At 43.5% G+C, this 68683-nt stretch overlaps 4 protein-coding genes across 4 annotated transcripts; 1 reads left to right on the plus strand and 3 right to left on the minus strand.

The window, feature by feature from the left end:
- Positions 1-8998: 8998 nt before the first annotated feature.
- LOC124289021 lies at positions 8999-13971 on the plus strand. Its single transcript, XM_046725620.1, has 4 exons — positions 8999-9306; positions 11992-12377; positions 12620-12727; positions 13317-13971. The coding sequence occupies exons 1-4, from the start codon at positions 9304-9306 to the stop codon at positions 13477-13479; spliced, it is 660 nt and encodes a 219-aa protein (XP_046581576.1). The 5' UTR covers positions 8999-9303; the 3' UTR covers positions 13480-13971.
- A 1342-nt stretch (positions 13972-15313) lies between these two features.
- On the minus strand, positions 15314-18511 carry LOC124288929 (uncharacterized protein PB18E9.04c-like). The gene is made up of 2 exons (XM_046725521.1): positions 18503-18511; positions 15314-18319 (listed from the first exon to the last, which is right to left on the minus strand). Exons 1-2 carry the CDS (start codon positions 18509-18511, stop codon positions 15314-15316), a joined length of 3015 nt encoding a protein of 1004 aa, XP_046581477.1.
- LOC124289026 (calcium-activated chloride channel regulator 1-like) lies at positions 18463-37195 on the minus strand. Its single transcript, XM_046725623.1, has 15 exons — positions 37145-37195; positions 33647-33929; positions 33172-33333; positions 32067-32364; positions 31589-31857; positions 31158-31442; positions 30756-30986; positions 30355-30535; positions 29414-29523; positions 27923-28042; positions 25155-25259; positions 22546-22822; positions 21719-21880; positions 19589-19798; positions 18463-19398 (listed from the first exon to the last, which is right to left on the minus strand). Exons 2-15 carry the CDS (start codon positions 33677-33679, stop codon positions 18542-18544), a joined length of 3300 nt encoding a protein of 1099 aa, XP_046581579.1. The 5' UTR covers positions 33680-33929; positions 37145-37195; the 3' UTR covers positions 18463-18541.
- Positions 37196-49538: 12343 nt separating this feature from the next.
- Positions 49539-59098, minus strand: LOC124288930 (calcium-activated chloride channel regulator 1-like). The gene is given in 14 exon segments (XM_046725522.1): positions 49539-49673; positions 51649-51815; positions 52942-53026; positions 53028-53216; positions 53302-53406; positions 53519-53641; positions 54293-54402; positions 54537-54638; positions 54710-54725; positions 54860-55090; positions 55256-55540; positions 56164-56429; positions 57865-58159; positions 58888-59098. Coding segments are annotated over 13 exon segments (2103 nt in total). The 5' UTR covers positions 59092-59098; the 3' UTR covers positions 49539-49673; positions 51649-51723.
- Between the last annotated feature and the right edge of the window lie 9585 nt (positions 59099-68683).

Below are 68683 nucleotides of genomic sequence, written 5' to 3' on the forward strand. Positions count from 1 at the left end.
TACCAGTAATACCACATATAAAGATTCCTGCTTGGTTCCACTTCTTACCAGTAATACCACATATAAAGATTCCTGCTTGGTTCCACTCCTTACCAGTAATACCACATATAAAGATTCCTGCTTGGTTCCACTTCTTACCAGTAATACCACATATAAAGATTCCTGCTTGGTTCCACTCCCTACCAGTAATACCCCATATAAAGATTCCTCGCTTGGTTCCACTCCTTACCAGTAATACCACATATAAAGATTCCTGCTTGGTTCCACTCCTTACCAGTAATACCCCATATAAAGATTCCTCGCTTGGTTCCACTTCTTACCAGTAATACCCCATATAAAGATTCCTCGCTTGGTTCCACTTCTTACCAGTAATACCCCATATAAAGATTCCTCGCTTGGTTCCACTCCTTACCAGTAATACCCCATATAAAGATTCCTGCTTGGTTCCACTCCTTACCAGATTCCTGCTTGGTTCCACTCCTTACCAGTAATACCCCATATAAAGATTCCTCGCTTGGTTCCACTCCTTACCAGTAATACCCCATATAAAGATTCCTCGCTTGGTTCCACTCCTTACCAGTAATACCCCATATAAAGATTCCTGCTTGGTTCCACTTCTTACCAGTAATACCCCATATAAAGATTCCTGCTTGGTTCCACTTCTTACCAGTAATACCACATATAAAGATTCCTGCTTGGTTCCACTTCTTACCAGTAATACCCCATATAAAGATTCCTGCTTGGTTCCACTCCTTACCAGTAATACCCCATATAAAGATTCCTCGCTTGGTTCCACTTCTTACCAGTAATACCACATATAAAGATTCCTGCTTGGTTCCACTTCTTACCAGTAATACCCCATATAAAGATTCCTCGCTTGGTTCCACTCCTTACCAGTAATACCACATATAAAGATTCCTCGCTTGGTTCCACTTCTTACCAGTAATACCACATATAAAGATTCCTGCTTGGTTCCACTCCTTACCAGTAATACCACATATAAAGATTCCTGCTTGGTTCCACTCCTTACCAGTAATACCACATATAAAGATTCCTGCTTGGTTCCACTCCTTACCAGTAATACCCCATATAAAGATTCCTGCTTGGTTCCACTCCTTACCAGTAATACCACATATAAAGATTCCTGCTTGGTTCCACTTCTTACCAGTAATACCACATATAAAGATTCCTGCTTGGTTCCACTCCCTACCAGTAATACCCCATATAAAGATTCCTGCTTGGTTCCACTCCCTACCAGTAATACCACATATAAAGATTCCTGCTTGGTTCCACTCCTTACCAGTAATACCACATATAAAGATTCCTGCTTGGTTCCACTTCTTACCAGTAATACCACATATAAAGATTCCTGCTTGGTTCCACTCCTTACCAGTAATACCACATATAAAGATTCCTGCTTGGTTCCACTCCTTACCAGTAATACCACATATAAAGATTCCTGCTTGGTTCCACTCCCTACCAGTAATACCCCATATAAAGATTCCTGCTTGGTTCCACTTCTTACCAGTAATACCACATATAAAGATTCCTGCTTGGTTCCACTCCTTACCAGTAATACCACATATAAAGATTCCTGCTTGGTTCCACTCCCTACCAGTAATACCACATATAAAGATTCCTGCTTGGTTCCACTCCTTACCAGTAATACCACATATAAAGATTCCTGCTTGGTTCCACTCCCTACCAGTAATACCACATATAAAGATTCCTGCTTGGTTCCACTCCCTACCAGTAATACCACATATAAAGATTCCTGCTTGGTTCCACTCCTTACCAGTAATACCACATATAAAGATTCCTGCTTGGTTCCACTCCTTACCAGTAATACCACATATAAAGATTCCTGCTTGGTTCCACTCCTTACCAGTAATACCACATATAAAGATTCCTCGCTTGGAGCCAGTATGATGGCGAAGGACCTAGTGTCGTAAGCCACGGATGTTTCCTGATGCAACTATGAAAATGAATGTTTAATTAATATGCAGTGCGTTACGATGTTTGGTTTGTCACAAGAAGAACGTGAAATCATCACAAGGAAAACATATCCAAAATCACTAAATAAACGTATACACCTTTCTTTGCTAAAGCGACACTTAGATGAAAAAACCCAATCAAAACAAAGTGTCAATAACAATATTTGACAAGCCCAAACTTTCCCCCCGTCATTCATACATGGCAATTTTAAGATATATTTAGACCCTCTTCCATCGATCAAATCAAATCTCAACAGCTTTATTGGTCCCCCAGGGCCCCCTGAAGCCACGTGTCGGGGGGAGGATCTGTTCATTCATGATAGTGTTAAGAATAACACCGCTATAAACACCCAGTGTTTCCTGGTATATTGAGAAATGGGGATGGTCAAATCTCCTACCCCATAGTTTGTCACCAGAAAGAGCAATAACTTAATTATAAAATGTTCTATTTCAGTCGAGTCGTTTGGTGTATTGCATTTACGTAAGCTGCTTGTGGCGGTGTGACACAAGTGATAGATCAAGTGCAAACACTGGAGTGTGCAGTTCTTCAAGAGATTGATCAGTGTCATGTAATCTGAGACTTTGTAAACTGTTCTTTTGATAGTTAACCCGACTTTTGTCCACAAACTGAAACACTGTCCGTATTGAACCCACTACTGGTGGAGACAGGTAGCATTTCCTCTACAGTCGATACGCCGAACAATCATAGTGAACGCTCCATCAGTTAAAAGTGAACATGTCTAACATTGGAAGTGAACACGGCTGGCATTTACAGTCAATACGAATACCAGGTGTGAAGCATAGCCATGCACATCCATCGATGTATCTAAGGTGTGAGGTATAGCCATGCACATCCATCGATGTATCTAAGGTGTGAGGTATAGCCATGTACATCCTCCGATGTATCTAAGGTGTGAGGTATAGCCATGTACATCCTCCGATGTATCTAAGGTGTGAGGCCATGCATCCGATGTATCATGTGAGGTATAGCCTCATCCTCCAAAGATCTAAGGTGTGAGGGTACTGTACATCCTTCGGTGTGAACGTGTAGGTTTAGCCATGTACATCCTCCGATGTATCTAAGGTGTGAGATATAGCCATGTACATCCTCCGATGTATCTAAGGTGTGAGATATAGCCATGTACATCATCCGATGTATCTTAGGTGTGAGGTATAGCCATGTACATCCTCCAAAGTATCTAAGGTGTGAGGTACAGCCATGTACATCCTTCGGTGTCTTTAACGTGTGAGGTATAGCCATGTACATCCTCCGATGTCTCTAAGGTGTGAGGTATAGCCATGTACATCCTCCGATGTATCTTAGGTGTGAGGTATAGCCATGTACATCCTCCGATGTATCTAAGGTGTGAGATATAGCCATGTACATCCTCCGATGTCTCTAAGGTGTGAGGTATAGCCATGTACATCCTCCGATGTATCTAAGGTGTGAGGTATAGCCATGTACATCCTCCGATGTATCTAAGGTGTGAGGTACAGCCATGTACATCCTTCGGTGTCTCTAACGTGTGAGGTATAGCCATGTACATCCTCCGATGTCTCTAAGGTGTGAGGTATAGCCATGTACATCCTCCGATGTATCTTAGGTGTGAGGTATAGCCATGTACATCATCCGATGTCTCTAAGGTGTGAGGTATAGCCATGTACATCCTCCGATGTCTCTAAGGTATAGCCATGTACATCCTCCGATGTCTCTAAGGTATAGCAATGTACATCCTCCGATGTATGTAAGGTATAGTAATGTACATTTTCCGATGTATCTAAGGTATAGCAATGTACACAAACTGATGTCTCCAAGGTATAGCAATGTACACAAACTGATGTCTCCAAGGTGTGAGGTTTAGCAATGTACATAAACTTTAAATTGACTACATCTGTATTTCTATGGTTGACATACAAATTGTCCTAGCAGGGTTAGTTGTTGTGAACTGTTGGCGGATTCCTTGTACAAATATGGCAGAAAGTGGTGCACAATCAGTCGTCATACTCAAAAGCAGGAAGTTGGGATGAAACGGTAGGGAATAGACATTTCACCTCCATACTTAACAGATGATAAATCAGTTATTCCCTTCAGGTGCCAAACTTTGTTACACGCTAATCCTTCTGTCTTCTCATTTGTTAATGCAGTAGTCATGATTGCCACGTGATCAGCATATCCAGTAGTGAGTTAGTGAGTGCATGCTGACTTCATCATGCATCCATGAGACACAGGGTAAGGTCAATGTACCTTTCAGGTAAGGTGACGAATTCATGGTTTGTCACTTTTATGGTTCACATAAAACACATTTCGAAGAAATACGGTCACCAGTGTTGGACGACATGTTTCATAGTATGAGAAGTATAACGTAAGTGCATGTGAAATGTATGAATTGAATATGCTGACACTTCATTGTTCTTTGTATGAAAGAAACAGATACATAAACGAACATCCTGAGTCCAAAAGAACCTGCCACTGACACCCTATCAGCTCTGTTTCCTGATTCAAAACATCGTGTGAGGATTTTCTGGGTTAATTGTCGCTTTAAGAGCAGTTCAGTCTGGGCGTCACTTCACCAGTTCAGAAAACAAACACACGTGTCCCTCTGTGTTCACTGACCACTCTCCACCCACGTGTCCCTCTGTGTTCACTGACCACTCTCCACCCACGTGTCCCTCTGTGTTCACTGACCACTCTCCACCCACGTGTCCCTCTGTGTTCACTGACCACTCTCCATCCACGTGTCCCTCTGTGTTCACTGACCACTCTCCACCCACGTGTCCCTCTGTGTTCACTGACCACTCTCCATCCACGTGTCCCTCTGTGTTCACTGACCACTCTCCACCCACGTGTCCCTCTGTGTTCACTGACCACTCTCCACCCACGTGTCCCTCTGTGTTCACTGACCACTCTCCACCCACGTGTCCCTCTGTGTTCATTGACCACTCTCCACCCACGTGTCCCTTTGTGTTCACTGACCACTCTCCACCCACGTGTCCCTCTGTGTTCATTGACCACTCTGGACCCACATGTTCGCCAGCATCTTTGATGAAACATAGTAACCATCTTCTCCCTTTGGTGAAAGATTGATGTCTGCAGATGAACCATTATGAAGAAGCTTCTCCTATAAGTAAAACATTGTCTCTAGAATGAAACTTAAGATGAACGCCGAAAAGGTGACTCATTGTGAGCAAACCTGTGTCACAGAACATAGGTAAGAGCAATATCAACAAACCATGGCAAACCTGTGTCACAAAACATTTGTAGTAACAACAACTACAAACCATAGCAAACCTGTGTCACAAAACATGGGTAGGAGCAACAACTACAAACCATAGCAAACCTGTGTCACAAAACATGGGTTGGAGCAACAACTACAAACCATAGCAAACCTGTGTCACAAAACATAGGTAGTAGCAACAACTACAAACCATAGCAAACCTGTGTCACAAAACATGGGTAGGAGCAACAACTACAAACCATAGCAAACCTGTGTCACAAAACATGGGTAGGAGCAACAACTACAAACCATAGCAAACCTGTGTCACAAAACATGGGTAGTAGCAACAACTACAAACCATAGCAAACCTGTGTCACAAAACATGGGTAGTAGCAATAACTACAAACCATAGCAAACCTGTGTCACAAAACATGGGTAGTAGCAACAACTACAAACCATAGCAAACCTGTGTCACAAAACATGGGTAGGAGCAACAACTACAAACCATAGCAAACCTGTGTCACAAAACATGGGTAGGAGCAACAACTACAAACCATAGCAAACCTGTGTCACAGAACATGGGTAGGAGCAACAACTACAAACCATAGCAAACCTGTGTCACAAAACATGTGTAGGAGCAACAACTACAAACCATAGCAAACCTGTGTCACAAAACATAGGTAGAGCAACAACTACAAACCATAGCAAACCTGTGTCACAAAACATAGGTAGGAGCAACAACTACAAACCATAGCAAACCTGTGTCACAAAACATTGGTAGTAGCAACAACTACAAACCATAGCAGCCTGTGTCACAAAACATGGGTAGTAGCAACAACTACAAACCATAGCAAACCTGTGTCACAAAACATGGGTAGGAGCAACAACTACAAACCATAGCAAACCTGTGTCACAAAACATGGGTAGTAGCAACAACTACAAACCATAGCAAACCTGTGTCACAAAACATGGGTAGTAGCAACAACTACAAACCATAGCAAACCTGTGTCACAAAACATGGGTAGTAGCAACAACTACAAACCATAGCAAACCTAGTGTCCTGTGTCACAAAACATGGGTAGTAGCAACAACTACAAACCATATCAAAACTGTGTCACAAAACATGGGTAGGAGTAACAACTACAAACCATAGCAAACCTGTGTCACAGAACATGGGTAGGAGCAACAACTACAAACCATAGCAAACCTGTGTCACAAAACATGGGTAGGAGCAACAACTACAAACCATAGCAAACCTGTGTCACAAAACATGGGTAGTAGCAACAACTACAAACCATAGCAAACCTGTGTCACAAAACATGGGTAGGAGCAACAACTACAAACCATATCAAACCATGTCAAACCATGTGTCAACTACAAACCAAAACATGGGTAGGAGCAACAACTACAAACCATAGCAAACCTGTGTCACAAAACATGGGTAGGAGCAACAACTACAAACCATAGCAAACCTGTGTCACAAAACATGGGTAGGAGCAACAACTACAAACCATAGCAAACCTGTGTCACAAAACATAGGTAGAGCAACAACTACAAACCATAGCAAACCTGTGTCACAAAAGCATGGGTAGGAGCAACAACTACAAACCATAGCAAAACTGTGTCACAAAACATGGGTAGGTGCAACAACTACAAACCATAGCTAACCTGTGTCACAGAACATGGGTAGTAGCAACAACTACAAACCATAGCAAACAGCCATAGAGCGTTATTATGCAGAACGAATACGTATTTTGGACCAGATCATGTGAATGTATGTGTATCGTTTGTCCAATGCCTTATGCTATTTGGATGTACAGTACGATAACCATAATCAACACTAAACGTTACACCATGTCAGTCATTTGTTTGGTGTTATTAATCCCTCGCTTATCTATTACTCCCCCAGCTATGGCTATGTTCACACCGTTAGATGTTCACAACATCACTCTCATTCGGAAATAAATGGCGGGGAAACCATTTCCATAATCTCAAGTAATCTCTAGTAATAGAGGTAATTCAATGTGCATGCTCTACATTGTAGCTTGATAACCATGCACAATTACCGCCTTTCACTACACAGAGGGAAAATGCTGCCAGTTGATAACACTATGTATTTTTGAGTAAAGTGCTTCTGGCTGTTTTAGTACGACATTACAATAACCTTTAACACTGGATTTAACCACAAAATTATAACCGTCCTCAAAACGTTATTAGGCTGTCGTCTTAACATCGAAAGGTCCGGCATAAAACACAGCTACTATATTCACATCAGGTGGATAACAGTTTGTTGTTGGTTTCATTTTTAGGCATCATAAAACACAGGTGTATATTTCTTTAGGCATCATAAAACACAGGTGTATACCTCTTTAGGCATCATAAAACACAGGTGTATACCTCTGTACGCATCATAAAACACAGGTGTATACTTCTTTATGCATCATAAAACACAGGTGTATACCTCTTTAGGCATCATAAAACACAGGTGTATACTTCTTTAGGCATCATAAAACACAGGTGTATACCTCTTTAGGCATCATAAAACACAGGTGTATATTTCTTAAGGCATCATAAAACACAGGTGTATACCTCTTTATGCATCATAAAACACAGGTGTATACTTCTTTAGGCATCATAAAACACAGGTGTATACCTCTTTAGGCATCATAAAACACAGGTGTATACCTCTTTATGCATCATAAAACACAGGTGTATACCTCTTTAGGCATCATAAAACACAGGTGTATATTTCTTTAGGCATCATAAAACACAGGTGTATACTTCTTTAGGCATCATAAAACACAGGTGTATACTTCTTTAGGCATCATAAAACACAGGTGTATACTTCTTTAGGCATCATAAAACACAGGTGTATACTTCTTTAGGCATCATAAAACACAGGTGTATATTTCTTTAGGCATCATAAAACCAGGTGTATACTTCTTTAGGCATCATAAAACACAGGTGTATATTTCTTTAGGCATCATAAAACACAGGTGTGTACTTCTTTAGGCATCATAAAACACAGGTGTATACTTCTTTAGTCATCATAAAACACAGGTGTGTACTTCTTTAGGCATCATAAAACACAGGTGTGTACTTCTTTAGGCATCATAAAACACAGGTGTGTACTTCTTTAGGCATCATAAAAACACAGGTGTATACTTCTTTAGGCATCATAAAACACAGGTGTATATTTCTTTAGGCATCATAAAACACAGGTGTATACTTCTTTAGGCATCATAAAACACAGGTGTGTACTTCTTTAGGCATCATAAAACACAGGTGTATACTTCTTTTGCTTGTGAATATACCCATGTACCAGCTTCTCCCCATTTTCATTATGGTCTTTTTCGTATTGCCATCCTAAAAATAATATTTTCGTAAAAAAGTTCCTTTCTTCCAATACATCGTACAATGTGATGTACTGTTGAAGTGGCAAGTACCAAAATCTTGATTCTATATGTTAAAAACAGCCACTGGCTTAGGCAACATAACATGTTAAAATTATGATGTAGATGTATCTAAAAAAACCTTTAAACGTCATACGACCTGCCATAAAACAATATTATTGAATTTGAGGATGACGTCATCACCACAACAGATGGCTTCTGGGCGTATCAGCGAACAGAACGACGAGTTACCTCATGCCCCTCCGCGGTAGAAGGAGGCCCGGAATTGATGTATACTTGTCTCAGCTAATCACACCTGTGACAGGTAACACCGACAGCCGGCAACACAGAGTAGGCGGAACACAGTCTACATAAGAAGCAAGCCGAACCTGTGGAAATAGTGGCCGCCGCGTCCAGCTCACATACATCCGACTGCCGAACTATCGGGGCGATCTGAAATAGTTAACACTCACAATCTTAAGAAGGCTGCTACCTAAGTATGGCATTGTTTTGTTGACGGAAAAACTTGCGACTTGCGTCAGCTGGTGGTTAACATCACTTTGAGGTTATAAGGACGTTCGTATCTCACACACCGGAGTACACAATCAGGTTTACAATCGTACAGGCCTATAGAAGGTAGCTCCAGAAGAGAAGACACAAAGAGAGACGGAATCTCCCGGGACATACAAGACTGCTGGAACAATGGTATGTAGCTGGTGGTTGGTGGAGACATACAACTACAGATCTGATATTCTATATTCGCAGTACATGTACACCACATTTCACAAGCTTGAGTGTGAAGTTTGTAAGTAGTAACATGTGCCCCATATACACGGCCAGTCGTGATTAGTCCTGACTCAAATATAGAAGTTTTTATACTAGGGGTAGAGTTTTTTTAACCTCTTTAACGGAAATGTGTGAGCCACAAATCCTGTTATGTCCAATTCCCTTGAGGCTGGTTATCCCCGTCGAGAGAGAGAGAGACACACACACACACAGACACACACACGCACACACACAGAGACACACAAAGAGCACACACACACACACACACACACACACACACACACACACACACACACACACACACACACACACACAGATAACGCCGTATCGGAGAGAGTTATTTGTCTGGAATGACTGACATGTGTTTCTGGGTCGTATTTGGACATAAACTAACACTAACATCACGTGACACGTAACGCTCAGCTGTCGGTGAATGTACGTCACTTTTCTGATTTGGCAATTTTATCCTCGATAAGGGCCATGCTTATAACTCTCTGCCCCTGGAGTAGCGTTGTTATAACACTTCCGTCTCAGTATGATTAGATTAATGTGGTTGTTGTTGATACGGAGACAGGTGATTAGTATCCCTGGTCCACACTGCTGTAAAACTCATACATACGGGAACAGTGTCGAGGGTATCGCCTGCCATGTACCAACCTTTCTATGTCCCTGAAGAAGAGACGTGATAAAGTCTCTTGGCCATGTCACATTCCTACTAGTTAAAACATCCGCTCGTCACGCTGACGTCCCGGGTTCGATTCCCCATTTCCGGTGTCCCTCGCCGTGATATTGCTGGGATATTGCTAAAAGCGGTGTAAAAACCAAACTCACTCACTCACTCATATTGGTACTGCCAGATCACATATACATTAGATGCTAAACCTGTACACTAATTAAAGATAAAGTAACAGGAATATTCATCCTTTGCTTTGCCCAGGTTGCCTTAGTGACTGTTGCTAGGCTGACACGTGGCAGATTCTCACCATCTTACAGTTCGGTGCAAACTTTGTATAACTGTACTCTGACTTGTTCCTATTTAAGTGTGATAACCACACATACACCAAAGGTAACTTGTTCTTCCATCTTCCACCAGAGGCTGCGTGTTTCTGGACGACCGCCTGCTCCGCCGAACGTAACCTGAGCCTCCTCTGAAAGCGTGTAGAACAAAACGTCCGCCAGTCGACCCCGACAGTTGACAAACCTGTAGTTGACAAATACCTTTCTTCTTGAAACACGAGCAGCACAGTTTTCGAGGTTTATCAAACGTGTTTCTTAGAACGACATGAACACATGAAACAATCGTTAACGCTTGGTGATGTCAAGTGCACTTCCATCAATTACAGGAAGAAAAGCCGCCATTCCCGTATCTTAACTAAGCTTAGTTACACGGAACCACACCTCACCGTTGTCTTCCGATATGTGGGAATCGTGAATAGTCTGTAATGTAGTAGTAGTACAGACGCTAATACCCTGTAGTATATTACATACCCTGTAGTATAACATGCCCTGTAGTATAACATACCCTGTAGTATAACATAACTTGGAGTCGGATCAATATAACGCATTTTATACTTAAAATGATATTTACTTGAAATTACAACGGTCACATTCAGAGTGATATCCTCCTTTCAACCATGCAGTCTCATGTAATCAGCATCATTATTATGTATGTAGTATAGCTCAACCCTCGTAGTAGCTTCCTCAACATAGTGGCTTGTACACTGATAACACCAGGTGTTCATACGACACACACACACACGTACGCACGCATGCACACACACGTACGCAAACACACACACCTATAAACCTCACTCACGCACTCGTATCGTACGGATATAGCATTGCCTGAATAGCTTGACTAGCACATGCATCCGGATGTATAGTGGATTGCGAAGTGTCACATTTCATCATGTAGACCAGACATTCTTCCCTTTGTAAACAACCTGAAGACCACTCACACGGAAACCTACATCATGCTGACTGAGCATTTTCCTGCTAATTGTCAAGATGCTACACCTAGTGTTCTAATGGCCAGTTCCTGTAGCAGCTACTGATTGACAGATGGCTTCATACATGTACACAGGTAGGACCTACTGACCAGGTTATAACAAACATGGACTTACTGACCAGCATGACCCGCGTCAGATGGTCAAGTGTGTCAGTAGGGTCACCCCCGGGCTGTGAGACGCCAGGAACTACTCCCACATCAACTGTCACACTCTCAACATCGTCAACAATGCCTATTCTTGTAGGCAGCTGCCCCGGGCGAGACAGGCCATCTACGTCTATACATTAAATGTCCGAGCTTAGATTTATGCTGCCCACTGGAAGAAGCTTTGACAGTTTGGTTAATAAAGGATGACGTCAATCTTCAGCCCATAAATTCTCTCAGGTTGGAATGGTGGCTGCTTCCGCGTTAGGGGTTCTAGCATGTCGATACATTCTGGAACAAAATAATTCATATGGTTACTATATCAAACGTACTGTGACCAGGACGTCCTACAATAAGCATATTGGTGGAAACGTAGCGGTCAAGTTTGAGCTTTACTTAAAGCACCATTTTCAAGGACACTGTTAAATGTGTGTGTGTCTTTTCAACTGCAGGTGCCAACACACAGCACGTTCCTCGCTCTTCTCCTCTGCATCATCGCCCATCTCCGCACAACCTCCTCCATGTACTACAACTGGCGCCCTCTTCGACCACAGGTCATCAGGTCGCCATTTCAACCTTTCAGCCAATCAATGATGAACCTTAACAACATGTGCTCAATGCAGCGACCAAGTGATGTTTTGCGCATGCTCCCGGGTCGCTTCCTGTCTGACGATGACCTGCTGAGTATGGTTCCAGAACCGCACATCTTATCCCGGAGTCACAAGCCGACATTCACCGCTCAGAGACGGCTCATTGTGGGGTCATTCAGTTCCAGCTCCCCCTTCAAGACGGGCAACGTCAGCTACATCAACGACGGACTCTGTGGCTGTTGTCTGACGTAGGTACCCACTGACTGACTGAGTGAGTGAGTGAGTGAGTTTAACTTCACTTTAACAGTATTCCAGCCAAATAGCCTAAGGTATACCGGAAACAGGCTTCTTACATTTTATTGATATACATGTATATGACAAACTAGACCCTCACCCGTCGACGTTCTATTATAATATTATACTTACCATATCTATTCTGTAGATTCTAGATGTTGTGATATTGCTGAGATTGTATGTCCTACGTTGACAGTGAAATTGGTTACGAGGTGATAGAGACCGTGAACGACTTCCAGGGCAGGAACCACACCCTCATCAACTTCAACAACAACTTCCAGTTCATCCCAACAGGCAGATGCTCGTACGTATTGTAATGTAAAGGCTAGACACAATATCACATACAGGATTACCAGAATGGTATGTCCAGGCTGTTGTGGTATATACCCTGGGTTTAAACAAAGACATGTGTGGTAGACATGGGGAAGTTGCGGTAGTGGGGCTCCAAGTCATAATTATCATGATAGAATGTATAATTTAATGTATAATGTAATGTATAATTGTATAAGGAATTATAATTTTGTAATTTTTACTGCATCATCACTTATGTGGTACCTGACAGTGAATCTGATGGCAATTATGACATTGAAAATTATACTTTAGGACGATGTTTAACAACAATATACATCTTAGTTTAGATAGTAGTGTCTTGTTGATATCTACTGAAACGTTAACCCAACTGTCTGGTCTCGGGCGTCACTCTGGTGCCACAGGATCCGCTGATTTACCAGTGGAACAATTAGCAGATAGACCTGTTTTAAAGTGAAACATGGAACTAGATACCGGGTATTATTTTGACATATCACAATCCAACATTCCCCGCGTGATGATAGGCCGTATAACTGCTGGTGTAACTGGGTGTGATTGGCCATCGTGTTGTTTGCATCTTTCAGGAATGAGGACGCGCCATGTGGGGGAGGGGGACGGGCACGCTGTAAGCAGGTGACCCGGGCTCACTGGAGCCTGGTGTGGACTCCGGGGGGTCGGGGCTCAGCTGGTAGCACACGAAGTACCCTCCCACTGTCAGTGTCTCAACATTGGAACAACCGGAAGTAGTCCTCCCACCACTGGCTAGTGCATATCCACGTGGGTGCAGCATACCATACAAGGAAGACACACATCCCACAGCGTTCCCATATACAGGGACCTGGCAGTCACACACCAGTCGGGTATGATCAGCAGAAGACACCGACAACAACCTCCCGGTATCACCGGGTCTCATGGAAGTTTCACTGATCCAACTGAGGACATCTTTACAGGAACAAGGGGACGTAATCATGATTCATTAATTCTCAAACTTGTTGGTCCGGGCACGTATGCTGCAAACATAACCTTCCTGAGTAAAGGGATGCACTGTATATGCGTTACTTTGTGTGTTGTGTATAGACAAGGCTTTGGACAGTCCATCTTAAGTCCGATCACCATGTGTTGTAAATATAGTGTACATACTGACCGATAAATTGACCTATTTATGTACTGAACATAGTTGTAAATAAATCAGAGCGTGTGATGTCATATATGTTTGTAATAAACATGCCTTCTGTAACATGTAATCTATTGTGTTTACTGATGGACTACAGTTGAATGGAGGTAGATAGAAGGTGCTGTATTGTGTCATATCAACTTCGGTTTGGATATCTGATGGTAGATTTGGTTGTATATTGATGAACAACCTCCACAGACAAACTCGTAAAAGGCGACTAACGGGATCGGGTGTTCTGGCTCGCTGACTTGGCTAACACATTTCTTCATATCCAAATTGTGTAGGTCGATGATCATGCTGTTGATCACTGGATTGTCTGGTCCGGACTCAATTATTTACAGACCGCCGCCATATAACTGGAATATTGCTGAGTGCGGTATAAAACTAAACTTACTCGCTCGCTCACTCGCTCACTCACTTACTCACTCACACATGTACTGTAGCCACCCCACACCCTTGCCTCACCATCCCGCCCTCAGTTAGCCTGATGTTTCACTGCCTGTATGGGTGGCTATGCTACGGTTTACCGGCTTGTCTCGATGGGTTACACAGGGCGGGGCGCTGTTTGATTGCTGCCTGGGGCGGATGACAGGATTCACACGCTATTTATGTCCTATATATTCAGCGACCACACTCGACACAGATCAGTTAGCTGCTGCTGAAATACATCGACTTGAATAGGGTTCTTCCCAATCACCGCCTCCCATCAAAGAAGCCTCGCAGACTTGGTCTTTCTCAAAAACTCAACAGACCGGACTAATTTCACAACATCGCTTGTCTCGAAGTAATTCGCTTACTCAATAAATTGATGTGTTTTTCGCCTCAACGAGCTATGGGTATGCTGATAATCTACATGTGATTTCAAGGCGGCTCTTGCTGTCGTGAAACATTCAATAACAATGCAGCACAAAACATAACCTTCAGAATACGGGCAGGTTCGTGCAGCAACTGTCAAACAGTTGACAGAAGGTTGTTCTGGTGGTTTATGGGGTCTGCAGAGCGAGGCTATATCATCCGCTACTGTGCTGCATGGAAAATACCTGCCCCGATGGACCTGTTCATTGACGTGAGGTTGTATAGAATAGTGTCCGTAATCACGGGAAAGAAAGATATAAAAAGGCAACAATTAGAACTGTGTTGGTTGGTTGATTGTTTAACGTCGTACTCAGCAATATTCCAGCTATATGGCGGTGGTTTAGACCAGACAATCCAGTGATCAACAGTATGAACATCGTTCTATTGCCCAATTGGGATACCAGGCAATGTGTCAAACAAGTCAGCGAGCCTGACCACCCGATCCTGTTAGTCGCCTTTTACGACAAGCATGGGTTGCTGAAGACCAATTCTAACCCGGATCTTCACGGGTTTAGAACTTTGTACACTACCAGCTTCACTGTAGGCTTACACCTAGTCACGTGGAAAACATATGAAGTTCATTGAAACAAATAATCCCATTTCAATTGAAAAGAAGCACAAGTGGTAGATAGGACGGTGAAGGAGACTAGTGGTTGAAAGGACGGTCGAGGAGACTGGTGGTAGAGTGGACGATAGAGGAAACTGGTGGTAAGGAGGACGGTGGAGGAGAGGTCGATGGAGGAGACTGGAGGTAGAGTGGACGATGGAGGGGACTGGTGATAGAGTGGACGATGGAGAAACACTGGTGGTAGAGTGGACGATGGAGGGGACTGGTGATAGAGAGGACGATGGAGGAAACTGGTGGTTGAGAGGACGGTGGAGGAGACTTGTGGTAGAGTTGTCGGTGGGGAAGTCTGGTGGTAGAGTGGACGATGGAGGAAACTGGTGGTAGAGAGGACGATGGAGGAGTTTGGTGGTAGACAGGACGGTGAAGGAGACTGGTGGTAGAGTGGACGGTGGAGGAGATTGGTGGTAGAGTGGACGATGGAGGAGACTGGTGGTAGACAGGACGGTGAAGGAGACTGGTGGTAGAGTGGACGGTGGAGGAAACTGGTGGTAGAGAGGACGATGGAGGAGACTGGTGGTAGAGAGGACGAGGGATGAGACTGATGGTAGAGTTGACAGTGGGGAAGTCATGTAATAGAGTAGATGATGGGGGAGACTGGTGGTAGAGAGGACGATGGAGGAGACTGGTGGTAGAGAGGACGAGGAATGAGACTGGTGGTAGAGTGGATGATGGGGGAAACTGGTGGTAGAGAGGACGATGAAGGAGACTGGTGGTAGTGAGGACGGTGGAGGAGACTGGTGGTAGAGAGGTCGATGTAGGAAACTGGTGGTAGAGTGGACGGTGGAGGAGACTGGTGGTAGAGAGGACGATGGAGGAGACTGGTGGTAGAGAGGACGAGGAATGAGACTGATAGTAGAGTTGACAGTGGGGAAGTCATGTAATAGAGTAGACGATGGGGGAGACTGGTGGTAGAGAGGACGATGGAGGAGACTGGTGGTAGAGAGGACGAGGAATGAGACTGGTGGTAGAGTGGATGATGGGGGAAACTGGTGGTAGAGAGGACGATGAAGGAGACTGGTGGTAGTGAGGACGGTGGAGGAGACTGGTGGTAGAGAGGTCGATGTAGGAAACTGGTGGTAGAGTGGACGGTGGAGGAGACTGGTGGTAGAGAGGACGGTGGAGGAGACTGGTGGTAGAGAGGACGATGGAGGAGACTGGTGGTAGAGAGGACGGTGAAGGAGACTGGTGGTAGAGAGGACGGTGAAGGAGACTGGTGGTAGAGAGGACGGTGAAGGAGACTGGTGGTAGAGAGGACGGTGAAGGAGACTCGTGGTAGAGAGGACGGTGAAGGAGACTGGTGGTAGAGAGGACGGTGAAGGAGACTGGTGGTAGAGAGGACGGTGAAGGAGACTGGTGGTAGAGAGGACGGTAGAGGAAACTGGTAATAGTGAGGACTGTAGAGGAGACTGGTGGTAGAGAGAACGAAGAAGGAAAGTGGTGGTTGAGAGGTCGATGGAGGAAACTGGTGATAGAGAGGACGGTGCAGGAGACTGCTGGTTGAGAGGACGAGGAAGAAAACTGATGGTTGAGAGGACGAGGAAGGAAACTGGTTGTTGAGAGGTCGATGGAGGAGAATTCCAGTAATTATGGTAGAGAGGACGAAGAAGGAAACTGGTGGTAGAGAGGACGGTGGAGGAAAATGGTGATAGAGAGGTCGATGGAGGAGACTGGTGGTAGGGAGGACGAAGGAGGAGACTGGTGGTTGAGAGGACGAAGGAGGAGACTGGTGGTTGAGAGGACGATGAAGGAGACTGGTGGTTGAGAGGACGAAGGAGGAGAGTGGTGGTAGAGAGGACGGAGGAAGAGAGGACGGTGGAGGAGACTGGTGGTAGAGTGGACGTTTGAGGAAACTGGTGGTAGGGAGGACGGTGAAGGAGACTGGTGGTTGAGAGGACGTTGGAGGAAACTGGTGGTAGGGAGGACGGTGAAGGAGACTGGTGGTTGAGAGGACGAAGGAGGAGAGTGGTGGTAGAGAGGACGGAGGAAGAGAGGACGGTGGAGGAGACTGGTGGTAGAGTGGACGTTGGAGGAAACTGGTGGTAGGGAGGACGGTGAAGGAGACTGGTGGTTGAGAGGACGGTGGAGGAAACTGGTGGTAGAGGGACGTTGGAGGAGAGGTGGTGGTGGACGGTGGAGGACGGTGGTAGAGAGGACGGTGGAGGAGACTGGTGGTAGGGGAGGAGGTGGACGGTGGAGGAGACTGGTGGTAGAGAGGACGGTGGAGGAGACTGGTGGTAGGTGAGGACGTTGGAGGAAACTGGTGGTAGGGGACGGAGACGGGAGAAGGAGACTGGGACGGTAGAGAGGACGGTGGAGGAGAGGGATGGTGGTAGAGAGGACGGTGGAAGAGAGGTCGGTGGAGGAGACTGGTGGTAGGGGACGGACGGAGAAGGAGACTGGTGGTTGAGTGGACGAGTGGAGGAGAGTGGTGGTAGAGAGGACGGAGGACGGTGGAGAGAGGACGGTGGAGGAGACTGGTGGTAGAGTGGACGTTGGAGGAAACTGGTGGTAGGGAGGACGGTGAAGGAGACTGGTGGTTGAGAGGACGAAGGAGGAGAGTGGTGGTAGAGTGGACGTTTGAGGAAACTGGTAGTAGGGAGGACGGTGGAGGAGAGGTCGGTGGAGGAGAGGACGGTGGAAGAGAGGACGGTGGAGGAGACTGGTGGTAGAGAGGGCGTTGGAGGAAACTGGTGGTTGAGAGGACGAAGGAGGAGAGGTCGGTGGTGGAGAGGACGGTGAAAGAGAGGACGGTGGAGGAGACTGGTGGTAGAGTGGACGTTGGAGGAAAATGGTGGTAGAGAGGACGGTGGAGGAAACTCGTGGTAGAGAGGACGGTGGAGGAGACTGGTGGTAGAGAGGACGGTGGAGGAGAGGACGGTGGAGGAGACTCGTGGTAGAGTGGACGTTGGAGGAGAGGACGGTGGAGGAAACTGGTGGTAGAGAGGACGAAGGAGGGGACTGGTTGTAGAGAGGACGAAGGAGGGGACTGGTGGTAGAGTGGACGGTGGAGGAGAGGACGGTGGGAAATGTTGGTGGATTTACTATTATTTACCTGCGATAAAAAACAGAAATCTTTTAATGCTACTTTTTATACATTCTCATGAACAACATACGGGTATCATGACAGTGATTATAAATAAATACAGCGAAAGTCATGCCCTGAAGTGTATGTTTACAGTAGAAATCTCCGATTTGCTGACTGCGAAAGGATCTGTCAACGTACGAATCTTCCGACGTATCAAGAGTTTGTTTCCACAGAAGCCAACACTAACACCAATCGCAACAAGAACAAATACCCCAACAATACTAGCCGTTGAAACCATGGCAACAAACCTAGATTTCAGGCTTGAAGTAGGTGTTGCTGTAGTTGTCGGTGTTGGTGTAGTCGATGTTACAGTAGTAGTTGGTTTTACAGTAGTTGTCGGTGTTGGTGTAGTAGTGGGTTTTACAGTAGTAGTTAGTTTTACAGTAGTCGTCGGTGTTGCTGTAGTTGTTGGTGTTGGTGTAGTCGTGGGTTTTACAGTAGTAGTTGGTTTTACAGTAGTTGTCGGTTTTACAGTAGTTGTCGGTGTTGGTGTAGTCGATGTTACAGTAGTCGTCGGTGTTGCTGTAGTTGTCGGTGTTGGTGTAGTCGATGTTACAGTAGTAGTTGGTTTTACAGTAGTTGTCGGTGTTGGTGTAGTCGTGGGTGTTACAGTTGTTGTCGGTTTTACAGTAGTAGTTGTCGGTTTTACAGTTGTCGTCGTTTTGCCGTAGAATACAACTGGCTTAAAAGATGCCGCAGCGATCTTTGAGGTCCCCGATGAATGGGTCCCATCAGATGCCTGAAGGGCGAACACCACTGTTGTCCAGTTATTAGAAATGTGAACAACTATTGTCTCCTTTGATCCCGCAGGACTGGGTCTTAGAGACCCCGACATTAACATCCAGGGCTCAACCTTCGGGCAGGATTTGTACGAGGTTCTGATGAATTTAGATGAGTTGGACATCCTTATCTCATACCGAGTTGCTGAAATATATGAAATACTGTCACATCATCTTCATTACCATCTGCGATCAATGGAACATATATATTTGCATGTACATTAATAACTGCATACCACAATGACAACACTGTTTTAGTTTATTAATTAGAGGAGTGAAGATTTTACCAGGAAACCATTCAAACAGAGACCTGGTCAGGCTCGTCCCACACATACCTGTTCCGTTGTTCAGGTCATTTCCAGGGGCCGTCCAGGTCAAGGTCACAGTTCTATTATTGCTGTCAACAGCAATGACCTTGAAATCAGTCACTCTACTCGGGGGGTAGTTGTCAGTGCCGTTCCTGTTACCAGTGACGTCCATTGCACCCGGGGAACCTGTACGGGTGAAGTTCTCAGCTAGTTTCGAGACGACACTGGGTGTTGTGTCTGTGAAAACACATGTAACATACACGACATTGCCACGTCCACAGGGGATGTCAATGCAAAATATAGCTTTCATTTCAAAGATGTATATATTGTCACTATTTGAAAGGAAAGAGGTGTAACGAGATCAACACAACCGTGGCGACCTTGACCTACCCCTCACTGAAACGACTCACTGATCTGATAGGACGTATTATATTTAATGTTAAATGTGGGATTGCTCCACATTGAATAATTACATGAAAAAGTCCCATATCAAAGGTCATTATAACCATTGAAGGTACTAGAACCAATTAGAACCGTAATTATCAGTGAGTGAGTGGTGAGTGGCTTTTAGCAATATTCCAGCAATATCACGTCGGGGGACACCAGAAATGGGCTTCATAGTTCATAGTAACAATATGTTACCGTTAGTCACAGTGAAGAAGGTAGATAAATTGCTCCTAAAGGAATATTTAAATGACAAATCTAAACGCAAAGACAACTGAAGTTGACTGTATCAGAAGTATTACATTCCATGGAGGGTTTGTTCCAGAACACCAAGGTTGTGTACTGTAGGGTCTCTCTGGTGTATTCTGCCAAATGTACCAAACATCCTCTGTGGGATTGAGATCCGGACCAGGTACAGTTGCTACCGCCTCTTGACGAAGGAAATCACGAACTTCACGAGCACGATGTCGCCAGCATGGTCGTTCAATACGACTGGCCTTGTTAAGAGGATGATCATCCTAAAGTTGTACAACCCTGTCTAGGATGTCTCTGCGGAGCCAAAACACGAGCCCGGCCATCAGTCATGAACAAACGACATGGATGCCGAACGTGATACCAAGCTGCTTTATGCTCTGGGCAGAAGACATCTAAGAGATCGTTTGGCTCTATACCCCGCTGTATTTGGTGTTTTCGTACCGAATAGCTGGACAAACGACGATGTGGAAGCTCCTCTATTCTTAACACTCCACTTGAGATGAACGAGTGAAGTCGTGTGATTCTGAGAACTGTATATTCCCCAGGAGATGTCACTTCGTGGTCGACCTGAACGTTGACTGTGAGAAGGACTGTATATTCCCCAGGAGATGTCACTTCATGGTCGACCTGAACGTTGACTGTGAGAAGGACTGTATCTTCCCCAGGAGATGTCACTTCGTGGTCGACCTGAACGTTGACTGTGAGAAGGACTGTATATTCCCCAGGAGATGTCACTTCATGGTCGACCTGAACGTTGACTGTGAGAAGGACTGTATCTTCCCCAGGAGATGTCACTTCATGGTCGACCTGAACGTTGACTGTGAGAAGGACTGTATATTCCCCAGGAGATGTCACTGCGTGGTCGACCTGAACGTTGACTGTGAGGACTGTATCTTCCCCAGGAGATGTCACTGCGTGGTCGACCTGAACGTTGACTGTGAGGACTGTATCTTCCCCAGGAGATATCACTGCGTGGTCGACCTGAACGCTAACGGTCCTTCCTGTCATTAGTTTACTGATGTGTTCTGGCCAGTCCGCTGACAGGCGATGGCTGACAACCATCATCTCTTGTAATAGCCCTTAATGACGTGCCAGCATTCTACATGTCATTAACTTGCCATTTTGAGCAGTTGTCAGTTGAGGAAGACAAAATATGGTAAACAAAATGATATGGATGTAAATGGCTTATGGACGTAAAAACCAATAGGTGTTGCGATACTTTTTTCTATATGTAGACACGTAAGAGTAACAAAAGTAATAGCTAGGAGAGGGGAAACTTAACAAAGGAAGCCGTTAATGTTCATAAAAGCGCTGATTTCTGATACTATATCTATAGCTATTGCTCTGCTAGTATCAGAATATTATACATTGAGACGACATGGGAATAAATCATTACATTCTATCTTTCCATCAATCATCCAACCTACAGAACACCCCGTGCATACATAGAAGCCTCACTATGAAATCTGGATCTGGCTGCTCCATACATCACTGTGTGGACGTGGTACAGAGTCTTCCCTGGCACAGATCGGACAGCCACATCCAGGGCGTATCTTGAGTTGCCCTCAAACTGTGTGAAGAACGTTGAATACACACCGTCGTAGGCCATATTGTCCGGCACTGGAACACAAACACGTTTCAAGTACGCAGGTACCTCAGTATTGTACTTGTCAAAAACAGATCATAGTGGCCCAACACCATTTCCACCTCAGCATGATAGACTGTACCTAAACTGAAGCTTAGTCTGGTCACCTGTAGCTCAGTCTGGTCACCTGTAGCTTAGTCTGGTCACCTGTAGCTCAGTCTGGTCACCTGTAGCTTAGTCTGGTCACATGTAGCTCAGCCTGGTTACCTGTAGCTCAGTCTGGTCACCTGTAGCTTAGTCTGGTCAACTGTAGCTCAGTCTGGTCACCTGTAGCTTAGTCTGGTCACATGTAGCTCAGTCTGGTCACCTGTAGGTCAGTCTGGTCACCTGTAGCTATTGTGTCGCCCAGTCCGGTCACCTTCAGCTGCGGTTTCGGCCAGCCTTGTCACATATAGCTACAGTGTCGGGAGGTCTTACTCTTGTTCTTGGCTTTCAAAAACAGCACTGGAAATTGCAGGATTGGACCACCAATAAACAGTGAAGACACCAGGTGTTCGCCAAAAGGGTAAACATGTCCCGCAGCCGCCAACTACAAACAACAATTACACATCTGCATGTGCAAGGTAAGTTCTACTTGATAAGCTGCTTACATAGAAACGCGTTATGCAGGGAAAACAAGCTAATAATTATAAGTACTTACAAACTCCATCATCACGAGGTGTCAACGTGACCGACGATGCCGGTGCTGGTCTCTCCACCGTCACAGTAACATCGGCGTCAATGATGGGTGCATATCCTTTGTGGACATGGACATACACCGTACATTCCTCGCCCACACCTACAGACATGGAATTTAGCCAAGTGCTGACCTCGTAGGGGGCGCTGCTGTTGGCTGCCTCACCCTTGACCGTGATCACAACGGAGTCCGAAACTGACAGTGAGCTGTTCGTCGTGAGCCGGTATCTCCAAGTGCCGACCTGTAGTGATAGATACGTGCAAGGTGAATGGGATGGATAGTCTGCTCTGGAGGGGATTAGTGATAATGACGTTCTACCACATCAGGCACTCGGGGACAGGTTGTCTTTAAGCAGTGTCATGAGACTGTATCCTAGCAGTTTCACGAGACTGTGTTCTAGCAGATTCACGAGACAGTTCTAACTGTTTCACGAGACTGTGTTCTAGCAATTTCACGAGGCTGTGTTCTAGCAATTTCACGAGGTTGTGTTCTAGCGGTTTCACGAGGCTGTGTTCTAGCAGTTTCAAGAGGCCGTGTTCTAACAGTTTCATGAGGCTGTGTTCTAGCAATTTCACGAGGCTGTGTTCTAGCAGTTTCACGAGGCCGTGTTCTAACAGTTTCATGAGGCTGTGTTCTAGCAGTTTCACGAGGCTGTGTTCTAACACTTTCACGAGGCTGTGTTCTAACAGTTTTGGGGCGCTGGGGTAGCCTAGTGGTTAAAGCGTTGGCTCGTCACGCCGAAGACCCGGGTTCGAATCCCCACATGGGTACAATGTGTGAAGCCCATATCTGGTGTTCCCCAACCGTGATGTAGCTGGAATATTGCTAAAGCGGCGTAAATCAAAACTCAGTCAGTCAGTCTAACAGTTTTACGGGGCTGTGTTATAGCAGTGTGACCAACTAATGGCAACACATTCACTGGCAACTCGGTCCACTCGGCCTGTTCCTGTGTGTATGTGATACCTCGGGCATCTACGGAGGAGCGATGTCAGCGTGTAGTTCGAGCACCGCCATGTTATACTGGAAGTTTGTACTCTCAGATTGCAAGTCAATAACAAACAGAAACAATCGGAACTACATAAGCTTCACGAACGCCGCAAGCATGAATGATGTGATAGGCACGTGCACGGCCTTATGCATTGCATAGGAGTTTGGCGAGGTGGTATTGGGCTGTGTCGAGCCGAGTGGCGTCCGCCATTTTGACGTCCTTTTTATGTATTACAACATAGAGTCACTGAGACTTACTGAGGTTGTCCTTATCAAATTGTGAGCTTCTGGCGATAATCTATGTGTTGTAAAGATCTTCAAACGATGTCACTGTAGTTCATTTTCAGCAAGAACTGTTCCCATATCATTTTCTATTCGCCTAGTTGATGTGTGTAAGCTGTATGACGACTGGAATGTAAATAAATGGACCAAACAATCCAGTGATTAAATCTATGAACAACGGCATTGGTATCGGGATAGGTTTTGCAGTAACGTTATAGGTGTGGTTGTCGTTATCGTTGTCGTAGTTGGTGCTGGTGTTAATGACGATGTCGGTGCTGGTGTTGGTTGTGGTGTTGGTGTCGATGCCAGTGCTGATATTGGTTTCGGTGACGATATTGGTGCTTGTGTCGGTATCAGTGTAGTTGTCGGTGCGGGTGCGGGTTCGGGTTCGGTGCGGGTGCGGGTGCGGTGCGGGTGCGGGTGCAGGTGCAAGTCGGGTGCAGGTTTGGATGTGGGTGTGGGTGCGGATGTGAGTGCGGATGGTCGTGATGGTGTTTTTGTCGGTTCCAGTGTAGTTGTGGGTGCAGGTGCGGATGTGGGTGCGGATGTGGGTATGGATGGTCGTGATGGTGTTTGTGTCGGTTTCAGTGTAGTTGTGGGTGCGGGTGGTCGTGATGGTGTGTTTTGTCGGTTTCCAGTGTAGTTGTGGGTGCAGGTGCGGATGTGGGTGGGTGCAGATGTGGGTATGGATGGTCGTGATGGTGTTTGTGTCGGTTTGCGTGTAGTGTGGGTGCGGATGGTCGTGATGGTGTTTTGTCGGTTTCAGTGTAGCTGTGGGTGCAGGTGCGGATGTGGGTGCGGATGTGGGTATGGATGGTCGTGATGGTGTTTGTGTCGGTTTCAGGTGCGGATGTGTAGTTGTGGGTGCAGGTGCGGATGTGGGTGCGGATGTGGGTATGGATGGTCGTGATGGTGTTTGTGTCGGTTTCAGTGTAGTTGTGGGTGCGGATGGTCGTGATGGTGTTTTTGTCGGTTTCAGTGTAGTTGTGGGTGCAGGTGCGGATGTGGGTGCGGATGTGGGTATGGATGGTCGTGATGGTGTTTGTGTCGGTTTCAGTGTAGTTGTGGGTGCAGGTGCGGATGTGGGTGCGGATGTGGGTATGGATGGTCGTGATGGTGTTTGTGTCGGTTTCAGTGTCTGTGTTTGTCACATCCACACAGATCAGACTCATCTCTCGTCATGGGACCATTTCTCTTCGAAGTTCTCTTGCAGTTGGGTTCTCACTTATTGAAGGTTCATACTCTGATGACCTCCATTCTGAACTGAAGCGTGCGTACATGAGTTATTCTATTATGGAACATACCTGTGCATCCTGGATGTGATAACGTATGAGGTTTAGAGATGGATCCATCTTGAATTCCTTGGAGTCGGACGTGTAGACGCTCCCGTCTGGGGCTTGAAGGCTGACCTGAAGAAGCATTAACACTTCCAAAGTCACCATAGTATTGAGGACATTCCGCTGCCACAGTACAACTAACTTGGGGCCAGCCGCAGACAATTGTCTCTACAAAACTGAGTGCATCTCACAACCTATACCCCCCACACGGGGGAGTTCCGACTACCAAGGTGTCCATTGTATTCAGGTTATTTCACTTTCAATGGCCACTTGTCGGTAATTATCATATTATCTGAGTTGATTCAACCCGATGTGGTGCGTCCGTCAACCGACGTAAACTGGCCAAAAAGAAATGTTATTATTATCGTCGTGGAATTAACAACCGTAGAACATGCACAGAGATGTAATCACATTGGAAACAACCCACATATCCATCGTTCTGTTTCTCATGACAGTCCTATATGGCATGTATGATGGATTTTACGTGTGTTTCAATTTGCAGTTTTGTACAACTTTGCTCCGGTTTCTAGTTTATGGCACTAACACACTATCTACGCGGATAGTGGTGTGCTTTCCATTGTCGGTTTACGGCACTTAACATTATCCACCCGGATAGGGGCACTTAACACTATCCACCCGGATAGGGGTGGGCTTTCCATGATCGGTTGAAGGCACTAAACACTATCCACCCGGTTAGTGGCTGGGTTTCCATGATCGGTTGAAGGCACTAACACACTATCTACCCGGATAGTGGTGGGGTTTCCATGATCGGTTTAAGGCACTAACACACTATCTACCCGGATAGTGGTGGGGTTTCCATGATCGGTTTAAGGCACTAACACACTATCTACCCGGATAGTGGTGGGGTTTCCATGATCGGTTTACGGCACTAACACACTATCTACCCGGATAGTGGTGGGGTTTCCATGATCGGTTTAAGGCACTAACAACACCGGATAGTGGTGGGGTCTCCATGATCGGATAGTGGTGGGGGTTTCCATGATCGGTTTACGGCACTAACACACTATCTACCCGGATAGTGGTGGGGTTTCCATGATCGGTTTAAGGCACTAACACATGATCGGTGGGGTTTCCATGATCGGTTTACGGCACTAACACACTATCTACCCGGATAGTGGTGGGGTTTCCATGATCGGTTGAAGGCACTAACACACTATCTACCCGGATACCCATGATAGGTTTAAGGCACTAACACACTATCTACCCGGATAGTGGTGGGGTTTCCATGATCGGTTTAAAGGCACTAACACACTATCTACCCGGTTAGTGGTGGGTTTCCATGATGGTGGTTTAAGGCACTAACACACTTCTACCCGGATAGTGGTGGGGTTTCCATGATCGGTTGAAGGCACTAACACACTATCTACCCGGATAGTGGTGGGGTTTCCATGATCGGTTTAAGGCACTAACACACTATCTACCCGGATAGTGGTGGGGTTTCCGTGATCGGTTTAAGGCACTAACACACTATCTACCCGGATAGTGGTGGGTTTCCATGATCGGTTTACGGCACTAACACACTATCTACCCGGATAGTGGTGGGGTTTCCATGATCGGTTTCCATGATCGGTTTAAGGCACTAACACACTATCTACCCGGATAGTGGTGGGGTTTCCATGATCGGTTTACGGCACTAACACACTATCTACCCGGATAGTGGTGGGGTTTCCATGATCGGTTGAAGGCACTAACACACTATCTACCCGGTTAGTGGCTGGGTTTCCATGATAGGTTTAAGGCACTAACACACTATCTACCCGGATAGTGGTGGGGTTTCCATGATCGGTTGAAGGCACTAACACACTATCTACCCGGTTAGTGACTGGGTTTCCATGATCGGTTTACGGCACTAACACACTATCTACCCGGATAGTGGTGGGGTTTCCATGATCGGTTTACGGCACTAACACACAATCTACCCGGATAGTGGTGGGGTTTCCATGATCGGTTTACGGCACTAACACACTATCTACCCGGTTAGTGGCTGGGTTTCCATGATCGGTTGAAGGCACTAACACACTATCTACCCGGATAGTGGTGGGGTTTCCATGATCGGTTTAAGGCACTAACACACTATCTACCCGGATATAGTGGGGTTTCCGTGGTTGGAGAGGACACAGTAAGAAGAGTCACCCCGGTGTACCAAGCACATGGATGTATTGCAATTAGGGATGTTATATGTTAGGATTATAAACTGTCTGGAAACGTAACTCTCTGCTATCTTAAACTATATCATAAAACCGCGAAAATGTAAACATGAAAAGCACATGCAAAGCGTCACATAAGTTCGTGCTGAGCAAATTTACCAGTTGTAAACTCTGTCAGTCAGTCAAACATATTATTTTTGCAGCTTGAACCTATACAATTGTACTTTATTGTACTCAAGTGTACTCAGTGATAACGACAGAGACACTCATAAAATGAAGTTCACAGCAAAGCAAGTGCTCTGAGATTAAATGAACCTTATAACAGCTGTAGTTGTATGACGTTGAATATGTCCTGCCGCTGTAAACATTGATCAGTTATAAACTCTCATGTATATAATGGGTGTACCGGAAGAATAAGGGAATGTTGAAATATGTATTGTGTTCAAGATTCAGTCGTCTGAATTGTTCTCCCTGTGCACGTGTCAGGTTGTTTATTCAACGTACGTTGAAAAGCATCTATACGACATACGCTGTTACAAATCTGTGAAAACAATCGTTTCAACTCACCAACACCGGGACATGATTTGGGAGAGTAAAAGCAAAGAAGACATGTTCCCGCAAAGTAGAGTCGATCTGAATGTCGCCATCGATCCCCCGATTTGTCAGACCTCTGCTTGTTCTCATCACCTGGTACATTTGACAGTAATATTGGAATTGAGTGTGAGTAAAGAGGTACATGCAAGCTTTCTGTGATTGTGGTAGCAACATCTATCACATAGCAGAGCGTAAACTGTTTGTTTTCACATTATGATGTGTGGTAACTATGGATCTCCGGTGACCTTCCACAGTTACCTTCCACAGTTACCTTCCACAGTTACCTCCCCCTACTGCTCGTATCACATCAGGTAAGGCCTTGACTCCCCACTCACTTGGTCTGTCGAGGGTCCCTGAGTCATTTGATTGATTGTTGTTTAACGCCGCTCTCAGCAGTATTCCAGCTATATGGCGGTGGTCTGTAAATAATTGAGTCTGGACCAGACAATACCGTGATCAACAGCATGAACATCGATGTACGCAATTGAGATACGATGACATGTGTCAGAGAGAGTCAGCGAGCCTGACCACCCGATCCAATATGCATTAATCGCCATTTACGACAAGCATGGTTGCTGAGGACCAATTCTAACCCGGCATTCAAAGTGTGAGGCTTCGAACGATCGTGACTCCTAGCTGTTTAAATCACATTCATACACTGGCTGATATTCATACAAATATGAAGGCAACACCAGGTTCTATCCTCACATAAACTTACTCTGCCTCAGTCCATGAGTGGCAAACTGAGTGATAGCGATTTGCCTCGGTCATTCCTAATGCGCGATCTATTCTGCTGGTGTTAATAGTATTGTTTGATCGGCATTCCAGACGTTGGTGAGTCCAAAATGAAACTTTCTTCGGTGTTGATGTCAGAAACTACGTCGAAACGTTGCTGTATACAATAAACAAGAAGTTGTCGTCCATAAAGTTGTATGTTTCATTTTTAGTGTGAGTCTGACCTGACCTAGATCACGTGAGATAGTACCTCAGTATGATTGGTTAATACTCTATCAGACGTTGACCTCATGTTTATTTCAAGCTGGACAATAACCAGTACCCACGTGACCGATTCCGCGTGTCTTTACAATCTCTCCCAACTCTCCAACACATCATTGGTTCCCCCTGTTTTGCGCTAATTGGGAACTTCCTGTCGTCCTTGCCTTTCCGGAGACAATGAAGTCGTAGTTTGGCGAGAACCAGCATTCTGTTTCGAATCGGCTACGAATTTCTAGAATTTGGAGATGCCATTTTCACCATAGAACAGATGTTGACTACACTTCACATAAAGGAAAACCAAGTTCTATGGATAGTCAACTTCTCTATTGTAATGAGTGTGAAGTTCCGGTGTAGGTACTAACACCGTTACCCTCATTGCAATAAACAAGTCAAATTATCCATAGAACTTGGTTTCCATCATCTATACAACTTCGAACATGCCCCCATAACAAGTTACACTTTACATACCTCGACCAGTAGGTTGTCATCACAGAGATTTATATCGTGTAACCAGGCGGCCATACCGCTGTCAAGGGCGGACGACGTCGGGCTCTCAGAGTAAAATACGTAGTGGCCTCCTGGAAATTACACATTGAAATGGATTTGTGTTCCGGGAGTAGCGAAATGTGATATGTCGACACGAATACAAATCATTTGAAATGTTAACTCGTTATAGGCACTCCAGTGCACTTCATACAGACATGCAAATACAGCCAGTAATGTTTGTCTTTGTTAGACTGTAATTTGGTAAAGAGACACATTCATACAGACATACAAATACAGCCAGTAATATTTGTTAGACTGTAATGTGGTAAAGAGACACATTCATACAGACATACAAATACAGCTAGTAATGTTTGTCTGTGTGAGACTGTAATGTGGTAAAGAGACACATTCATACAGACATACAAATACAGCCAGTAATGTTTGTCTGTGTTAGACTGTAATGTGGTAAACAGACACATTCATACAGACATACAAATACAGCTAGTAATGTTTGTCTGTGTTAGCCTTTCATGTGGTAAAAAGACACATTCATACAGACATACAAATACAGCTAGTAATGTTTGTCTGTGTTAGACTGTAATATGGAAAAACAGACACATTCATACAGACATACAAATACAGCCAGTAATATTTGTCTTTGTTAGACTGTAATGTGGTAAACAGACACATTCATACAGACATACAAATACAGCCATTAATGTTTGTCTTTGTTAGACTGTAATATGGTAAAGAGACACATATGACATACGTCAATAAGATACCAGTGTACGCCTGCCTTGGTTAGTCTCCGTGGTGTACTCATAAACTACAGAACCTCGTCTTTACACCCTGTCTCCTAATGGCAGACAAGATCCACCTCGTCTGGCTGGTTTATGGGGCGGGTGGGTACAGTGAGCCAGTACCTGTGTCCTCGGACAGCCCCCTGATGGCGGCCTCGGCCTGCCTACTGTAGGCCAGAGAGTGGATCCTCAGCCCGGACCGCACGATGTCATCTTTCACTGCATCAACGCGTGGCTCCTCATTTTCCTCACCATCGGTGATGAGCACGATACGACCATCGTGTTCTCCGGCTGTCTCTAACATCTACAACGTAACCGACCACTTCCTCTCATTCTCAGCAGAAATACAATGAATTTCAATCATCAAAGAAATCGCACATTAGTAGAAAGGTGTAGGTGTTTCATGTTGATTCCTCGGGTGTGAAAGGTGTATTACATCCTCAAATCATGTACGAGTTGACCTAAGATCTAACAGTTTCATAATTAGGGAAAACTCAGAGATCATTAGTATCTACACCATATACCAGTTTAGCTTTCAGCAGGCCCTTCCCGATCGCAGTGAACCCGCCATAATCCATCTTGTGAGGTAGTGACAGGGCCACGGAGTTTCTGTCTGCTGCAGAGGACAACGCGGTGAGGTTGGTGCGTGTGTTGGCAGTGGTGGAGAACGTGACGATCCCGACACGGGTGCCGGTGGGGAGGATGTCTCTGATCAGCTTGTCCGCGGTCTGCGACAGTTTGAAGTAGCGATGATTCTGGAGGCAGCACAGATACTTGTGTACATCCTGATGTAGATAATCAGTCACAGACAACAATAGGTCCCGTTTGAAGGCGATTACTATCTTAAGTATCCAACCAATGATATATTTTGATTATTTATGAAAGTGCAGTTTTACCCCACTTAACATCATTAAGTTCGCGTTCACCTGAAGCATGGAACCAGACAAATCTAGAACCAGGACGACTGGTCTGCCACAAATATCCTCGCCTGATGGTGTCCTCTGTCGGCCGTTGTACAATATTCTGATGTCTGGTCTCGTGTGATCCACGTTCATGTTTACGGGCGGGTTGACCCCTCCCGCGAAGTCGGAATGTTCCATAATCACATCCCAGGTGCCCTTGCCCCCACACATCTTGTTATGCAGGTTCGGGGCCAGGTCGTTGTGAAGGTAATCCGGGTCATTGGTATTGCTCTCACAAAATGTAGTCACCTGTATCAGAAAGGAATACCATTCAATCTGTCAAATATTGTAGAGACTTTTTACATTTCATTATCAAAGGGTATGGCTGACATGCTTCTTCCATGTTTCAAGGTTTTCAGGTGTGATGTTCCTGGTGTCAGGTATGATTTCCTCACCGTGTGTAGTGACGGATCAAACATGATGGACGCCCCAGCCGTGTTCCTGGTCCTGTCTGGCACCAGGTAGCAGTCTCCCCCGGGCATCCCGGTCTGTGGGGTGATGGTACAGTCCCCGCGGTATGTTCCCAGGGTGATCGTACTGGCACACCCAGTAGGGACCAGTGTGTCGTCCTCCAGGTACAGGAACGGGAATGTGTCCGTCCCCAGCCCATACTCGTCAAACACTCCATAGCGAAGGTGAGCGAACTCGTGAACGAAAATCGCACCTGGATTATCAAATGATGAGTAACCAAGTGTCCACAGAGGTGTTGCTAGTAAATATAGGATATTAATTATTGACATTATGCACTCAGTCCTAAAAACAAAATATTGTTTTTCAGATTTAAACAAACCTATTTAGGATCATTTTAATAATCAACCAACTTTTACAAGAATGGTATTTACAAGTAAATGTTAAGAATGGTTTAGAACACACCCAAATCCCCGTAGTTGACCGCTCTGTCTTGGTTCTGGTCAGTGAGAAAACCAGGCGTCAAGTGGATGTACTGTCCGGAATGTCCACACGGGCCCCACTGAAAGGTATAGGGGTCACTTCCATGGCCTGGGTGCGGCCAGTCTACTCGGAGGTCTGCGTCTTGAAATGTCTGAGTTGTGTTGATTGTCCAGGAGGGGTCGTACTGCCAAGTGTCAGGTACGAGGATGGTAACTGTTCCAAGGTAAGCTCTGTTCCGTGTAGCGACAAATAATGACCAGGAACCTTGAGTTATCAGATCCTAGGGGAATAAATCAGATCAATCAGGCAGCAGGGACATGCCCTGCAGGAATCACACAATAGGAATTGGACAGTCTGGTCGGCGTTCCTTACACTTTACCATTGACCATTGATTGTCGATACTACAGCTTGGTCTGAGAGATCGGTCACCTTTCTCTGCATAGTGATGGTCGATAGAATAATTTGATAGAATAATTGGTTGACTTTGTATTGACATGGTCGATAGTACAGCTTTGTCTGAACCATCGTTCACCTTTGTATGGAGATGTTCAATAATACAGTTTAGAGTGAGGGAGTGAGTGAGTTTAGTTTTACGCCTCACTCAGCAATATTCCAGCTATATGACGGCGGTCTGTAAATAATGGAGTCTGGACCAGACAATCCAGTCATCAACAGCATGAGCATCGATCTGCGCAATTTGGAACCAATGACATGTGTCAACCAAGTCAGCGAAACTGACCACCCGATCCCGTTAGTCGCCTCTTACGACAAGCATAGTCGCCTTTTATGGCAAGCACATGGGTTGCTGAAGACCTATTCTACCCCGGATCTTCACGGGTCAGCTTAGAGTGAACCATCGACCATCCTGTACAGAGATGGGCGAAAGTTTAGCTTTTCTCTGTGTGGAGATTGTCGATACTACTGATTAAATGGTCACCGTTGTCTGTATTGACCATTTTTCATAGAATGACTTGTTACATACTCGTCACTTTATACGCCAATATTCAGTATTCCAGCCAAATGGCAGCAGAGAGCACTGATGTTGTTACAGACCCAAGACAAGGGCGGAATCTCTGAAGAACCTTACTTGTATTTCGGTCAATATCCGGACATTTTGTGGGACACTCCTGTGGATGGCAATGGTGAGGTGGTCGTACTTGTTATTAGTGATGGTCAGCATTGACACATGCTGCAACAACAAGGCCAGCAACACCGTCTCCCTTGCGGGCTGCATCTCGGTAGAATCTAGCTGGACAAACACAGAGAGAACTGACCGAACAAAGATACATTCCTATAGTTGATGTCCCACCAATCCACCCAAAACCCAAGGGGATGTGTATATGAAATATCACGCAAGTGTGGAGACAAATACAGTACATCATGCCCCATAACCATGAGAATAGAAGACAAGATCAAATATCTGACATCTGCCCTTTCGGTACATCTCGCCGAGAATGCTGATCACAATATTCCCTGGCTCTAAATCAAGAATCTCCATACCAACATGAATCATTGAATTCCAAAGAAAGAAGTCAGCCATTAACAGAGACCAAGATATCTACCTTTCGAGGTGTACTCCACTGTGGTGTAATCATGCCATCCACCCCTGTGCGCTTGTTGTTATCCTTATTGCTTGTGTCGAGCAGTACTACTTCGGCAGTACTGCTACTACTAGACGTAGCGGCAGTAGTAGCCGTAGTAGTAGTATTAGTATTATTATTAGTAGTAGCAGTTGCACTAGACGAGTAGTAGCAACAGTCGTAGTAGACGTTGTAAAGTAGGTGTAAAAGTGGCGTCAGTCGTAGAGGAAGCAGCAGTTGGAGGTGTAGTCGTTGAATGTAGCAACTGAAGTGGCAGTTAGTAAACACTGTTGCAACTGTAGAAGATATTGTAGCTGCAGTAGGAATTATAGCCGTGTGTGTGTTACGAGACGAGCTCCATATTGAAAAGAAGAGGGTTAAAGTAAGGCCAGAAATGCTTGGAAAATGCTTTTTGGCAATTATTTGATAATGGTTGATATTTCAGATTCAAAACTCATATATCATCAATCATACCACCTCGACCTAATACGGCATATGAGTAATCACGATGTAATGAGTAATCACGATGTACCATTCCCTAATCATAATGATTACTCATAAATATCGGAAAAACTTAGAAAATCTTCCATGGTAGAAACATTTCTAAGAAACAAACTATACTATGACCCACCTGACAGGCAGACAGGGTGACAGCGTTATAATAATTTTCAAATTTGTATAGCGCCTGAATCCAAGGTTTGCTCTAAGGCGCTTGGTCGAATGCTCTGTGGAAAAGAACTGTTTTTAGTTCTTTTTTGAATGGAATTATGTCTGACAAGTTTTTCAAGTTTTCAGGTAGTTGGTTCCATAACAGAGGACCTGCTTTGGCGAAAGCTCTATCGCCATAACTCGCTCTGCGGGTAGAGGGCACTACTGCTTGTTTTAAAGAGGCTGATCTCAGGGTTCGTGATGGCTGATACCATGACACTAGTTCAGTCAGGTATTCTGGAGCTTGGTTGTGAAGGGCCTTGTGCACAAACACCAACACCTTGAAGACAATTCTTTGTCTGATTGGCAGCCAATGCAGTGTACGTAATGTTGGCGTTATGTGTTCATATTTGCCTGCACCAGTGATGAGTCTTGCTGCTGCATTTTGAACTCTGGTGAGTTTGTTGAGAGTTTGCTCCGATACGCCAAACATCAGGGAGTTGCAATAGTCCAATCGTGAGATAACCAGTGCTTGGACTAATGAGTGGATAGCTAATCTGTCAATGAAGTGCTTGATTTGGCTGATGTTTCTCAGATGGAAAAAAGGCGGATTTACAGACAGTGTCTGCATGCCGATCCATACTCAGGGAGGAGTCAAAGATAACTCCGAGGTTTCGAGCTTGATCACTTGGTGATATTGTGCTGTCTCCTATCTTTAAGGTTGGGAAATCCATTTTGTTATGTAACGCACGGGCAGTGCATGTCAGGGACCGGCAGTGCATGTCAGGGACCGTCTCAAAATATCAAGTGTCAGTATCACTGCTGGTCGAGGACTCCGTCCGACGTTAACGCCGTCCCGCAGACGGTAATCGTCCTCGATTTTGAGAACACGGTTTTCAGTCTTTTGCCACACTTCTGTGGTAATTCTCGCCAAAGAAGCATACACAAGCGCTTTAACGTCTGAAAGCTTGAATGTGGTAATATTGCGAGCAATAAAATTCTTACAGTTACCCCAGATCAGCTCGATGGGATTGAGCTCACAGTGCCGTACTGGTGTACGCAGAACTATGTGGCCTTATTTTGCAGCTAGTTCGCTTTTTGTGATTGGCTTTTTGTGCTGCCGGATTTTTTCCATGAGCTGGGGTTTTGTTTCTGATTGCCTGTAAGGCACGTTACAGGAAGTGAGAAAATCCTGCAAGTGAGCCTTGAGATTGCTCATGGTGGGTGTGATGGTACCAGGGACAAGCAGGTAATGGTAACTGGCGTTATCCAAAATCAAGCTATCCAGCGTTATCCAGCTGCCGTGAAAGCTGATGTTCGAACCATTCCAACATAACCTGGCCATTCCTTCGCTATGGTCATCACCAGTAGATTTCTTGGCCTCAAACACAAAGTCACAACCCCCAATCAGTCCCTCACAACCCCCAATCAGTCCTCACAACCCCAATCAGTCCCTCACACAACCCCTAATCAGTCCCTCACAACCCCAATCAGTCCCTCACAACCCCAATCAGTCCCTTACTACGGGTCCCTCACAACCAGTCCCTCACAACCCCAATCAGTCCCTCATGACCAGTCCCTCTATCAGTCCCTCACAACCCCCATCACAACCCCCAATGGTCCCTCACAACCCCAATCAGTCCCTTACTACGGGTACCAGCATGCAAGATGACCAGGCGTCTACATAACAATCTGTGCCAAACAATCTGAAGGAAGCCACATCCGATCGGTTTAGTAATTTTTATTACACCAGGTTTCATCAGGGTATATAAGTTGAGGGTATTCTTCAACTGTTCTGAGATAAGCTGATCGCATGGACAGGATTGAGTACTTTTCTCTAAACACAGCTCTGTCATCTCCCCTTTTGGTGTACCTGAACCCCATTTCTACCAGAGCTAATATAAGTGTTGTTTTCTAGACATTTATTGTATCTTTGATCCCATCTTGTATTTTAGCACACGTCGGTGGGATTTTGCGTTCATACAGTTTGTAAACTGCACAGCGTATGGCACCCTTATCAAAGCTATCCAGTTTGTGTTTCCTACCAAGTTTTGATTTTGACACGACCCCTGAGGTAACTGATTTGTTTACAACTTTGTAAACCTGACTACATGTCAAATTAAGGGCTTTACACATTCTATAGTAAACCCCGCCATAGCTGACGAGAGGTTTCCCCTTTTTGTTTCTCCAGTATGAAATACTGGTATAAATTTGAAATTAATTGTTCTGCAGAGATATCAAGTCGCATGTTGCCAGTTCAATCAATGCTCATACTATGGGTGAACAAGATTATCTATGCGATTTGAATTAAGACTTTTTAAAGTAATTATTTTGAATATAACTACTACAAGAGTTCCATCTTTTTCACATATAGATGTTCAAAAACACAAAACTTTTTACAATCATTTATGTGATTTAATTAGTTGAGGCTATATGAATAATTATAGTCTGTATTTCAAAACTACAGTTTTACAATATTTACGAATGTTGTTAATTAAAACGTCAACATTTCCTCCAGTGAAGTCACCCCTCAAGTGTAATTTTTTCATCTGAGCTTCAATATCCAACTAGGTAGAGTCGTACATGTATCATATATGTGCTTTTGTCTTGTGTCAATTTCATCATATTGATATTGAAGCCAAAAAGCATTCTCCAAGCATTTCCGGCATTACCTTAACTAGGAAATCAAGCAGCAGCAGCAGCAGCAGCAGCAGCAGTAGAATTATAGTAGTAGTAGTAGTGGTGGGAGTAGTGGTAGACATAGAAGCAGTGGCTGGATGACAAATACTTACAGTAATTTATATCTGTAAAACTAAATTAGTTCTACTGTACCTGGCTTGATAAGGCGCACACTGACAGCGGCCACTCTCGAGGGTTCTACCGGGCCTTCTGGTGCCGGTTTAATCTATATAGATCGATATGACCTCAGCATTATATAATGTGTATCTATGTACACAGTATCACTGGTTGGCTGTGGCTTTCTTCGATACAATGTGAAAACATAGAAAACATTTGTTGGCTTCTACTGATAGGGACGTTCTTATCGGGTGTGTATGTACTACATCAGGTGACATTGTACAATGTAGGGTGTGTATGTACAATGTAGGGTGTATGTACATTATAGGTGCATATATACAATGTAGGGTGTATATGTACAATGTAGGGTGTATATGTACAATGTAGGGTGTAAATGTACAATGTAGGGTGTATGTACATTATAGGTGAATATATACAATATAGGGTGTATATGTACAATGTAGGGTGTATATGTACCAGGTAGGGTGTATATGTTCAATGTTGGGTGTATATATACAATGTTGGGTGTATGTACATTATAGGTGCATATATACAATGTCAAGTGTATATGCACACTATAGGGTGTATATGTGCAATATAGGGTGTATATATATACAATGTAGGGTGTATATGTACAATGTAGGGTGTATATATACAATGAGGTGTGTAGATGTACAATGTATGATGTATATGCACAATGTAGGGTGTATATGTTCAATTTAGGGAGTATACGACAATGCAGGGTGTATATGTAGAGTGTAGGGAGCATATATACAATGCAGGATGTGTATGTAGAGTGTAGGGTGTATATGTTCAATGTAGGGTGTACGTGTAGAGTGTAGGGTGTATATGTACAATGTAGGGTGTATATGCACAATGTAGGGTGTTTATGCAGAATGTAGGGTGTATATGTACAATGTAGGGTGTATATATACAATGTAGGGTGTATATGTACAATGTAGCGTGTATATGTACAATGATAGATAGATATTCTTTATTTCCTCCAACTGAATGGAGATTACAATGTGTGGTAATAATATAATTTACGTTAAATGAGTACGATAGATTATTGATAGTCACAAATGTTCATATACATACAAGTGTTTTAGCAAGTATCGCCATTTCCTTATAACATGGCCTACATTAATTATTACTTTTGCCCATACATCTCTTTTTAGTTCCATGATACACGCTATTGGACATCCACCAAGTAAAAATGCAAGAATAACATCATCATCTTGATCCCAGATCTTAACAAAAGTTTCTACATCCAGAATATCACATATGGAGTTAAAAAGTTCATTTCTGTCATTCATATTTATCGTACATGACATAAACACGTGCTTTACAATATCATTGGCGACAGTTTTGCATAAACATTCTCTTGAAACAATTTCAGCTGATCCATAGAATACAAGTCTTGCAATATCAGTTAACTGGTCGTTCTTCTCTGCAGCTAGCATCCAGAGATAGTTTTCATTACTGGATCTTGTATTGATATATCTTGACAGACTTAGTCGTGAATTAAGATGAACATAAAATAGATTTTCTCTATGAGATTTAGTAGCATCATTTACGGCATTGGACCAGCATTTCTTACTGATGAATTGACCATTATTGACATAGTTAGCTAGTATATCGTTTAGGTTATACTTATGTACAAGTTGCAGCATATTGTATATCGGGGATTTTCTACTATATACATTGCATGTAGAGCTATCTGTACACATAAATTGACCGAGGCGAACTAGAAACATTACTTTAAAAACACAGTTATACTTTGCATTACATAACCTTCCTAATAGGTAGAGGGCTGTTTTATCTATGTAATACTGTAGTGGCATGATACCGATACAATCCAATACAACAATACTGGGAGTGCGCTTGTGTAGTCCCTGAACCTTTTTTACAAAATTGCCGTTGTACAACTTCAAGCATTTCATGCTCTTTAAGAGGCAGTTTACCCTATACGTTACATCCATAGAGGCCACATGATAAGATTACCCTCTCCCAGATACGTGCTGCAGATATCGGGTTAAGACCTCCAAAATACAACCCATTATTATGATTAGTGTTCATGAGTACTCGTAGCTTTTCACATGCAGATTTTGTACGTTCAAGTGATGATTTACCTGTACTGAGATGTACACCTGCATATTTAATAGATTTCCTTTGTGAAACATGCATATCACCAATTAATACATTACTGATGTTAACGTTATTGTTTGAGCATTCAAAGTGTAGAACCGCACTCTTGCTTACATTGTATTTAACTGCCACTTATGAGCATAGTTTTTAGCGACATCGAGAAGATTTTGCAGGCCTTTGGTAGAGGAACTCATCAGAGTAGTATCATCAGCAAGAAGTATCCCAGGGCATTTACCCCTATGGCAAATTTTAGCCAGAATCTGAATTCCCAAGTTCATATTGGAGGTCATTCATAAATAATGTGAATAGCCAGGCGGACATTACTTCACCTTGGCCTAATCCTTGATTGACGGGGAATGTATCCGATTTAAACCCTTCAAAGCATACAAATGATTCCATGGAGCTATAGGAGAGCCTTAATATTCTCCATAGTTTACCCGTTATTCCAATAGCATACAGCTTAATAAATAAGCCATCAAGGCACACCCGATCAAATGCCTTTTCATTATCTGAGAATGCACAGTATACAGGCGACATCCTTTCATTGTAATATGCAATGTTTTCTTTTAACGTCAGTACGGCGGTTTCAGCACCATAGTGACGCCTAAATCCAAATTGCAGAGGATGGGGAAATTCTATCTTAGTATCTATCCAGGACTCTAGTCTGTTAAGGAGAAGTCTTTCAAAGAGTTTACTTCATACAGACGTCATGGTTATTCCTCTATAATTGGCAGGGTCATGTTTTGGTTTACCGCTGCCCTTGTGTATTGGAAGAATTTGACCTATAGAAAATGATTTAGGAATGTATTCAAACGTAATACTGGCATTGAATAGTAAGGCAATATGATGCAGCAGCGATCTACCAGCCTTCTTTATGTGCTCATTCACTATACCGTCAGGACCAGGCGACTTTCGTAATTTTAAGTCGTTTTACCGTACAATGGATTTCATCTTCAGTGAATGGACAGTGCAATGGCGAACCGATGTCGTTATGCATGTCATCGCTTGTTTCAATATTAGCAATTTGCTCTTTCACATTCTGAGCATGTACATAGTCACATTTTACATCAGGGTAGGAGTCGCTAGTGAATGGAAATAAAGTCCAAACAGACTGCAAATATCCTTTCTCTCGTAGCAAGTTTGAGAATCATAGGTAAGTTTTCAATATTACCTTTGCAGCGTTTGTAACGTTTTGTAGTTTTGTAGAATTCTTTAACATCTACTTCTGCTGCTTCGTAGATTTCATCAAATCTATTTTTAGCTAACTGGTGTTTTGCATGGCGATGTTTCTTACGAAATAGCCGTTTACTTTCTTTATATTTTGCATAGGCAGCATCGTTTTTATCTCTAACTTTACCATTTGTAACCCACCGACGACGACAATTTCGCATTTCTTTATGCAGATTATTAAGACCATCTTTCTTCCAGTAAGGTTTAAGAAATGGCCTAAAGCGTGTGGATGGAATACTTCCGGCAACAGAAGCATGTAAGGAGCCTGTGATATAATCACAATAGTATTCGATGTAGTCTACATAGTTATCAAAGTGAGCATTGTTAATTTCAGTTCCAACAAAGTAGTTTTCTGTTTCATATCGATATAACATTAGATCAGTTTCACTTGCTTTAGTCCAGTTTAAGTTCTCTCCATGATAGTACCCAACATGTACAGGAAGAAGTATACAGACAAGTATTGGTAGGTGATCTGAGATGTTATATGGGATGCCAGTGTCAATGACATATCCAGTTACACAGCTTAGTGAATCAATGTCTACAAAGACATAGTCAATTAATGATTTTACTTTGTTACATTTACTATGGAAAGTGTACCTTGACTCGTCAAGTGGAACCACAGAATAAAGGTGACGGTCCCTAAGCAGTCGTAAGAGGCACCTAGCCCTGGGTTTCATATTAATATCATGACTGATATCAGTATTAAAGTCTCCTAGGAGGTATGTTGGGTATTCTTGAGAGAGAATATCATAAAGTTCCATAATATCGTACAGTTCTTCATAGTACACACTGTCAAGGACATTTGTCTATGGCAGCCTAGTCCCAAGTATATACACATGGCTGGTACAGATGGCAGTCTAGTCCCAAGTATATACACATGGCTGGTACAGATGGCAGTCTAGTCCCAAGCATATACACATGGCTGGTACAGATGTGCAGTTTGATACACAGTACGTGGCGGCTGTGGTGGGTGTCAATAAGAGTAGCTTTACACCAGTCACCTTTCCGTACAAACATGGCTACACCTCCAAAACCTCGTTGGTGCTGGTTAGAGTCACAACTGGATTTAGAATACACATTAAATTTGTCATCTAGTGTCTCCAGAGACTGTGAATTTTCCATGTCTAGCCAGTGCTCTGTAACAAGCACGACGTCACATATGTCGAGTTTATTGCACAGCTCAGACTTTCAGTGTTTGATACCACGAATGTTCCATGTCGTTAGGTTAACGAGGGTCATCAGTGTACATCCATAGATGGTCAGACTTGCAAGATAAGGCATCATGGTTAATATTCACTCTCGCCTTGTTTATCATTAGAGTACCATGTATTCCGGGGAACCCATTCTCTGCAGTTCACGTTCTCGGGCCAGAATGTGTTGTCGTCCAATATTATCTTGGCACACTGTACAGGGACTGCAATACGGATGGTAAAGGTCGGGTTAGAGCCTTCCCAATGTCGCAGGAGAATTATAGTCGTAATGGTCACGACCCGTTCTTTGGCGTAGTCAACGATAGCATCTTTCACTATGTCAAAAGATTGTATGTACAATGTGTATGTACAATGTAGGGTGTATATGTACAATGTAGGTGTATATGCACAATGTAGGGTGTAAATGTACAATGTAGGGTTTATATGTACAATGATTGTTGAATATGTACAATGCAGGGTTTACATGGAGATTGTAGGGTGTAAATGTACAATGTAGTTTGTTTATGCAGAATGTAGGGTGTATATGTACAATGTAGGGTGTATATGTACAATGCAGGGTGTATATGTACAATGTAGGGTGTATATATACAATGTAGGGTGTATATGTACAATGTAGGGTGTATATATACAATGTAGGGTGTATATATACAATGTAGGGTGTGTATATACAATGTAGGGTGTATATGCACAATGTAGCGTGTAAATGTACAATGTAGGGTGTATATGTACAATGTAGGTGTATATGCACAATGTAGGGTGTAAATGTACAATGTAGGGTTTATATGTACAATGATTGTTGAATATGTACAATGCAGGGTTTACATGGAGATTGTAGGGTGTAAATGTACAATGTAGTTTGTTTATGCAGAATGTAGGGTGTATATGTACAATGTATGGTGTATATATACAATGTAGGGTGTATATGTACAATGTAGGGTGTATATGTACAATGTAGGGTGTGCATATACAATGTAGGGTGTATATATACAATGTAGGGTGTATATATACAATGTAGGGTGTGTATATACAATGTAGGGTGTATATGCACAATGTAGGGTGTATATGCACAATGTAGGGTGTATATGTACAATGTAGGGTGTGTATGTACAATGTAGGGTGTATATGTACAATGTATGTTGTATATGTACAATGCAGGGTTTACATGGAGATTGTAGTGTGTATATGTACAATGTAGGGTGTATATGTACAATGTAGGGGGTATATGATCAATGTAGGGTGTATATTGACATTGTAAGATGTATATGTCCAAGGGTAAATGTGTATGTACAGCGTGCAGTGTTTCTGCAACCTGTTTCTATTTTCAGCTTGGTAGTTGTGTGTGTAGTCAACTGGTTGCTATGTTTTGTGTTGTATGTTCACCAGTTTTTATGTCATGTCTTCCTGGTTCTTATCTCCGATATCCATGGGGGAAGTTTTCTTATCAGAAGTCACGCGTCCTCACCGGATCGAACCCATCAATCAAATGGCATTCGATCAACAGATCTCGCAGCAAATTAAGGGACACCTGGTTTTTAAAATATTACTGACGCTTGTTTTTTTTCAATCATTAGATGTAGTTTTTTCACCACCTACGTCACTGTGGGCTGTCCGCAAAATCTGCCATGTACAGGGTGACTAGACAGTGGTAGTTTTATTCACTATCTACGTCACTCTGGGCTTTCCCCCATTGCTGTGATGTACAGGGTGACTACACAGGTAGTTTTGTTCACCATCTATGCCACTGTGGGCTTTACCCCATCGCTGTGATGAATAGGGTGACTAGACATTGGTAGTTTTGTTCACTATCTACGTCACTGTGGGCTTTCCTCCCATCGCTGTGATGTACAGGGTGACTAGACATTGGTAGTTTTGTTCACCATCTACGTCACTGTGGGCTTTCCCCCATCGCTGTGATGTACAGGGTGACTAGACTGTGGGCTTTCCCCATCGCTGTGATGTACAGTTGACATTGGTAGTTTTGTTCACCACCCTACACTGTGGGCTTTCCCCATCGCTGTGATGTACAGGATGACTAGACATTGGTAGTTTTGTTCACTTTCCACTATCTACACCATCTACGTCACTGTGGGCTTTCCCCATCGCTGTGATGTACAGTGACTAGACATTGGTAGTTTTGTTCACTATCTACGTCACTGTGGGCTTTCCCTTATCGCTGTGATGTACAGGATGACTAGACATTGGTAGTTTTGTTCACCATCTACGTCACTGTGGGCTTTCCTCCCATCGCTGTGATGTACAGGGTGACTAGACACTGGTAGTTTTGTTCACTATCTACGTCACTGTGGGCTTTCCTCCCACGCTGTGTTAAAGATAAAACTGAAACAGACTGATGACCACTAAAAACTAACAATGCCTCAGGCACGAGTGAGTGAGTGAGTTTAGTTTTACGCCGCACTCAGCAATATTCCAGCTATATGGCGGCGGTCTGTAAGTATCCAGTGATCAACAGCATGAGCATCGATCTGCGCAATTGGGAACCGATGACGTGTGTCAACCAAGTCAGACAGCCTGACCATCCGATCCCGTTAGTCGCCTCCTCAGGCACGTAGGTAGGGTGTCCTCCAATTACGCAGACAGCCAGTTCGCAGACACATTAAAACAACAACATTTACGGTTCAGTGAACATATCATCTACTACATGTTACCTACACATTATAATGGAATAGTCCAAATAAAAACACAGGAACAAACTGAAGCTATATCATTTATTTTGAAAGATGGACGAAAAGACAGTAATTGGAATTTATATTGCTGCAATATAAAAACAGTTTATTTTCATAAACATTTCGGTTTAACTTTCTAGACTAACGGGAGTCGGCATCATCATATTGAAAACATTAGCTTAGCTATTAGAAATTGCGTCACTGTTGTATCATATAAATCAAATAAAGACAAATGTGAACCTAAATATTATTCATATGAAACAAAGAGGTTATATGTTTTTGACACAATATTAAGATACATGGCGAGTGCACTTTATTACTATTTATTTAGAATTAATATTTAAAATATGACGCATCATGTCAATGTGGCCATGGATGTGAGAATGTTTTATATTACTTCCTCGAATGAACTCTTTTTCACCCTTACTGTGTATACAGCGCCGTTGAGCATCTGTGATGGAAACTAGGCGCTGTACAAGTCAATTATTATTATTATGTCCATTGTATACTACTCAAGGACATAAACTGTTACAATCTTTAGAAAGTATTGTTGAAATTAGAACACTGATTGGTATTAATCGTATCTTACATGGCAATGCAGGTGTCTCATTTACTGCAAATCAGAATGTTTTCAAATATGTACATATCTATATCTCTCCAACAAACGTTTTCTCAGTGAACTTCTGTTGCACATATGCTATTATTGGGAGGGGTCTTTTCTATCAATAAACACAATCAAACCTCTCAGTGACAAACCTGTTTTATATTCGATAGTAATTGATAGTGAAATCAATTTGGAGAAGAGAAATCATTTATCATTTAATCACAACAAAGTTCTATTTACCTACAATCAAACTTCTCAGTAACGAACCTGTTTCAGGCTCACCCTGCTCTACTCAGTAGACAGTGGACTGTTCCATTATACCAGTAGGTGTTACCCTAATTAACCTTCTAGTTCAGTGTCTGTCAATTGGGTGTCTGTCAAATTGGTGTCTGTTAAATGGGAGATAACCGTAGGTAGAGTTCATATGGATCCCTCCCCATGTTGGTGTGTTTGGCAACCAACATGCCGGCCAAGCAGCCAAAGCGGCACTTTCATACCCAGAGGTTAACTTAAACATACCATTATCTAAAATCGAAATAAAAAGCCTTTCAATACAAAAAGTCTTCCTAAGTGGCAAAATAAATACCAAAATTCAATTTCTAAACTGAAAACATCTAAACCAAAAACCACTGAAAAAATGCCTAAAAACTACCTCAGGGCGATAACCAAATTACAAACAGGGAACCCCAAATTAAGGTCCCATTTAAATAAAACAACATAAAAAAACACCAAACAGACAAATGCACTGAAACAGAAACGTCCGACCATATCGACACCCTATTACGCTGTATACACTGCCACCAACACAGAATGGTGCTCCAGAGTTCACTAACTCACACCTAACACTACAAACACTCCTGACACCACTATATAATACCTAAAACTTAGGCATATTTCTCCTCAAAACCGGCCTTATAGTTCGCTTATAATCCCACATAACCAACTGGTAATAACATAAGAAAGTAATACAAAACAAAACAAATACAAAACAAATTGGCAAATTTCAAATTTCCAAATTCAAAATGCATACAAATTTAATTATGCAACACTAACGGCCCCCTTCAGGTTTCCACATATGTCAGGGCTGATGAGGACGGTGGGAAAGGATGCGAATCTTTGATTAGTAATGTATATATTGTTTATAAAGTATGCACGATCATACAGAAATATATATTTTACATCATGAAAATGTATTTTACTCCAACCAAAGATATCGTATTGAATCAGAGGTGCAATATCTTGGCAATAGCAACAGCAACCGTAGCACCAACAACAGCAGTCCCTAGCGTACCGCTGACAATGGTGCTAATTACAACCGGGCTTGCCGAGTTCCTCTGCATCGGCAGTGTCGTGGCCGACTGCATCGGTAGTGTCGTGACCGATTGCATCGGTAGTGTCGTGACCGACTGCATCGGTAGTGTCGTGACCGACTGCATTGGTAGTGACGTGGACGCCTGCATCGGTAGCTTTATTTGTTTCGGCAGTTACGTGGCCTGGAAGTGTTACTTGTTTGAAAGTTGCCATAGCTATGTTGGACTTATCAGAGCGGTGATTGACTTCATCAAAGGTCACCATGGCAAACCCGACCGTCGTCCAACCAACGGGTGTCTTGATCGTCATCTCCTCCCTGCTGTTGGCGGGGCTGGGCGCCAAATGTCCAGATATGATCATAAATGGTGTCACCATTAGGCAAGAAGGAAACCCATTTCTCAGTGCGGCAGCAGTTTCTGCGATTCGTATTTCATATCTGGAAGCTGAAAAATATACTCAGAAAATTGATTTAGAAACAGGAATCAATCTGCTATCTATTATGAACGTATGATATAAAACGTCCAGAAATATCGGTGGTGCGAGATCCTGCATCTTAGGGAGATATTAAATTTGCATATTTGTGAGTAGGAGGAAAATCGCCATTGGTAAGATTGGTGCCAATTGTAGACGGACGTTACAGGATCACATAGCCCACGCCTTTTATGGTAAGATTGGTTTCCCATTGTAAACGTACGTGACAGGGTCACATAGCCCACGACCTGTATGGTAAGATTGGGTGCCAATTGTAGACGTACGTTAGAGGATCACATAGCCCACGCCTTTTATGGTAGGATTGGTTTCCCATTGTAGACGTACGTTACAGGGTCACATAGCCCACGACCTGTATGGTAAGATTGGTTTCCCATTGTAGACGTACGTTACAGGATCACATATCCCACGCCTTTTATGGTAAGATTGGGTGCCAATTGTAGACGTACGTTACAGGGTCACAAAGACCATGCCTTTTATGGTAAGATTGGTTTCCCATTGTAGACGTACGTTACAGGATCACATAGCCCACGCCTTTTATGGTAGGATTGGTTTCCCATTGTAGACGTACGTTACAGGGTCACATAGCCCACGACCTGTATGGTAAGATTGGTTTCCCATTGTAGACGTACGTTACAGGATCACATAGCCCACGCCTTTTATGGTAGGATTGGTTTCCCATTGTAGACGTACGTTACAGGGTCACATAGCCCACGACCTGTATGGTAAGATTGGTTTCCCATTGTAGACGTACGTTACAGGATCACATAGCCCACGCCTTTTATGGTAAGATTGGTTTCCCATTGTAGACGTACGTTACAGGGTCACATAGCCTACGGCTTTTATGGTAAGATTGGGTGCCAATTGTAAACGTACGTTACAGGGTCACATAGCCCACGCCTTTTATGGTAAGATTGGTTTCCCATTGTAGACGTACGTTAGAGGATCACAAAGCCCACGCCTTTTACAGTAAGATTGGTTTCCCATTGTAGACGTACGTTACAGGGTCACAAATCCCACGCCTTTTATGGTAAGATTGGTTTCCCATTGTAGACGTACGTTACAGGGTCACATAGCCCACGCCTTTTAGCTTCCCTAAATGTAATTGGAATTCGGATTTTTTCGTTGTACCTAATTTTGGAAAACTCATAGTCCTTGTTTACCTAACGTCGATGTACCATCATATTAAATCATTTATAAACATTTTCCTTCGTATTATGATGATAATAATATTGGTGATTCCAATGTTAACAGGTTCTCCTTGTCGAGTCCTTTTCTAATGATATTGGCATGACATTTGGACGCGACAAATGTAATGCTTTTCATTTGAAACGTGGCAAGGTAACTAATAATGGATCGGCCAAACTACAAGGGAATTATTGAGTTATTGAGCATCTTGTGGAAGATCAGGCCTACACCTATCTTGGAATGTAAGTTCGAGACAAGCTCCAGAATGCCCACATTCAAGACAAACTTCGGACTGAGTATAAAACTCGCTAAAAAAAAAACCAAACAAAAGAAATAACTGGAGCTCAGAGCTTAATGCTCGAAACAAAGTCAAAGCCACCAATAATTTTGCTGAGCCAGTCCTTTCCTATGCCTTTGGAGTAGTTGATTGGACGAAACAAGACATCCTGAGTCTTGACCGCCTGACCAGAATATCATGTCTGATAACAGAGCCCACCACCCTCGTTCTTTCGTTAATTGTGTATATATGCCAATCAATTGTGGAGGTCGGGGTTTGATTAATGTGGATTGTCTTCACAATAGAATGTTATTGTGTAGTTTTGCACATATTTATTTATCGGTTGATCCTCTGGTGATGCATGTCAAGACTCATGATGAAAGCAAGGAATTCCCCAACTATTTTAAGCGGGCCAAGATCGTTGGACAGAATCTGAAATTTGAGGTTGATTTTGTTGATGGCCATGTACTGCTGGACGGTACAGCGATGGGAGTAAACCAGGTGAAGTCCTTCACCAAGTCTGCCCAGAGTCGGTCATTTGTGGAGAAGCTTTCTGACAAGCCACGGCGTCGTGTGTACATGCAGTGTGTGGAACAGAAGAGTAATCCAACCGACTTCTTCGCCTGGATGAAGTCGGCTGGTCTTAAATGTGAAACAGACGGCTTTCGTTTTGCTGCCTAAGACCAGTCACTTCCCACTTGCAATCGCCAAATGTGATCCATAAACAAAATATCAATATGACATGAGGACTATGTAATGAATTCACAGAGACTGTCCAACACCTTGTCGGTGGATGCCCTTCCTTGGCACAAACAGCATATCTTAAAAGACATGATGGCATGACTCGTTGCTTTTACTATCGTCTCCGCCATGCTTGTGGCTGTGACTCTGACGCCCATCCATGGTACGACCCTGAACATGTCCAGGGCGTCATGGAAAATGATGCTTTCAAACTTCTGTGGAATAGGCCCATATACAGCTTCAGAAGAATTCCAGCCAACAAACCTGATCTTGTCCTTTTTGATAAAGCTAATGAATTTATTCATATCATTGAATTTTCTGTCCCTTTTGTCAGCAACGTGATTGGCAAGATTCAGGAATAGCATGCTAAATAAGCGGACCTCGCCTTTGAAATGTCTCGCTTGCATCCCAAGTGTACTGTTGTCAGGCTCCCAATTTGTTCACAACAAACTCACAACAAGCAAAATATTTACCAATGCCGACATTGAGGTCGTCCCCAGGTGCAGTCCAGGTCAAGGTCACTGTATGATTTCTGGTATTAAAAGGGATGACCTTCAGATCGGTGACTCTACTCGGGGCATACAGGTCTTTTCCTTTCTCAAAGCCATCCACGTCCATTGCACCAGCAGAGGTTGTGCGGGTGAAATTCTCGACAGGTACAGTTGTGACAGGGGAGCACTGTCTGGAAACAAACCATGATATGATACAGATCTACAAGGTAACAGTGAATGTCTTAGGTTCAGATTATTTGTTTGGAATATTGCAGTTTCTATCATATATCGCCCGGTTTTCAGCAAACATACACTAACCTTAGATCAATCCTTGTGGTTCTAAGGATCTCAAGTTACTTGATGTGGTTTTAACGATCTCAAGTTAATTTTGATGAATTTTGATTCTAGTCTCATGTACCAACTGGAATGCGAACTTCATTGTTTGTTTGGCGCGACAGCTACAAGGCGACCACTTCCTGTGATAATGATAGAGTGTGCGAGTTATTCAAGATTGAAAACCTGACCAACGCGCAAATGAACGCCCCATAAGACCTGGATCACATTTGCCACGGGCGCCGTACGATAAAGTAGTCTACCCACGATTTTTTAAGCATCGTGGGTGACCGCGGGCTACGTACGACGTTTGTGTTCACATTGTCTATCATGTGATTTCCTTGTTGACAGGCCGAGGCAAACCAGCATGGAGGCTGCAGGGATATCTTATGGCCCTCATACGGAGTTCTTATGGAGGCCGAGCGATGATCGCGAGGTAGCAGTTCAGATATCCCACGTTCCTTTGGTTCCCAACGGTTTATTCCTGGTTTGCCACCCCACTGAAGGAGATTAAAACTAATCCTGTTTTTACAAGTAGAGGGGCATATCATCATTTGAACTCTAATTAAACAATCCATCGGTGAATCTCTTAGTTAGACGTGCATCAGCCTTGCCCCTGATCAGACTGAACGACATCGACGATGTCTGGTTACATGCTCTTGAAGACGCAGACTTGACAAATCCAGCAGTGTTAATGTTTAGCGATTATGTTACTGAAGTGTGGATTGACAGCGCAGGGAGATCAGAATGGAACCATTTCCACTCTAGCGGCCCCCGTACCAACAACCATGTCGAAGGATGGCATGAGGTTGGACACTCGCACCCTAACATATTCCACTTCATTGACATCCTGAAGCAAGAACAGTGCCACACAGAGAATGTCATCGGTCAGCTACTCATGGGAGGGAAGCAGCCCCCCAAGAAGAAGAAATATCGAAATATCGACCATCAACTCCAGCTTGAGAAAGACCTCCTGTTAGCCGGGCAGAAAACTCCATATCAGTATGCCGATGCCTTGTCGTATCTGGTTGGACTTTAAAGATGGTATATGAGTGTTCTGTGTATAGCAATAATTTGACATGTTATAAGTATGTAAAAGCATCATGGGAAAATGTGTCATACTGACAAAAACTTCAGTCATGGTACGTTAAGTCATGTGATATGTATAGAAATATACGTTGAATATTTCATTTTTTGAATGTATATTCATGTGAAATGAAAAAAAAAATTAAGGAAATATATCGCCACCACATGTCTAAATGTTGCGATGACCCCCACCTAACCCCATTGTTCTACCAATTACCACACCTGACTGCACAGCCTAATTTAAACAATAGGAGGTGGCAAATCAGGAAGACCCCTTACCAAATAATCGTGCGTTTACCGCACGGTCACCGATCCGAGCGAGGAGGTGCCCGTGCAGTGTACGTGCGATGCCACCTACGCGCTACGGGCTAACGATTTTTACATTTATTAAAATTTGACAAACCGCGTTGTTTGCCAAAATCTTAGAGGCTGCGGCGCCCGTCGGATCGAGCGATAATCGTACGGGCGGGCACCGTAGACCCATCGCCGTAGACTCATCTCCATTAACGCTGGCGGTGGTAAGTCCTCTCTGACCCGTTTTCTTTTCCCTCATCTCGTCGTTTAATTAGTGGGTAAAATGTAAATGAAATTGAAGGGCTGGTAACCTGAGATAGAGAGCACCACGGTAATGGACCGATGGGCTAGTTCAGGTTTACCCAAATGCGAGCTCCGGAGGGACGTAGAAGATACTTTCGGCGTAATGTGGTGACAAATAATGCCCTCATCTAAACACAAATAGATACATACTGGGAAGTCTTGAGTTTGCCCTCCCGAAGGCGGGACCTCCCTGAATGAAGTAGCGTGTTTTGTGAGCGATGGTCCTCACGTCCACATCCAGGGAGTATCTCTCTCGTTTCCGCTGAACTGGGTGAAGTACACGGAATACACCCCGTCGTCGGCCATGTTGTCCGGCACTGTAACAGGGACAGCCTCTCGTTAACGATGTTCATGTATATCAGAGTAGTTCATCTCACTTGTACTTAGTGTGAATCTAGTTACATATATCGTACCGTAATCTGTTTGATTATCAAATTACAAGTTGATGAACAAAAAAGAAAAAGTATTATGCTTTATAGATAACAACTTCTTTATTATATATGATGCGACGTATCGGTATAGCTTCAATACCGTTGTCAGGCAACAGTGAAGTAATACAGTACAGAACCGACCTATATACATGTAGCAGGGAGTAAGTGAGACAACTCATGTTGTCCCTTCATGTTGCTTGATGCCGAAACGTCGCATCATAATATAATAAAGAAGTTGTTATCCATAAAGTATTATACTTTTTCTAACGTATCGTATATTTGGGATTACACCTTCTCAGTAAAGTACAGATTCTAGTAACGTTTTTGGTTGAGTCCAATCCGGGATTCGAACCCACACTCTCAGTCAGGACCCGCCAGCACATAAAGTCAGCGATCTAACCGAATCAGGCACCCAGGCTTCAATAGAGGTGAAAGTGGTATACTTGGTGTACCGACCTGACGAGTGACGACTGACACGGCTTACACGACAGAAAGCTTTGAATACAGAATGTCATGTAGAAGGTGGTTCATGTAATACTAGTATTTGTCATGTTTGGAATTACACTTCCTCAGTGACGTCACTCAGTCTGCTTCTGATTCTATACACACACCACCTAACCAATAACCAAAGTTACATCTGGACACTTGTGGACACGTTCATGAACATACGTTGAAAGGGGCTGATGACTCCGAACCGAATCCGAACTTAAAATAAGTTGTAACTAATACGTTCTCATCGACATCTTTACAGAAAGCTACAATTCAAACTTCAAAATAATACAGGCACCCAAGACCCTGTATCTAAAACGGGTCACACCTCCTGAAACCACGTGGTCATTATGTGTATCCAGGAGCACTTCTCATACTTTCAAGAGTACTTGTGTACTCCTGAAAAGCGTCATACAAAATAACCGTATTGGAAACACACATACATACAGTCTCATACTATGTCCAATGCAATAGTATACTTTATATTTTCCACAATCTGTAGATAGACCCACGTTATACTTACATGTCCCGTCATCCTTTGGTTTTAGAGTCACGGGAAGACCAGTTGGTCGTTCTACAATCACAGTAACGTCAGCGTCGACAACGGGGGGAGTAGCCTTTGCGTACACTGACATAGACGATAGGTTTAACTGGGTTAGCTGCGGAGAGATCAGCGCCCGTGGAGGAAAGCCAGGAGTTGATCTCATAGGGTTGGGCGTGGTCCGCGGGGAGCGCCTTCACCACAAGGGTCACTGTGCCAGATGTCGGGCTCCACAGTGAATAGCGCCATACCCCTGTCTGAACACAGAAACAAAGTTAAAACACGAATGTCTCTGTGATGACTGAAACGGCCCATGATTGTTTTAGTAATAAACTCTTATACCTGTGCTTTGTGGAAGTTGAATCTGACGATGTTGAGTGTGGGGTCGATGGAATATTCACTACTACCTGAGGTATACTTCACGCCATCAGGGGATGTCAAGGTCACCTAAAACACAATAAGAAATGGCTACATAAGCTACATGATGGTGCACACGACCATATACATGTAGCTTGTCTAGGACGCTGGCTTCAGTGACTTGAAGAATGAACCCACGTACCGTCACTGATGTTCTATGCGGGAGGGTGAAGACAAACATTGTATCACTCCCAACTGTAGCGTCCATAATTACGTCGTCTTCCACAGTTGTACCGCCAGTCACAAACTTAGCTGCTCTCAATATCCTCAGACCAATTATCTGAAAACAGACCAGGGCCTTATGGAAGTCGAAGATTAGTCAGTTAAAACGCATTTGGAAAACCGCATTTGGCTCCACTCCATGTTCTCCCCGTTGTCTGGAATGTACATCTTCACAGTGGAGGGGCACTCGAAAGGAGGCCATTTTCATAGTTGGTAAAACCCAAATCTGGGTATTCTGACTTTTAGGAAACGTGTGAAAGTGTTTAGTTTTAGGCCGCTTTCAGCAATATTCCAGCAGTATCACGGCGAGGGGACTTCAGAAATGGTCTTCACGCACTGTACTGATGTGGGCAATTGAACCCTGGTCTTCGGCGTGATGAACGAACGCTTTAACTATTAGGCTACCCCACCGACTCCTCGTGCGATAGCGCACATGCGCATGGCATAATGGATCTTTACTAAGCTTAGCACCCAATACAACGCAAGAGTTGAAATAGCACTGGGTTCCTTCAGGCAGTTGATCCGACCAATCCGACATCTGAGAGGCCCGGACTAGTCTACAATGTTCCAGGAGTCATTATTTGAAACCATCTGACCCAAGTGGTTGTCACAAGCCATCCTCATATATGACTTTCCTAAAGAGGAATATATGACTACGTTAATAAGTTGATTTGCAACGATGTCGTGAACGTACCTCTATACGGACCCTGTTGTTACAGATGGAGATGTCTTTCATCAAGGTCTCGATGACGCTGTCGAGGACGGTGGACGTGGCGCCCTCAGAGTAGTAGGCGTATTGGCCACCTGGCAAACATCAGCAAACCAATGAAATAATCTCCTTCCTCCTGAATCCCATTGCATGGCTTAATGAAATGTTCTGTTGGAGCAACTGAGCATAGAGCATACTAAGCATATAAATAAGCATAGAGTTGACTGACCTGTTTCATTTGCTAGTTTCCCTATGGCACGGGCAGCTGCACTACTGTAGGCCACTGCGTGTACCCGGACTCCAGCCTGGAGTAACTGTCCTTTCACATCAGCTACGTAACGTAAGGTTGAACATTCTCCTCTCCATCTGTGATCAGCACTATCCTGCCTTCCTTTAACGCACCTGCATCTTGTAGCATCTGTCAGCAGCAGTTTATAGTCCATGTATGTAAAAGTACACATGCTGTACAGCAGTCAGTGTAACAACCGTCTTTCATCAGTATATATGACGCATATGCTATAAAAATACAAATAAAGATAAAGTTCTTTCTACCTGTTTAGCAAGAAGGAGTCCACTACCAATGCCGGTGCCACCTCCATAGTCATAGAGTGTCGGCAGCTGCTGTGAAACACGGTCTCTGTCAGCGGTCGTCGACAACACCGTCAGTGGTATTGCTTTAGACGCGGTGTAACTAAACGTTACCACCCCGACCTTGGTTCCCACGGGAAGGATATCTCTGATGAGTTTGTCTGCTGTCTGACCTTGTTTGAAGTAGCGGTCGTTCTAAAACACAATTCATTTCGATACCGCTTTACACATTCCATAACATGATGAATATAAGACCAATATAACATTGGCAGTCAAACTGTTTCGTGTGTACTAAATATCCTTTGTAGTGAGGTTCAGACTGTTAAGCCACCCTATATTGGGTTATAAGTCAACTCTTACCGATCGCATTGAACCGGAAACATCCAGGACAAGGACCACGGGTCTACCACAGGCTTCCCCTCCAGTGTGTGTTGTAGTTTTAGCGTTGAACAGAACGTTGAACGTCGGCCTTATCTCAGCCTCGGTCTTGTTGACGGGTGGGTTGGTACCTCCCCTGAAGTCGGGGCTCTCCAAGATGACGTCCCAGGTGCCCTTGCCCCCACACATCTTGTTATGCAGGTTCGGGGCCAGGTCGTTGTGAAGGTAATCCGGGTCATTGGTATTGCTCTCACAAAATGTAGTCACCTGCAATATAATGTATGATGTATCCTGGACACTTGCTGTGGACAACAATGCTGAAAGTGCCCAGTGGTCACATCATGAAAAACACCAAAACCAATGTATTCCGAGTTAGAACCGGATGTCCACATATGCATGTAGCAATCTTTTGTGGTCAAAGCATTCACTTAGACATTAATCTGTGTGTATCCACTGTATGACGTCATCAGTTATACTCATCGGGGAAAACGTTGTACAAACCACAACGTATTACTGAGCAATATTCAAATTATTGTTTTTTTCAGTAATCTGGGCCACATAATCTGATTGACATCATGATCAACAAAGACATGCATAATTCAATTCAACGACCTTGACCCCCCCATTCCATTCTTAATGGCTGCTCGGTACCAAATCTAACCCAGATCGTTACGGTCGAAGCCGAAACATCTCAGGATATAATACTATCATATATTATTTTGTATTGTTGACCTTATTTCAATGAATGTATTTTAGTCCTAATATTACTATACCTGTCAGTGTTTCATATTACAAAATATATCTGTATGAGGGTAGACAAAGTCCCTAGTATGTCGTTTTTTTTTTTTATACTCGTCACGAGGCAAAATGAATCGGTGAAAACACTTTACCGATTTGACGAAGACATCGTTCATGATGGACGCTCTAGCCGTGTTGCCGTCCACGTCCGACAGAAAGTAGCAGTCCTTCCCTGGCAGCTGTGTGGCCGGGTCGAGGCTGCAGTCCCCTTGTAGCTGGCCCTTGATGGAGTCGGTGCAGCCGGTGGGCATCAGGGTGTCGTCGTCCAGGTAGAAGTCGGGGAAGTCGGCGCTACCAAGTCCATACTCATCAAACACGCCGTAACGGAGATGCGCGAACTCATGGACGAGTGTCCGACCTGCAGGTCCCAGTCCAAGTGTTTTGTTTGTTATTTACAATTTCACTTACATATCCCATCAAATTCACAACGTTGTTTTCTGAGCCTTCGAACCACACAGATGTAAATACTTAATGGGAAACCTGACTTGATATGAGCAGCCTCAGGCACACCAGCATCAGAACACACAACAGGACCTGCTCACACAGCGGAATCCGCCCACACAACAGGACTTGCTCACACAGCAGCATCCTCACACACCAGAGACCGCCCACACAACAGGACCTGCTCACACAGCGGCATTCGTCCACACAACAGGACCTGCTCACACAGCAGCATCCGCCCACACAACAGACCTGCTCACACACCAACATCCGCCCACACAACAGGACCTGCTCACAAACCAGCATCCGCCCACACAACAGACCTGCTCACACACAAACATCCGCTAACACAACAGGCCCTGTTCACACAGCAACATCCGCCCACACAACAGACCTCCTCACACACCAACATCCGCCCGCACAACAGGACCTGCTCACACAGCAGCATCCGCCCACACAACAGACCTGCTCACACAGCAGCATCCGCCCACACAACAGGACCTGCTCACACAGCAGCATCCGCCCACACAACAGGACCTGCTCACACAGCAACATCCGCCCACACAAGAGGACCTGCTAACACAGCAACATCCGAACACACAAAGGGACATGCTCTCACAGCAGCATCCGCCCACACAACAGACCTGCTCACACACCAGCATCCGCCCACAACAGGACCTGCTCACACAGCAGCATCCGCCCCGCCACACAACAGGACCTGCTCACACAGCAGCATCCGCCCACACAACAGGACCTGCTCACACAGCAACATCCGCCCACCAACTTACAGCAGGACCTGCTCACCTGCTCTCACAGCAGCATCCGCCCACTCAACAGGACCTGCTCACACAGCATCCGCCCACACAACAGGACCTGCTCACACAACAACATCCGCCCGCAGGACCTCACACAGCAGCATCCGCCCACAACAACAGACCTGCTCACAACAAGAGGACCTGCTCACACAGCAGCATCCGCCCACTCAACAGGACCTGCTCACACAGCAGCATCCGCCCACACAACAGGACCTGCTCACACACCAACATCCGCCCACACAAGAGGACCTGCTCACACAGCAGCATCCGCCCACACAACAGGACCTGCTCACACAGCAGCATCCGCCCACACAACAGGACCTGCTCACACACCAACATCCGCCCACACAACAGGACCTGCTCACACAGCAGCATCCGCCCATTCAACAGGACCTGCTCACACAGCAGCATCCGCCCACTCAACAGGACTACGTCATACAACAGACCACATCCATGCAGTACCATCTGTCCATCTAACAAAGGTGAGTCCTCATGATTTACTGCATCATGATAAGTTGGTGAGATAAGGCTACCTACCTCCCTGGCCCCAGTTTGTCAGCCTGTACCGAGTATTGAGGACATATTCCGGAGTGAGGTGGATGAACTTCCCAGGCGTGCCACATCCAGCAGGCTGCTCCGTGTAGGGATTGTCCCCATATACTGGAGATGGCTGGTCGATTCGGATATCTGCTTCTTCAAATGTCTCATCCGTCGCAGTGCCCCAAGCTGGCTGTTTAGACCACGTGCCTGGGACAAGGAACGTGACGCTGCCAATGTAGGATCGTCTCCTGGTTGCCTGGTACAGCGCCCAGGAGGCATCAGTGATAATGCTCTGTAAGGAAGTGAATGTGTGAATACATTTTTACGCCGATTTTAGCAATATTCCAGCAATATCACGACGGGTTCACCAGAATGGGCTTCACACATTGTACCCATGTGGGGAATCGAACCCGGGTCTTCAGCGTGACGAGCGAACGCTTTAACCACTAGGCTACTCCGCCGTCCTCTGTAAGAAAGACATGATTGGGCATTATACCAACATATCATATGGCGTTATACAATGTCTTGTAACTGAGGTTTTCATTAGTCTAGGATTGAGGACAACACGTTACACGTCAATGTGTCATTGGTAATATCACTGAACATGGTGCAATACCAGGGGAGGGAATGGATTCATAATAGAAACATCTATCATGGTGGGCGAGCCGGATCACTAAAAATGAAAACATACTAAAACGTTTACTGTTCTTTATTAAATATGCAAAATTCAATTATTTTGTTTTTTGAAACAAGGGTGGTCTTGGAGACGAAATCGAACTTCATCACTGAACTAGACCAGTTCTCAGAGTCGTGCGGTCCGGTGCGTTTTCCTTTTTAGGCAGTATATTTTGGCTATAGCTCCCTTTTCAAACATGTTCTCATATTGTGTATAAAGTATGATCTATAGATACAGAAAGACTATCAGCTCACTAGCCCGACAGACATTCCAGTAGCAGGTCAGCCGTATGGCATGGAAATAATACAATAAATACCTGTTTCTGCACTGTTAACCTTGCTCACCTTCATCTCGGGTATCATGGTGTGGTTCTCTGGGACGCTGTCGTGAATGGCAACAACGAGGTTGTCATATTTGTTGTTGTGGATGGTGAGGATGGTGCTTCTGGTCGGGGAGAGTTGGAGAATCAGGAGAACCATCAGCAGGACAGGAGAAGACATGGTGCTGGACCTCAGAACAGGTGCTCTCTCTGAGGAGACCATGGACATACACAGGCTGTAGCGGCGTGAGGCGTAGTGCACCTGGTTAACTAAGCAACACACTCATTGGTTGTCAAGACACAGCTTATCTGGTACAGTCGCTTTGATGGACATTTCTGTAAGCCTGTATACGTGTAGTATGTCCGAGTAAATCTCATTAATATGAATACACAATGCCATGTATAAATTGGTGAAACGTAACATATGTTGTATTTGGGATTACACTTTCTCAGTAAAGTACAGATTCGAACACACACTCTCAGAGTAAAGCATCTAATCTCCAGCACTGAAAGTCATCGGTATAACCACTCAGCCACCTTTCCTTCTAAATCTCATTGTTTTCTTATACACCAGATGAAATGTTCCTGGTTGTCAAAGGTTGTCTCCTTAGTAGAAAACTTGGCATTTACAATAAACAGGCAGAAGAAATGTCAGCTACAGGTTTCGTTAACCTGGTGAAACAAAGGATCCATGTACTAGATAATCAGGCAGAAGAAATGTCAGCTACAGGTTTCGTTAACCTGGTGAAACAAAGGCTCCGTGTACTAGATTATCAGGCAGAAGAAATGTCAGCTACAGGTTTCGTTAACCTGGTGAAACAAAGGCTCCATCTACTAGATTATCAGGCAGAAGAAATGTCAGCTACAGGTTTCGTTGACCTGGTGAAACAAAGGCTCCGTGTACTAGATTATCAGGCAGAAGAAATATCAGCTACAGGTTTCGTTAACCTGGTGAAACAAAGGCTCCGTGTACTAGATAATCAGGCAAAAGAAATGTCAGCTACAGGTTTCCTTAACCTGGTGAAACAAAGGCTCCATGTACTAGATAATCAGGCAGAAGAAATGTCAGCTACAGGTTTCGTTAACCTGGTGAAACAAAGGCTCCATGTACTAGATAATCAGGCAGAAGAAATGTCAGCTACAGATTTCCTTAACCTGGTGAAACAAAGGCTCCATGTACTAGATTATCAGGCAGAAGAAATGTCAGCTACAGGTTTCGTTAACCTGGTGAAACAAAGGCTCCATGTACTAGATAATCAGGCAGAAGAAATGTCAGCTACAGATTTCCTTAACCTGGTGAAACAAAGGATCCATGTACTAGATAATCAGGCAGAAGAAATGTCAGCTACAGATTTCCTTACCCTGGTGAAACAAAGGCTCCATGTACTAGATTATCAGGCAGAAGAAATGTCAGCTACAGATTTCCTTAACCTGGTGAAACAAAGGCTCCATGTACTAGATTATCAGGCAGAAGAAATGTCAGCTACAGGTTTCGTTAACCTGGTGAAACAAAGGCTCCATCTACTAGATTATCAGGCAGAAGAAATGTCAGCTACAGGTTTCGTTGACCTGGTGAAACAAAGGATCCGTGTACTAGATAATCAGGCAGAAGAAATATCAGCTACAGGTTTCGTTAACCTGGTGAAACAAAGGCTCCGTGTACTAGATAATCAGGCAAAAGAAATGTCAGCCACAGGTTTCCTTAACCTGGTGAAACAAAGGCTCCATGTACTAGATTATCAGGCAGAAGAAATGTCAGCTACAGATTTCGTTTACCTGGTGAAACAAAAGCTCCATGTACTAGATAATCAGCAGTGTTTTTGTGCATTATGGAACGTTAGAAATCAACTAAACTTTGAACTTACAGGACCTATAAGAAAGATACCTGAAAACTATCCTTATAGAAAATATTCCAGGGTACAAAAGAAACTATTTAGCTAGGCTCAGATGTGGCTCCCTGGGCTTATCGATAGAATCTGGACGCTATACAAAGCCGGTCACCTCTACATCAATGTCCCTTCTGTGATGTTGTAGAAGATGAAGTTCATTTCCTTATAGACTGTCCAGTATATGATGACTAAAGCTATCCCACACTAGAGAGCACCTGTCTACAAGATATCCCCCACTAGAGAGCACCTGTCTACAAGCTATCCCACACTAGGGAGCACCTGTCTACAAGCTATCCCACACTAGAGAGCGCCTGTCTATAAGCTATCCCACACTAGAGAGCACCTGTCTACAAGATATCCCCCACTAGAGAGCACCTGTCTACAAGATATCCCCACTAGAGAGCACCTGTCTACAAGCATCCCCCACTAGAGAGCACCTGTCTACAAGATATCCCACCTGTCTAGAGAACACCTGTCTACAAGATATCCCCACTAGAGAGCTGTCTACAAGAGAGAGCACCTGTCTACAAGATATCCCCACTAGAGAGCACCTGTCTACAAGATATCCCCACTAGAGAGCACCTGTCTACAAGATATCCCCACTAGAGAGCACCTGTCTACAAGATATCCCCACTAGAGAGCACCTGTCTACAAGATATCCCCCACTAGAGAGCACCTGTCTACAAGATATCCCCACTAGAGAGCACCTGTCTACAAGATATCCCACACTAGAGAGCACCTGTCTACAAGACATCAACGTCAACGTCTGCTGTGGGCCCAACGTCACCTCCGATGGACCCAGAGAGACTGGAATCGAGTCGTCTTTAGCGATGAATCCAGGTTTACCCTCAGATTCGCAACGGCAGGCATAGAGTCTGGAGACGACGTCGTGAACGGTATGCCCAATGTTGTGTACAGGAAGTCGACAGATTCGGGGGCGGAAGCTGCATGATGTGGGTGCTTTCTGTGGGAACAACCGTTGTTCCCGACTTCTGGTCATCCGTGGAAACCTCACAGCTGCTGCTTACCGCGACCAGGTGTGCTCACCCCTGAACTCGTTCCTTTCATGGCGGCTCATGGCCCAGGTCTACAGTTCCAGCATGATAATGCTCGGCCGCATACCGCGATGTTGACACGAAATTTCCTTCAAAACGCTGGAATCAACCTCATGGACTGGCCATCGAGGTCCCCTGACCTTAATCCAATAGAGCACGTTTGGGATGCACTTGGGAGAAGGCTTCGTGGTCTTAGCCAACATACACACAATCAACTAGATCACACAACCAACATACACATAATCAAGCTAGATCATACAACAAACATGCCCACAATAAGCTAGATCATACAACCAACATACACACAATCAACTAGATCACACAACCAACATACACACAATCAACTAGATCATACAACCAACATACACACAATAAACTAGATCATACAACCTACATACACACAATCAACTAGATCACACAACCAACATACACATAATCAACTAGATCATACAACCAACATACACACAATCAACTAGATCATACAACCAACATACACACAATAAACCAGCTCATACAACCAACATACACACAATCAACTAGATCCTACAACCTACATACACACACAAAAGCATACATCATACAACCAACATACACACAATAAACTAGATCATACAACCAACATACACACAATAAACTAGATCATACAACCAACATACACACAATCAACTAGATCATACAACCAACATACACACAAATCAACTAGATCATACAACCAACATCCCCACAATAAACTAGATCATGCAACCAACATACACACAATAAACTACATCATCCAACCAACATACACACAATAAACTACCTCACACAACCAACATACACACAACAAACTAGATCATACAACCAACATATACAATAAACTAGATCATACAACCAACATGCACACATTAAACAAGATCATACAACCAACATACACACAATAAACTAGATCATACAACCAACATACACACAATACACTAGATAATACAACCAACATACACACAATACGCGAGCTCGTACAACCAACATAGACACAATAAACTAGATCATACAACCAACATACACACAATAACCTATATCATCCAACCAACATACACACAATGCACGAGCTGATACAACCAACATACACACAATAAACTAGATCATGCAACCAACATACACATAATAAACTTGCTCATAGAACCAACATGCACACAATAAACTAGATCATACAACCAACATACACACAAAGCAACTAGATCATACAACCAACATCCCCACAATAAACTAGATCATACAACCAACATACACACAATAAACTACATCATCCAACCAACATACACACAATAAACTAGCTCACACAACCAACATACACACAATAAACTAGATCATACAACCAACATATACAATAAACTAGATCATACAACCAACATACACACAATAAACTAGATCATTCAACCAACATACACACAATAAACTAGATCATACAACCAACATACACACAATACACTAGATCATACAACCAACATAGACACAATAAACTAGATCATACAACCAACATACACACAATAAACTAGATCATACACACAATAAACTAGATCATACAACCAACATACACACAATACACTAGATCATACAACCAACATAGACACAATAAACTAGATCATACAACCAACATACACACAATACGCGAGCTCGTACAACCAACATACAGACAATAAACTAGATCATACAACCAACATACACACAATAAACTAGATCATACAACCAACATACACACAATAAACGAGCTCATACAACCAACATACACACAATACACTAGATCATACAACCAACATACACACAATAAACGAGCTCATACAACCAACATACACACAATAACCTATATCATCCAACCAACATACACACAATAAACGAGCTCATACAACCAACATACACACAATAAACTAGATCATACAACCAACATACACATAATAAACTTGCTCATCCAACCAACCTAAATTGAGTGTAAAGGGATGAGGGAACCTGTGTGACGGTGTGCGTGTGTGCGTGTATGTATCTTTGAAGTGAGCGATAAAGGTGGTCTAGCGGGTGGAAGGGTGTTGTCAGTACTGTGTGAGGTGAAAGGGATGGGTGTGAGACGGAAGAAACCTTGTGTTATCTCCCTTATGTCTACACGTGTGTGGAAGGTGAATGCAAGAGTGGATATGTCTCTGTTGTCTGTGAGCTTTAGATTTGATTATGGTAGTTGTTATGGTGTGAAAGGTTCCCCTTTATGCTCAATCTTAATGTATATATTTATTTGTTCATGTTTGTCATAGATTGAAATGTTTTTAACTTCTCCAAGAACCATTATACATTTTAAGTGGTCATATACTATATAATATAATTCCATTGCACATGGCCATTCGTTTGGAATGGTATCCTATGTTATGCTTATCCATATACTTTTTTCACAAAGCGCCATACTGAAATGCGGAAACGGACATCGATTATCAAGTGTTTTCCACGCAAATAGTTATTTGAGTACCATTTCAACCTGGCCCTCTGTTTGCTTGTACCTTATGACTTTGTCTCCGTGACCGGCTGGTGGAGCATGCAGCGTTCTTCTACATAGTGACCTTTAGGAATCGGTGTTTGAAAATATTCCCAGGAAATGTTCCTAAAATACAGATGACAAAAACACAAATGTCACTTGACCTCCAGAGCCACGTATCGCCGCGCTATGAATGAGTGTCCGGGTGGTTATTCAGTCGTGTGTACACACCGGTGTGCACTGAGGACAGATATACATGCCCCTTGATACGGTACAGCTTTGAATCTAACTTCTCCAGGTAAATCTTTCTGATAACGAAATTGCAGGGGCCTTGCTAACACAGTAACAAATGCTTGTCGGTTGACACATGCAGGCTTTACGGGCAGTTAAATCAAAGACGGCAAACAGCATAAGCTGATAAATACAAATAAATAATCAGCCGATTATGTAAACTTGACTAGTTGACAAAACCTCCACCATGTTATCTGCAGTGCTCCAGGGGTAACGAATTAGGCTGTCAACGTCGGCAGCGATAACATACGTAACTACAAAACGTGATTGCTTCAGAATAATTTGTCTCAAAAACACATCTCACAGTTCGTAAATCGCGAAAAAGTGATGGAAATTATGGTTCTGTGGAAGACAGTGCTGACACCAGGTGTTCGTGGCAGTGTGAACCTATGAAGATCCGGGGTAGAATAGATCTTCAGCAACCCATGCTTAACCACAAAAGGCGACTATGCTTGTCGTAAGAGGCGACTAACGGAATCGGGTGGTCATTCTCGCTGACTTGGTTGACATATGTCATCGGTTCCCAAATGCGCAGATCGATGTTCCTGCTGTTGATCACTGGATTGTCTGGTTCAGACTCGATTATTTACAGACCGCCGCCATATAGCTGGAATATTGCTGAGTGCGGCGTAAAACTAAATTCACTCACTCACTCTCCATTTTCAACATATCCTCAATCAAAAGTGTTAAGTCTCTGTTGGCCCCACTTGGCCCGGGCTGTCAAAGCATCTTAAACCTCACACATGTATCATGAAATGTGTCCAGATTCATAGATTAGCATTATATCTACCTACATGTCACTGTATAAAGTTCCAAAACTTAGTATTTGAAGCAAACACGTTGCTCAAAGTGAAGCCCGCTTTTCTATATTCTCAACAGAGTTGAGCGTTCGGTCTGGCTTAGCCCGGGCTCTCAAAAGCATCTCGCTTCAACCTACACCTCACATATGTATCTGAATTTTGATTAAATCCATAGATGAGTATCATGTCTACCTAAACGCCACATTGTGATGTTACAAAATGCCACGTGTAAAGATAACTGAAACAACGTAACACAGTATTAATATTTATGTCTGTTGTTGTTAACATTTATTTACCAATTTTAATGCAAAGTAAATGGTATATGAAGGTTCTGCATTAAACCGGAGCCAAGGCCTTATGGTACATTATTAATGTACATATTGAATGAATGCAAACGTATTTAACAATAACTCCTTTCTGAATAACATGCCACCAAAAGAGCACAGCCAGGCGTTTCTGTCCTGCTGGTCTCAGATGAAGCCTATCATATGCAATGAAGTCCTGCCTTACTCTCCAAGAATACATGAAATGAGGATGGTCTACATAGGTCATTCCATTCGCTGCGAGGTGTTTCAGTTTCCGGTTCAGGGTGTAGGCTCTCTTGGTCAGGGCATCATGGTTTGCACGGCCTTGTTGCCATCTATTTCGGTACCTTGGGGTGACACCAGAAAGAAGGACAACAGCCCTGTGCAAACAAAGTATGTAAAACATTATGTGCACCCATCAGTTCTTTTGCCCAACCGCTGAAATCTGAAAATAAAATTAACTCAAAAATAATATATCTTCTGACAATGCTTGGACTATACGTGACCTTACTTTGCAGCCGTTTGTTTACACGCAAATGTCAGACTGTGCTTCACAGTTTATAATTGGGTGCTCAAAACTTAATAAAAAAACGATAATATTCAGAACTGACCCGGTTGGGGCAATCAAATAATAAAATACGTTTTACAACATGCCACATCCACTATGATGGGTATATTACGACTACGTGCGTGAAACAATCCTCATTCATGATGCTTCTTCCTTCAACAGTTATATAGTATGAAGATGTTACCTACCTTAAACCTCCCCATGTCCCAGAGGAGATGAGACGAACTTGACTCCTGACAGGGATCTTGTCACTATACCTTCCAAAATTCTTTCTCTGTGTGACATCCGACATGCTTGATTTAAACATATTTTGTTCATGAAAATATGCGTTATGAATGGATTGACCAACAAGCTCCGAGGAGCTTATTTGAAGGCTGCTCCCATATGCAAATGCATGTGCAAGTACATGCAGAAACAGATCACACAGTGATGACACAATTCTTATTTATCAACAATCAAGATAAGGGTAATGCATGAACATTGATTTGTTTGTCTGCCAGTCAATATTTATGAAACATCAAATCGATCAGATTTTATTATGTAATCAGGAATAGATTTTAATAATTTGTGTAGATCATTGCTAGTGGGCGATGCACATCCTCATAGTACTGAGTTTATGCTAAATCCCTTTAAATAGAAAGAGTATTTTGTCATAATTCCATGCATTTTGCATGTGAAGAAAAAATGTATAGCATTTTCGACTGGATGACCACACAAACACGAGGGGCTGTCGATGATATGTCTGTCAAACCTATCGGCATCCAAATCAATACAACGGAACTTGAAGCGAGAATGGATAATCTGGCATATGCTTGATCCATAGTTTAGGTCAAAGATAATAGTTTTGTTATTAGGTCTGCATAGCGAGTTTTGGGATAAGGTATCAATATTTTGAATTTCAGGACTTTGGGAATTCCATAGTTTTATTATATCAGGTAGACGTGATCTGGCATATGTCTACATGTAACTGTCCGGGCTGATAAATGTCCACTGAGGTTACACTGATTAGTATTAGGTATTATAGGTAGAAGTGATCTGGCATGTCTACATGTAACTGTCCGGGCTGATAAATGTCCACTGAGGTTATACTGATTAGTATTAGGTATTGCAGGTAAGAGCTATTGAGTCGAAAGATTATTATTCATTTCAAAAAATGTTGTCAGCTAGGAAATATATTTATACGTTCTTTAAATGGTTTTTGGTTAGTTTCTTCATATATATTGTTTGGGCTTGTTCCTCGAACTGCACCACTTATTGATCGCAATTCGTCTAGGTTCAATTTTTCTAGTAAAATAGACTGTTCCTGGGTACAATTGTCCCCTATGTGGCCGAAATAATCAAAAATAGGTAAGATGAAAGATTTATAGATAATTTCTAAACTTTTACGCGATAGTCGATACTTCAAACTTCTTAAGCAGTTAATCAATAGACTAACCTTCTTAATCATTGAGTTTATGTGAACAGTAACAGTTATTTTGAAGGGTCAAGCCTAGCCTAGATGCTTGTGATTTTCTACGACTTGAATTATCACACCGTTCATTGTAAGATCAGGTTTGATGCTTCTGTTTAGTTTTCTAATAAACCATACTCATTTCGTTTTGTTAGGATTGAATGAAACCTTCCATTTTTGGGCCCAATTTGAAATTCTTATAGTAATTACTTGAACAGATTGCAGCTATATCAGGGTCATCAGTTATAACATATGGAGATATAACAAATAGATAAACATGCTACAGCATACTGGTGCAAGTTATCATGTCCTAATCCTACCAATAACATTGCCTCATTTACGCTAAATTACATGATTAGTAAACGTACACATGGCTATTCTTATCCTTGGTTAAATTACATCAAAGATATTTTCAAAACTTGTGGTATCCCGCATTGTTTTGAATATCCATATATTTTTCCAAAAGAACGGTTAACTGCAAACGTGGTTCGAACTTTAAAGGACCAGGTTTTGCAGTCTTGGAGAAGTGTCACTCGGGATTCCCAGAAATGTTTCTATTATTCCATTATTAAAGATAGACAATGCTTTGAAAAATATTTATTACTCCCAGATAACATTTATAAACCTTGACTATATTTTAGAACAAGTAATCACAAATTGCCTATAGAACAGGGTCGTTGGTCGATCATTCCTCGTGAAGAGAGATTTTGTACATTGTGTAACTCTCAACAAATTGGTGACGAATTCCACTATTTATTTAGATGTAAAGCATTGGCGAATGAACGTTCTTCTTTTATCAGTGATTATTATTATAAATGGCCTAACATGTCAACATACAAGCAACTTGTTGGGAATAATAAGATTCATGTCCTGAAACAACTGTCAAGATGTCTGAATGGTGTGTATGCCATCTTGCTGTAGCTTCTATATAACTGTGTGTAAAATGTAACTCGTGTACCACCGTTGGTGGTT

Source organism: Haliotis rubra, unplaced genomic scaffold, assembly GCF_003918875.1.
Source record: "Haliotis rubra isolate DU_JTF1 unplaced genomic scaffold, ASM391887v1 Scf43, whole genome shotgun sequence".
NCBI lineage: Eukaryota > Metazoa > Mollusca > Gastropoda > Lepetellida > Haliotidae > Haliotis > Haliotis rubra.

Excerpts from the sequence above, each read along its gene's own strand:
- LOC124289021 (XM_046725620.1), top strand. Across the intron at positions 12,378-12,619 it reads CTCTGTGGCTGTTGTCTGAC|TGAAATTGGTTACGAGGTGA; the intron begins GTAGGTACCCAC and ends CTACGTTGACAG. Across the intron at positions 12,728-13,316 it reads ATCCCAACAGGCAGATGCTC|GAATGAGGACGCGCCATGTG; the intron begins GTACGTATTGTA and ends TGCATCTTTCAG.
- LOC124289026 (XM_046725623.1), bottom strand. The coding sequence starts at position 33,679 with ATGATTACACCACAGTGGAGTACACCTCGAAAG. Across the intron at positions 30,536-30,755 it reads GCCTGCTGAAAGCTAAACTG|ATGTTAGAGACAGCCGGAGA; the intron begins GTATATGGTGTA and ends GTTACGTTGTAG. Across the intron at positions 19,399-19,588 it reads TGACCTGAACAACGGAACAG|CAACTCGGTATGAGATAAGG; the intron begins GTATGTGTGGGA and ends CATATATTTCAG.